The sequence below is a fragment of the Phragmites australis genome, chromosome 12 (genome assembly GCF_958298935.1).
Source record: "Phragmites australis chromosome 12, lpPhrAust1.1, whole genome shotgun sequence".
NCBI classification, from domain to species: Eukaryota; Viridiplantae; Streptophyta; class Magnoliopsida; order Poales; family Poaceae; genus Phragmites; species Phragmites australis.
Genome location: NC_084932.1, coordinates 6,492,208 through 6,564,118, shown reverse-complemented (window position 1 = coordinate 6,564,118; position 71,911 = coordinate 6,492,208). Strand labels below are relative to the sequence as shown.

At 43.6% G+C, this 71,911-nt stretch overlaps 3 protein-coding genes and 1 pseudogene across 4 annotated transcripts; 2 read left to right on the top strand and 2 right to left on the bottom strand.

Moving 5' to 3' along the window:
- Positions 1-5,073: 5,073 nt before the first annotated feature.
- Positions 5,074-7,920, bottom strand: LOC133887251 (E3 ubiquitin-protein ligase WAV3-like). Its single transcript, XM_062327193.1, has 4 exons — positions 7,818-7,920; positions 7,117-7,685; positions 6,391-6,740; positions 5,074-6,300 (listed from the first exon to the last, which is right to left on the bottom strand). The coding sequence occupies exons 1-4, from the start codon at positions 7,861-7,863 to the stop codon at positions 5,172-5,174; spliced, it is 2,094 nt and encodes a 697-aa protein (XP_062183177.1). The 5' UTR covers positions 7,864-7,920; the 3' UTR covers positions 5,074-5,171.
- Positions 7,921-25,392: 17,472 nt separating this feature from the next.
- On the top strand, positions 25,393-38,409 carry LOC133887539 (B3 domain-containing protein Os11g0197600-like; annotated as a pseudogene).
- A 12,791-nt stretch (positions 38,410-51,200) lies between these two features.
- Positions 51,201-57,525, top strand: LOC133887225 (probable magnesium transporter NIPA4). Of its 2 annotated transcripts, none has more exons than XM_062327175.1 (9): positions 51,201-51,520; positions 53,665-53,721; positions 54,475-54,565; positions 54,662-54,822; positions 54,914-55,041; positions 55,188-55,325; positions 56,068-56,160; positions 56,641-56,746; positions 56,825-57,525. In XM_062327175.1, exons 1-9 carry the CDS (start codon positions 51,361-51,363, stop codon positions 57,013-57,015), a joined length of 1,125 nt encoding a protein of 374 aa, XP_062183159.1. In that variant the 5' UTR covers positions 51,201-51,360; the 3' UTR covers positions 57,016-57,525. The 2 variants fall into 2 exon arrangements, with proteins under 2 accessions (XP_062183159.1, XP_062183160.1); XM_062327176.1 differs by lacking the exon at positions 51,201-51,520 and adding an exon at positions 51,591-53,433.
- Positions 57,526-58,786: 1,261 nt separating this feature from the next.
- Positions 58,787-60,819, bottom strand: LOC133887224 (probable LRR receptor-like serine/threonine-protein kinase At4g36180). Its single transcript, XM_062327174.1, has one exon. It carries the CDS (start codon positions 60,707-60,709, stop codon positions 58,787-58,789), a length of 1,923 nt encoding a protein of 640 aa, XP_062183158.1. The 5' UTR covers positions 60,710-60,819.
- Between the last annotated feature and the right edge of the window lie 11,092 nt (positions 60,820-71,911).

Here is a 71,911-nt window from a genome sequence, read left to right as displayed (position 1 = left end):
AACATTTCAAGCAAGCTAGCTTTCCTTAAGATAAAGTTTGGCAATTTTATGAATCATGTAGACTATGAAATGCTCAATTCTTGATCACCATGTTCGTAATTGCTTTGGCTTAGTCAATGCTTGTGTTAAGGCTAGTTTGATAGATATCTTGCACTAGGCTTTTTGGTTCAAGGCAGAGGATTGGGGAACATTACACTATATTTTGTCTTTGTTAAATGTTTAGCTCATGATAGAACCTTGGGGGAGCATGTGTTCCTTGTGTCGCAAAGACACTACTTGACCTGATCATGTGAAAAACTTGATAAATTTTGTGAAATTTGAATCATCATGCAAAATCAAGTTTCTTGTGCTCAAATGTGATCCAATACGGTTGTCTTGAGGCCTCTAGGTGTTTGTCGTACCCAGTCGCGCGACACTTCGCTTATATAAGAGTCAACTTGAGGATAAAATAAAATGAAAAGGAAATGTGTCTAAATGTTTTATTTATTCTTAATCACTTGATCAAACTAAGTTTTGGTTTCATATGTGAGCGTTCGCAAAGCTTCCTACCATGAATAGTTGTTTGCCTAGTTTGAGATTGAAGTTAGCTTATTCTTAATGCTTGTATTGCCTTGGCATGAGTAGATGCTTATGTGGTGGTCACTTTTAACATGATTCGACTATGTGAACTTACGTGCGTCAATAATTATTCAGTTTAGCTTGTATAGCTTCATGTTCTTGTGACACTGTATCTTTTTGAGCCTTTATGCGATTGTGAGATCCATTTTCTACTTTCCGGAGCCCTTTGACATTTCTAGCTCTTGCAAATGTTTTGTGGTATACTTGTGAAAGCTCATTAGGATTGCATGTTCATGCATTGCCTAATGTTTTGTGCCCTTGATGTTTGCATTGCTAAAGGGAGAGAAAAGCATGAAAAAAGGGGAAAATTGAGAAATTGAAAATTTGTTGCACCAAATCACAAAGAAACATAATGAAATATGTGCACTCATCAAGAGCGAGCTTGTGCATTTGAGTTTTTGCTTGTCTTCGCCTCTCTTCTGCCTTTTCATATGCCAAGTGACATGTTTTTGCTCTTTCTCGAGTTTTGGTCACTTGGATATGCTTCATTTCTTCAAACTCAAAACTTTGTGCTTCAAAGTGTTGTCAATGCACTCATCAAGGGGGAGATTGAGAAACCAAGTTAAAATGTGCTTTGGTTCATATGTGATGAGTGATTGACAAGCTTAAGGATTTGGTTTGATGATTGCGTGTGCCTGTTTATGTTTGAGACTAATCAAGAATTGGAATTGGAGTTTTTGTCTCGGGTGTAGGAAAATTGAACTCACCAGAATATCCGGTGTATGGGAATTTGGCTTCACTGGATGATCCGGTGACTGTCAAGCAAGTTACACTGAAGCATCTTTACCTGGAGACAAAACTGGACTATTCATCGGATAGTCCAGTATGTGCGATGGAAGAGCACCAGAGCTTTCTGCAGAGAAGGAATTTTCTAAGGAAAATTGAGTTCAACACACCAGATGATCCGGTGATGCCCTCAGTAAGTGCCAAGGTATTGTTCAGTGCACGGCAAAGTTTGAATTCTGAAGTTGGCGCCAAATCTGAAGAAGCCACCCGATAGTTCGGTGTAGGTGTTTGTGAACACCAGACTAATTCTTGCAGAGAGGTTGCAGAAGACAAGTCTGGTGGAGTTAAAGGCACCGTATGATCCGGCGTATTGAGAGTTAACACTGGAAGCTTGCACCGGACCTTTTCTTGCAGAGAGCAAGATTTTTGTGCGCAAAATGGAGTTGAACTCATCGGATGGTCCGGTGTTTAGGAGCAAAACACACCGGAACATCCGGTGTTAACGTTTTCTATAGAATGTGCTCTGAGTTGAAGTTGTTGATTTTATGCTAACCTGGAGATATTTTTGGAGTTAGAGAAGCATATTTGCTTGTCTCATGGTGTGCAGGTGATGGATGCAACTTGGCGATCGACAGCGGAATGATTGAGGCTAAGCGGGGAGCTTGGTGCCAGACGATCAAGGAGGCCGTGTAGAGTCAAGAGTGATCCTAACGGTACACGTGGAGGTCAAGCAAGGTATGAGACGAAGTATGAAGATAGCATGTTGACGAAGTCAAATGAAGGGCATGTCGGTGCAAGTGACAAGGTGGCCCAAGGGAGCGGGAGCGGGAGAGACTTGCCAGCGGTCAGGATCGCAAGACGGAGTACACGTATCGACATCAGAACGCTTGCTTAAGGTGTGAGCAAGTGGTGAGTCACGCTTTGACGAGCGTGCAGAGGGTTTCGCGGTTTGACCTCAAAACCGTGGGAGAACTGGAGGAGTATGTGGCACCATCACGAAGTTTACGTCGAGGCGAAGCTAAGTCGTGAAGGCGTTGCGGCCGTCCAATGAATGAGAAGAGAATAGACCAAAATACCCTCGATGGTATGTAAGAGTGTACTATAAGAGAGGGGTATTTTGGGAAAAAGCTAGGAAACTTATGGTCAAGTTTCCTAAACCTGTAAATAGAGGGATAGGGCTATGTGAAAAGATGAACCAGCCACTTGAGCCTCTTGTACTAGTCTTTTGAGAGCTTTGTGTTAGTGTTTTAGAGGAGAGAATGATGAATGCTTAGCTTATGTAATAGGTGAGAGTTTTAAGAGGAAAATCTTTGTAATCCGTCTAAAATAGAGCTGACCTCTTTGAGTAATGAAGTTTATTTTGTTAGATGTGTTTGAATTCCCCTCTTTCTAGTTTCTCTCTCTTGGTTCACTTGCCTTGTGTGCAGATTTTTTCTTTTTGGTGTTGATTTTCATTTTGGTTTTTGGGCTGAAATTTCTGCACCTTGTGAGGTTATTTTTCTTGTTGCTAGAGGCATAAAATTCGCATATACATACTTGTGTGATGAGGTCTTGAATTCCCTTACATCTAGACAATCAACTTTTCATTGTTTGGTGTTCATCTTTTCTTGTTTCTTTGAAAGTTATGATATTTCAAATGCTAAGGCACATGGATTGAACTTAAATGGAACCTATGGTTCATATACTATCCGTGAAGCCGTGTTGTCTCGATTCTCTTCTCTCTATCTTTGCTTTCGCTTGAGTTTTAAGGTGCGTTAAGTGATCCAAATAAGAGAAGGGACCATCGATTTCGCAAAAAAATTGTTAACACGCATACTCACCCTCTCTAGTCATCAATCTCGTTCATACACTAATATATAGCTAATCTAATGGTTCGGTCTGACGTCTAACCAAGTCCATCAGCCTCCAACGAGCTCGATCCTGTAACGGTCAAGACATGCAAATCAGTGAAAACATATGTATGAACACGAATTAGCTAGACAGAGAAGGGAAAAAAAAAAGCTTGGATTATTAGTATGGAAGGGCGGATCAGCGGTACGGTGCAACTCGATCGTGGCCTCTCACTTGCCCCTCTAGTGACCATTGGCATCCGATTTGGACTCTAGAACACATCTTATGTTTTCATGTTGATATGGATTCTGTTTTATTTTTCTCATGTCTTATTCTATTCAAATGCATACAATCTTCTGACAGGTATAGGGTATTTTTGGGCTAATTTTTCCATAATGACAGTAGTAGTTAATTTATAAACATGTATATGGGTAATTTGTTTATCTTTTTTCTGATTAACGTGGTAATTTCTAGACCTTAGGAGCGAACGTGAAAACTCCTTTTGTTGCTCAAATATTAAGATAATAGATCGTACGTATCTCCCGTCGTCAACCCGGCACCCATAGAGTCCAGATCAACTGGGTAATTATATATCGTCAACGCTGCGCTAACTACCTTATTCTATGGAATGAGATCCTCTGACTTCACAGCGAAGTAAAATCAAATGACTTCGCTCTGCTGTGAGCTGTCGAATCGAAAATGGATGGATCAGATTTAGTGCAGAAGGACAGATCATATAACAAAAAGGCTCAAGTCGGTCAAATCAAACCTTCAATCACAGGGTTGTACAAGGGCATATCGTGATGAGGGGGAAGGGGATGGAGAATAGTCACTGTTTGGAGATAGGGGGAGAGAGAAGAGAGACTGATTGCTGCTGGAGTTGAGGGATGGAAATGAAAATGCGCACGAATCGAGAAATCAAAACAAATATGGGTGATCAGACCTCTCCACAGGGTTGCGGTACAAAACCAATCCTGATAATGCTAAATATCCATCAAATTTCAACCAAACTTAGCACAACTTTCAAAACAAATCAAAGAGTCACAAATTAGATAGATTTGCAGCTAACAAATCTGTCAACAGACTAGTGGGCTGCACGTGCTTTGCATGTCAAGGCGCGGGAGGGCTTGAGACTCAAAGCATGCGGGACCCACGCGGGAGGGCGCGAGACTCGTGGGACTCTTTTGCTATGTTTGTAGTATAAGAGATAAGAGATAAATAACACTTCTCAATTAAAAAAGAGACGAAACGTACGTACGTGATCGGCGTGACAGTACGTGTGCGGTAGGCACCGGAAGGTGGAGGGAATATGCGTACAGCCTAGAGCTCCGCAGAACCAAACCGACCGGCCTGGTGCTGCTGCCTTGCACATGGCGAGCCGGCTGTCTCTGTGCTGTGCATGTGTTTAATCGTATTCCAGGCTGCAGAAAATGTAGTACTCACAAAAGAACTGATTGAGATAAGAGAGAAAATGTATTACTCACAAAAGAACTGATTGAGATAAGAGAGATTAAGTCTACAGATGTTAGTAATTGCTACAAATATAAACGGAGGTGATAATATAAATTGGTGCACGGGTTGTACGAAATGGACCGGACATGTGGAATCTACTTCCACTGGTGAGAAAGCGGAGGGGGCGCCACGAAATTACGTAGCGAGCGCGCTCTAAAGAGAATTTTCGCTGAGATTTTAAGGTCCTAACCATTGTTATGCTGCGATGCCCATTGTGATGGTCATTTCATATTCCCTGATGCTTTCAACATGTCCATATAAAGTAAGAACGTATATCCATTTCCTTTATACAATATATCTGGGACAACCGGACAAGGACAAACTAGTTCACTTTCATTATTCTATCATTTCTGATTCACTCCAGAATCCAGAAACCATTACATGCTGATGAAATATTGGCAGGTTAAGTGTATATGTGTTCCGTTTGATACAAGTACAATGAAGGAACGAATCATCGATGGATGGCAGAGGAGGAGCACTGAGTGCTACGGCGACCTGGAGCGGCATCTGTCGCGATCGGTGGGCATGACGGTGCCGTTGCCAGGGAAGAAGAAGCGGAGGCGGCACGAGATGCGCGTCCAAAACCGGAGCTTGACGAAGACGCCCACCTTCCACCGTGTGCGCGCCTTGCCGAACAGGTCGAACGGCACCACGCCAGCCTTGAGCGACTCATCCATAGCCTGCATCCCATCAGGGTCCAGCGCCCGGCCCGCCGACACCACGTTGTACTGCAGCGGCAGGGAGTTCTCCCGCGCCACCACGAACGGCTCCGCCCGCAGCAGCGCCACGTCGGCGCCGTGGAACCCCAGGGCGAGGTCGACGCGGAAAAAGGAGGCGTCCGCCTTGGAATTGTTGTTCTCTGCCAGTATGGTGATGGACATCTGCAGGGACTGGATGGTGCCCTCCTGGTCGTACTGAAGCAGCCGCAGCTGCGCGTCGGAGACTACCAGGTACGGCATCTTGGGCTTGAAGAGGATGTACACGGCGAATACCGCCGCGCCAGCCACGATCACGCCGATGGCCAGCACGGTGCACAGGATCACCATCGCCCACGCCCACCCGGAGCTCCTGCGCTCTCGTGAAACCCCCCAGATCCTCGGCGTCCGCGGCTCCCGGGGCTGATCCGCCACAGGCGCGCTCTCCATGACCATCTTTGCCTCCTCCTTGACGTCGTCGTCCACCGACGGCGGCGGCTTGTTGGGATCCTTGTCAAACTTGTCGGCCTGCTCCGTGTACTTGAGCATGCGCCACATGGCGCGCGGCGTGGCGAAGAGCCTGCCCCTCTGGCGTTCGTGCGACATCTTGTATGCCAGCAGGCTGGCGAAGAGGTCCTTCCAATATTTCAGCTTGAGGAGCTGCTCCAGCTCGGTCCTGAGGATGTCGATCATGGGATTGGGCTGCCCAGCGTCAAGGACCTTCTGGGCCTCCTCCAGCTTGCCGTGGACGCTGTTGTGGTCCTCCGTTGCACTCGCCTCCGCTATCTTGTTTACGTAACGGAGACGGTCCAGCTCGGCCTCCACCTTCGAATTCTTGGCGTCCCGTCTGGCTGATCCGGTGCGGTGTATAAAGCATCTCAGGTGATCACGAGGGGCGTAGAAAGCTTTTCCATGGGTTCTGGAAGGCATGAATGTGTATGCAAATGGAGAGTAGCTCTTGCACTAGCTAGATCGATAAACGAATTGAATGTCACATGGGGACTTGTACCTATACGAGCATTGGGCGACGATGGCAGTCGCGCGGTACTCCCTGTGGACGGCAGGGAGGAGGAGGTGGACGATAACCTTGCGCACTTCGCCGCTGCCGAGATCGCCGAAGCTGATGTTGACCGAGGGGGCGTTGTAGTCCGACTCCGGCGGCTGCGGACGATGATAGCTCCCGGCGTCCACCTTCTCTATCGTGGAGTGGCCTTGCTGCCGCACGGTGAGCTTGAGGTCCTGGACCACGACGCTGAGGAGGCCAGCCAGGATCTCCGCGAAGCGCACGCTAAGGCTCTCCTCGTCCCTGACGTAATGAAACGTTCCTCCTTGGCTTTTGCTCGCGATCTTCCCTAGCACCTGCCCGGCCGTTCAAACAAATTAAATGTACGTGATTATATTACTTCCCTCCGGTCATAAATACTTGTCGCTTTAACTAAGATCCGATTAAATTTTTAAAATTTTGACTGCCAAAGTTTTCAAAATATTTAGTTTGAAAATATAAAAATCACACGTATAGATTTATCTTGAAAAATCCTTTCATAATATTATATTTTTTATTAGATATTATAACTATATTCAAATAAAAAATCTTGGTCAAAGTTGTACGTAAAAAACCGTAAAAAGTCACAAAGGTTAAGTATTTATGACCGGAGGGAGTAGTAGGCATCCATGCACATCAACCAATCATTAATCAATAATAGATGGAGAAAGATGGAGGGGACGTATGATGTGCCTTCGCGTCGTGGTCTTCACCAAAACCAAATGTGTAGACCGCCACATCGCCGATAGTGGCATCACTAGCACTTCTGTCTTGTGGGACCTTACCCTCCTCGTCCTGCTCGTGGCCATCGGACATGAGAACGATGCTGGAGACGCGGCCGCCGCTGTACCTGCGGTCAGCGAGGACCTTGAGGCCGGTCTCGAGGCCGTCTCTCATGTTGGTGTAGCCGCCAGCTTCCAGTTTTTCAACGATATCCTTCAGCTCTTCCTGGGAGGCCCCGGTCATGGAGCGCAGCGAGCACTGCTTATTGGCTTTGGTGGAGAAGGAGACGATGGAGAGGCGGTCCATGGGGCCGAGTTTACTGATGACGAACTTCATGGCTGTCTTCAACTTGTTGAGCTTCCCGCCGGCCATGCTTCCGCTGACGTCCAGGACAGCCACGAGGTCCAGCCCGCAGCGCTCGCTGGTGGAAGACGTGTCGGTGATCTCCAGTAGCACCTGCTGCTTGTTCTCCTCCAGTGGCGCCTTGTTGTTGCTGTACGCCACCAGCCGCACTCTGTCGACCTGGATTGGCTTTGGCCCTGCATGCATTAGGCAGACGATCGAAGCCGGCGGTACGTACATGCATGTCACGATTCATTTCTCAGCGATCAATCAATATGAATGAACTGGTGTTCCAGAAAATATAAAAGAATTGAAAGGAACGGTAAGACCTGCTGATGAATTTGCAGGAGGCGGCTCATCATCACTGAAGGACATGATTAATTCCGATCGATCGAAACAACTTACAGGCGGCCGGGCACTTGCTAGCTAGCTGATATATATAGTGATAAGTACTAGGTTCATATCGGGTTAATTAATCTATAGATACTCTTATATATAAGAGCAATGAAGTGGCACCAAGGGAATGGGATGTAATGGATGATGCGTTGGTTAAGGTTGGGGAGGGGCCGGAAGGGTTTGGTATCTTCTTTGCTCTCCCTCGCAACTTCCCTTTTTGGAAACACGTACGGCCAAGGAAAGAATGAAATATGCACGTCAGAGCCTGTACGTGCTAGCTGTGTCAGAGAATTCTCATCGGATTTCAGTGACACCGACGAAAGTATCACATACTGATACTATATATACAAAAACTATACTTGGTTCTTCGAGAGTACAAGCAACTGATACAGTTATCAGGTCGCAGCTTAAAGAAATAGATGAGCGCGTGTTGAACTGATTCATATACCACCCACTTACAAAACAAAACGGATCCGGTGAAATGAAATACAAATGTATTTGACGAGTTGATTTGGTCTACGATAAAACCATGGCGATGATCTTTTCTGGTTCAAGAAAGCAGAGATTCTCCCTTGGTTATTCATTGAGGACCTTTACAAAAGGTAGGGCGAAGAAAATTCCCCGGCCTCGCTGAAGGCCATGGGACCAGGGACGAGCCAAGATCTATTCAGACACTCAAACCCCGGCCCCATTTTCTTCGGTGCGAGAGTCAAAGAGTTAAACTCCTGACCCGGCCACTCGCATCCAGCGAACAAACCACCGAGCTGTTCGCTCGTTCTCCATTGAGGACCTTTACAATGCAACATACTACTAAGTATGCAGTAGTAATATAAGACAAATTCGGCCGTCGATGTATTATGGTATTTTAATAATTATCATGTTATTTGGTATTTCACCGATTTTATCTTTCTGGACTAATTTTCTCCTTTTTTTTCCTAATGTAAACAGTGTATTGCCCTGTACGTTTCTTTGTCAATTGTCATCAAGCCCTAGCCAGGAGTTGCCACCGTCGCGCACACCGGCTCTCCGCTGCCAGCCCACCAGCACATCATGGTGCCGCCATCCAGCTTCATCCCCAGCGCTTCCAGCCAGTCGTCGCTGCCGCCAGCTCGTTCCTGTGCCGACTGGCCACATTCGCCACATCGTGTGGTCGGGACCGGCAATGGTGCGACGCTGCCCACTAGACACCAATCGAGAATCTGACAATGAAGACGTGCGCATCGCCTGGCAACTTGCGCTGGTCACCAACGCCGGTGACATCAAGCCACTAGCCAAATGCGCCCAGACGACACTCGTTCCGCTGCAGAGACAGAGGGCGCCGGCCCCTCCCGCAAAGCCATGAAAGCTGGTTTACTTGAAATGTTTGTTCACTGCGAATTGTTTTGCAGTTATTCACGACTAATGTTGCAATTGACTAGTATTTTCTCTGTTTAATGTTTCAAGTGCATTATATGAATGGTGTGCTAGTGGATCAGTTTGTTTGACCGTGCACAACTTCCATTATACGTGATAGTGCCTTCTACATGTGTACATTTGTGATGGGTGTGTACAGTAGTTAAGGGAAGCAGTACACTACTGGACCTTGTCGAATTGATGAACTTGTGGTGCATTCCTGACACCTGCAAACTTCTCTAGTAATGAATGGATGACACAAACTTGTTGTGTGTTTCAAGAACATTTGAATTAGTGGATGTAAGAACTGGATTTGTGAATTAAATCACATATCAACTGACTGTACCTTCTAACTGAATTTCTGAAATCATACAGTTGGATACATTCATGACATAAAAAGGAAACAGCAAATCAAGCATCCATTCTAAATTCTGTGAAGCTTCATAATTACAAATATTTGTTGGTACACCGCGAATGCAAGAGTTGATGTAGCAGTTGGGTTTCAATGAAACGGTTTCATTAATCAAGAGTCAATGAGTTACATTCAGATTGCATACAATTTTGCAGAAACTCTGGTGCATCATACTACCGGCTTTGGCTTCGCAAAGCAAACTGCACAACGATGTGCCACTAAATTTGCCTCGCGTCTTGTGTGCTTGGTGTTGAAGCTTGGCAACGAAGACACCTCTTCTATCTCCTTCAGGACCGCTTTGAATGGCACATCTTGTGGTTTCCCGGAATCGCCACAGATTGGTCAATTCCAGATTATCAGAGGTACTCGCCATAGTCGCCAAGGCTACCGCATTGGTCCCATAGCCTGATGATGTGATAAAACTGAACACATGCATTGGTTGTAATTTCAGTATAAAAGACCAGTAGAGTTCAGGTTCTAAATCAAACCGTTGAAATAAACGACATGATCAGAGAGTATCTAAATCAAACAAAAATCATCACATGCATGCATCTAAAATAAACATAAAGCTCCTTACCAGATTGTATCGTTACGGGATCGGATTGGAAAATATCGTCTCCTGTTGCCTGCCTGCCTCCCAGATCTAGCCTTGCCGGCTACCGCCGACCTCCACTGCTAGGAGACCTGCAATCCCCAGCTTCATTTTTCAGTAATGTTTTTCATACACCATCCTTGATTCATTTTGAAGAGAGGAGAGGGAGTTGTTCCTGTGCATACTAGCCACACATTTTGTACCCAGCATAAGGTGAACTCCTCTTCCTTCTCTTGTGCCCCTAATGTTATCGTGCTCTAATTTAGTGTGCATGTTAATGCATATATAAAAAATGTTCAGCTAAGGGCACTTTGAGCTCAGTGCACTGTCTGGTAATGATGATGCCATGCAGTTATTTGGACGAGATATCTCTTTTCGACTTCGGTGTCCATATCCGTGTTTGTCACCTCCTCTCTCTCCCCTAACTTCATCCCCAAAGTTGATGCTTTTGTCAAATGCTTTCGTCAAAGTGGTGTCGGGTAAAAGGCTGAGCATGATTATTGTTCTTTTTAGCATATGATGGAGAGAAAGCTACCTTCTAACAATGAACGAATCTATGCACAAGACGTGTTCCAACGGTGCAGGTAAGCCAGCTAGTTAACTGTCCTTAGCAAATCCACATTCATGAATATATACTGTAGGACTCAGAACAGCGATAAGAGGAGGTGAATAGATACTCAACATTTTTTTTTCGAAACAGATGGTTTTCTCCTATTTTGCCGCCCAACACATCTCAAAATGAATCATAAAAAAGTGCAATGCAAGATAAAAAAAACACAGCGAAAACAAAAAAACCCGAAAGCTCCGAGTTGGATCCGAAAGTTCCGAGTTGAATCCAAAAGTTCCAGCCTATCGGAAGTTCCAGGTTGAACCGGAAGCTCCAAGTTGAACAGAACAACGTTTCGAAAATTTAAAATCCAAACTTGAAAGTCCAATCAATAGTGGGTTTTATGATTGGAATTGAACACTAGGTTCCACAGTATACCGATCTATGACTCATCCCCACACCAAATTTGGATCTTGAGAAGAAACACCTAAATATCAAAAAGATGAACACAGGTGAAGAAGGTCTCCAAGTTGATAGATAAGAGGTAAGAGAATTCAATACTCAATTGTGTATATTTGTACGCAAATTTTATGCCTCTAGTAACGAGAAGAACCACTCCAACTAGGTGGGAAATTTCAGCTTAAGCATCAAATAAAAATCGCAACCGAAGGACGAAAAACTTGCAAACTCGCAAGGGAAGCAATAGAGGTAAACTGGAAGGAGTGAATCCAAGCATGAGAAAGAAAATAAACTTCATTACTTTCAAAGGTTAACCCTATTTTCGGCATATTACAAAAAAAATTCTCTCAAAAGCTCTCACCTAGTACATTGACTAAGCACTCATCTTCCTCTCCTCTAAAACCCTAGCACAAGGCTCTGATATGGATGACTCAAGAGGCTCAAGTGACTGATTCAACCTCTTTCAATAGCCATACCCCTCTATTTATAGGCATTAGGAGGTTCCTTGGATGCCAAGTTTTCTTGTCCCAAAATACCTCTTTTGTTGTACACTCCTACCTACCATTGAGGGTATTTTAGTTTATTTTCTCTTCCATCCATCGTACGACTGTGGTGCTTTCATGACTTAGCTTCACCTCGACGCAAGCTTCACGATGATGCCACGTGCACTCCCATTCTTCCCACGGTTTTGAGACCAAACCGTGAAACCCCTTACACGCTTCTCAAAGCATGACTCACTGCCACTTGCAAGCATCCTGATGTCGACACGTGTACTCCGTCTTGCGATCTTGATCGCTGGAAAGTCTCTCCCGCTCTCGATCGCTCGGGTCGCCTTATCACTTCCACCAGCATCCCTTTCGCTTGACTTTGTCAACACATCATCTCCATCCATCTTTCATGCTTTGCTTGACCTCCACATATACATCTCGGATCACCCTTGACTCCGCCCAACCTCCTCGATCGTCTGGCACCAAGCACCTCTTGGCCCCTGATCATCCCGCCGTCAGTCACCAAGCTGCATCCATTACCTACACATTATGAGATAAGCAAACATATTTTCCCAACTCCAATTCTAGTTAATCCAAAATCAAAATTCTCAGTTAAAATCACATTCCCAAGAAGAATCGTGAACACGGGAGGGTACCCGGAAGTTCCGGTACCCAGAAGTTCCAGGTTCAATCCAGACAGGGGCTCTCGGCTTCGGTTTTCCCGTGAAACCGGAAGTTACAGGTCCAGGCCGGAAGTTCTGGGTTTATGGAACCGAAACTAAACACCGGAAGCTCCGGCGAGACAAAAACTTTGAACGCCGGATATTCACCGGAAGTTCCGGGTTCACTAGAATCAGCACATCAAAACTTAAGCAAAAAAGATCATCAAACCAAATCAATATTAATATCAATTACTCATCACAAATAAACTAATGTACATTTCAACTTGATTTCTCATATATATATAGTACTACCACTATGCGGTAGTGTACTATCCTGTTGTGCAGCAGTAAAGTATTGGCAGTTTACTTTTTTTTCTTTTTGTCATATGCTCCTCGTTTGCGTAGAAATTGATCAAACAATCTCATCATGATTTTTTTTCCACATTAGCTATTAACTGTTTGATCAGGCAAGTTTGGCATATGGTAGTATATGGACTACTGTAAGTCATCAGGTCAGTTATTTCTTAGCAAAACCAAATTCGTTGCTCTGCTTTTGTCTAATCACTTCGATACAAGTTGATCGTACGAGCAGTGAGGGATTCGTCGACTATATTCATTTCCTGAAATTCAGGAGAGAGAGAGAGAAAAATTACGAGAGATGCGCGATGCTTGACATATACTCCTACCTGCTTTAGTGACCCATAAATTAATCACAATGTTGTTACCAGATGAAGCATATTACCAACTGGCCGGCCGGCCCATACACACCTATCATAATCATATACTCCCTTCAACTAATTGCTGTCACAACGTCAAATAAAAGTGACTGGAGAGAATACTGTATCAAGACCTGATCCCCTGCCGACCATTCCAACATTCAAATAAAGTACTATCTAGTGGCACAGATCGATTACCAATGGATGAAAAGGAACAATGAAATCCCCGCTTTTGTAGATACATGCTACAAAATCAGAAAATCGAATATGAGAAAAGGAGTACTGATCTTAAGGTATCTTTGGAACGTAGGATTTTAAAAATGTAGGAATAGAAAAAATATAGAATTGAAGTTGCCTGCCACTTCTAATCCTATAGGATTTCAAAATGCAGGAAGGTTTTCAGTAGAACATTTGGATGCAACATAGGAAAAATAGAGGAATTAGAGAAGAGAGATAGACTTAAAGGAAATTTTCTATGAGGTTGGATTTCATACTAGAAATTCTCCAAAATTCGTATGAAACAAGCCATTCCTTAGGAATTTCATAGGAATTATAAGGTCCAATTATTTGTTCCAAAGGGGTCCATAGGAAATTTTCCTATACGATTCAAATCCTTTCGAGTTCCTACATTTTATCTTGGTTCCAAAGGGAGCCTTAACATTTTTCCGGTTTAAATGTGTGGTACATAATTAAAAGCATGCACCGGATCAGAGCAGCATTGCGACTGTCCGAACAGTACCCACGGAACATTGACGCTTCATAGACATAGAGTACGTAGTTGGGATTAAACTAAGAGCACAGAAATATATATGCACTTAAACCTCGTGTTTCTTCGGAATGTATAGGCACTTAAAACATGCGTGCAAACATGATGATGATGGCTACATGCCACCTTCTTATACCAGAAAGGGCTCAAAAGATGGACCTGCCTGCACTCCAAATTGTCGAAAGGTCGATCACTCTACCTTTTTTCCTTTCTTAAAGCAGAACGTAGGATCTGTCCCTAAATCCTAAAACGAGTTTTTTTATCAGAGGAAATGATCCAAAAACTACGTACTAGACTAAGAAAAGAAGAATTCAAATAAGGAGGCAAAATGTCTTGATTAGAAAATGCAAGGAGGCGTTCGTACTGGGCTGCATTGGATCGAGACTACTATTTTGATATGGTTACAATACAGCAATGCACCAAACCAAGCAGTTCAGCAGTGCGACGCTGCGTCGAAACAGGGTGACGCGCCAACGCTTTGCTCTGTATCCCAAAGAAACAGAGTAGCAGGCGGGGCAACCTCGCCTTCGCTTTTTTAATTGCCAGCTTCGATTTTCTAATACGTTTTTGCCGCTCTTTTGAACTTGTCCATATGCGTGGACGTAACTGGATCTTTGCTGCAGAAGGAAAATCATCAGGAAAGGAACTCTGACACAGTTCCATCATCTACAAGCGCGCGTCGGCTAGGCAAAGGCCCAGATGAACATATTGATAGCTTATAAACATCACCCTAGAGACGGGATCGCTAGCCCTAATCATGAACACACTAATGCAGAAGCGTTACATTGACATACCTGTGCTTGTGGATGCTACTTAGACGAGTAGATGAGTCGGTGTAGGTGAGTTGGTGCAGAGTAGTGCCGGCTGTCGATGTCGAGGTAGTCGAGCCTGATGAAGCGTGTTGATGTAGTTGTCGGCGTGGTGATGAAGATGACGATGGAGGCGGCGGTCTTTACCCCACTGTTGTACACGTCAAGATCGGTTTTGGATGTGAATATGGGACATGTCAAAACCTAGCACGAACACACATGTTGGCCAGGCGTCGTCAGCCCCTCGCTATTTATATTATGCAGCACGGGATGGGACCGCAACCAAGAGTTGGTTGCGCTCCCGATCAAAGCGTGTGAGAGAACGGGACTCCTCCTCTTTCGTCGGTCATCAGTTAGGAGTCATGAGGGAGAGGGGGTCCGAGATCAATTCTAACATTCTTCCTCTTGATTGTAAGACTAACATCATAAGTCCACTCTCAATGAAATGACACACCGAGGCAAAGCATTACATCGGCTAATTAAATATGAAACCCAAATACTTATATTATACCACTCCATCTCGAAATGGATGTTCGTTATGCTTGATGGGATTTGGTTTGCTTTATAATTCTCTTAATCCAGAATCATAGGCTTTCCTATAACCCCATACCAGCAACATGATCATGAAAAATATGGGGTGGTAAGCCTTTAGTAAGTGGATCCGTAAGTATTGACTTAGTACTTATATGCATCACACTTATTTGTTTGCTCCTGGATTTTATCTTTCACAATATGATACTTAATATCAATGTGTTTGGCAGCATCATTCGACTTGTTGTTACTCGTATAGAAAACTACATGTTGATTATCGCGATATAATGTAAATGGCTTTGAAATACTGTTGATCAATCTTAATCCCGGAATAAAGTTATTTAGCCATACAGTCTGCCTGGTAGCCTCATAACATGCTACAAACTCAGCTTGCATTATTGACGATGTCGTAAGTGTTTGTTTAGAGCTTTTCCACGAGATAGCTCCTCTAGCGAGGGTAAAGATATAACCTGACGTGAATTTTTTAGTATCCATACACCCCACAAAGTGTGCATCCAAATAACCAACAACTTTGAAGTTATCGAATTTTCTAAATATGAGCATGTAGTTCTTAGTGCCTTACAAATAGCGAAGGACTTTATTAACGACTTTGCAGTGGTCTGGTCCTGGATTTGACTGATATCTGCCAAGCATCCCGGTCACGAAAGCTAAGTCAGGGCACGTACATACTTGAGCATACATAATACTTCCGACAGCTGAAGCATAAGGAACTAACTTCATTTGATCAATTTTATATTGGTTCCTCAGACATTAAAATATCCCAAACTTATCGCCCTTAACAATAGGAGTAGGCGTAGTAGATCACTTATGCGTATTGTATTTCTTCAGTACTCTATTAGTGTATGCCTTTTGAGACAAACCTAATACTCATTTGGACCAATCTCGATAAATTTCAATGCCAAGAACGTAAGAGGCTTCACCGAGATCCTTCATATCGAAATTAGAGGAAAAAAATCTCTTGGTCTCAAACATCATATCCTTATCGCTGCTGACAAATAAGATATCATCCACATAAAGAACTAAGATGATGAATTTTCCCCTTTTAAACTTTCCATAAATGCAGTTATCAACTTCATTTTCTTTAAAGCCAAAATTTCTAATGACTTTAGCAAACTTGAGATACAACTATCCAGACACTTGCTTTAGTCCATAAATTAATTTCTTAAGGCGATATCCCAAATGTTCCTTGCTTTCTATGACAAAACCTTCCGATTGATCCATGTAAACATTTTCTTCCAAGTCACCATTAAGGAATGTCGTCTTTATGTCCATCTGATACAGCTCTAAATCATAATACGCTACCAGTGCTATAATTATTCTGAAAGAATCTTTACTTGATACAGGAGAAAAAGTTTCATTATATTAGATCACTTCTCTTTGCAAGAAGCCCTTAGCTATGAGCCTCGCTTTGAACCTTTCGATGTTTCCCTTAGAGTCATGCTTGATTTTGTATACCCATTTACAACCTACTGTTTTGACTCCATCAGGGATTTCTACTAGGTCTCATATATCATTATCGCTATTAATTCGTCCTTCAAAGCATTAAGCCACTCAAGCCTCTTCATATGAGTGGAATCTTCTGCTTTCCCTATACCATTAACATCCTCATTCATGTAGACAATATAATCGTTCAAGATGGCAAGTCTCCTGTCACATTGTGATCTCCTGATCGGTTTGTTAGGCACTACAGGACCAGGACTGGGTACTGCAGGGGACTGTTGAGACTCATCATTAGGTGCACTATTAGTAATTTCAGAGACCTCAACAGGGGGTGCACTGACGTTAGTTTCTACAGAAGGTGCAACCAACTGAGGCATAGGGATGTAGGGCTCTTGGACCACTTAAGGCTTTTCCTCGAGATCAACTTCCCTAGGCTCTAGATCCCCATTGGTGCCGCACCTCCATGATTCTCGCGATCCCGCTCCAAGCTCGAACTCCATCCGACCCCGCGGGCTGGTGCACAAGCTCGGTGGTCGAGTCATCCGAAGTTGAATTAGAGGGAGCAAGGTGTCGGAGGCTTGCCGTGGGTGCTAGGGCCGTGGGCAGCATAACTGAGGAGGAGGCCCGGTCCGGAGGTGGTGACCTTGGGAGGACTCCGGCCTCTTTGGACTCGGCCGGCCACAACCAGATTGGAGGAGGGGCCGAGGACTCCCTTGATGAAATGCGGTGTAGGGAATTTCCGACCCCTTCGACGACAAGGATGTCACAGGCCCTATTATCGCAGTGACTGGTGGCATGGGTAAGGCATTGTTCACCTCCCCCCCCCCCCTGTTTTTTATCTCGTTGTGCCGGTGCCCAAGGATCCTGACTTTCGTGCTTTTCTAGTATTCAGGGGTCGTTGAAACGGGCATAACCTCAGCATCCGCTCCCGAGGTCTCGGTGCCCCCAGAGATCCTGATAATTCCCCTGGAGGTCCCCGAGACAGCCACACCGGAGATAATGACTTCACTGTCTCAGGGCGTTTTGCTGGATCATGACCTGGCTCTTGTGGCCGGTGCAGGGGTTGGACCCTCCACGGCGGCAGCCACTGCATTCCTTGAGAGGGGCTTGAGCTTCGAAGCCCTGACTCCGGATGACTTCACTCTCCGCCCGGAGGTGTTGAGTGCCTTTGTGTTAGCCTCGTCTCTCCTTAGGAGCGGGGAGATCGAAATATCTCTGGCTCAGAGGCCCCCGGAGGAGGTGGTGTCACATCTAGAAGCAGCGGTCTGGTAGGTATGTTCTGGAGGGAGGCTTTTCTAGCTTCGACCTTGGGTTTGTTGTCTTATCTCTCCTCTTATACTTTGGAGCAACTGCTCCTAATGAAGGCGTTAGGCTGCTCGCAACACCGGGCCCTCACAGCATCCCAAGAAACTGCTCGGGAGGAAGCGACGGGGCTCCCGCACGGCCTGGAGGAGGTTGTGAAGCGAGAGGAGTCTACGGAGGATCGTCTGCAGGAAGAGGCGACACGTAGGGAGCATGCGGAGGCCGCGGCCCGGGAGGCTGCTGACGCCATCAACCAGGCCATTGCGAGATGCGTGGCTGTGGAAGGCGAAGCCCGAGACCTCCAAATCATGGTGGTTGTGGCTCTACAAGAGCGGAGGAAGCACATGCAGCAGAGGATGCACTACACATGGAGTGCCAAGGGCTAGCCAAACGCGTGACGAAGGCGGCCCGCACCATTGAGCGTGCTCTGGGTGGCCTTAGGGCTAAGGGCCCACCATTTCCCTCTGACCCGAAGGTCCTGGCCCCAACACCTCATTGACTCCGGTCCGTAGCAGGGTGACAGCTAGCGTTGCCGAGGCCTACGCTAGTTCTAGTGTCCACGTGGCCCTGGTGTTTCTGCTGGCGCTATTGCACTGAGCAGGGTTCTGCCAATTCGGAGCACTAGAGTAGCTGGCCCCGGACTTCGTGGTTGAGGATATCCGGCCTGGGGCACCTTCGGTGGAGATCCGTGTAGCCTTGGATGGCTTCTGCTGGGGAGTATGCGCGAAGCACGACCGACCTACGACACTATGTTTTATTCCAAATCGTGTGAAATCGAGTGCCAAAGGGGCTCCCCGCTCGGCCTCCCCTGTGGGAGTTCAGGCTCCGCTCCGGGATGCCTCTTCCAACGCACTGCCACAACCTGGGTGCCTCCTCGTTCGGACACCACTCCACGGGAATAGCCTCCGAGCATAGGAAACACTCCACAGGATCGGACTTTGGAGGTGTAGCCCTAAGTAGGCCTTATTTTTCTTCTTCTTTTCCTGCGGGGGGTCGGAGACCTAGCGTGTTACTCGCTTCTCATGCTTCATGTATCTCGACTTCGCTCGCCAAATTTGTGGAGCTAAGTCTCCTTCAAGCTTTTACCCTTTCATTTGTGAGTTGTGCTAGAATGTGCGTGCCACACGGCTAACTCTTGAGCAGGATTTGTGCATACAGTTTTGGCAACCCGTAGCAAGAGAAGACTTCCCGAGTGTCCAGGCTGTCACTTCTAGTGAAGGGCCCAGCGCGTCCCGATCGCCCAGTCCTGCGTCACCTTCACTGCAGAGGGAGCACTTTGTCTTACCTCACGATTCTCAAGGACATGTGGACATAGAGGTGGCCACCGACATCTTGGTTAAGGTGGAGCCGGAGGACCCCTCCGCTTGCATATCAGAGGCTAGCCCAGGCTCTGTAGGGATAGACGAGTGGTGGAGGGTTTTCGAGGCCGATGGCCCGTGTGACTCTCCTCGCTATGTTCTTGTGTGGAACCTCGACGGAATGGTTCCATCAGACATCCTTGAGAACGTTATGGCCTGGATCAGGACGGAGGAGGCGGACTCATCGTCGTCATCAGGGGAGTTGGATTTCACGGCCTTAGACGCCTACCCTTCCCAGGCGGAACCCTCATCCCCCCGACCTCGAGGAGACTCTATCTTTGGCATGAGGTCTTCACACCGGGGGTACCCACGTCATCAATCCGTGCGCCGCTATGGGCGCGAGGTTGGTGGCTCAGTGAGCGGCGTCGGTCCTCCGCATCTCACCGCACTTCGGGAAGACGTGACGGCTTAAAGCGCTTATTAGGACTGGATTGATTGTAAGGCATACCGCTGAGTACAGTTTCTGTACAGCTTATATAAAAAGTAATATTGTTATTTGTCGACTATGCTTCCCCTCTCTACTTTTAATTTGGCTCGTATTGATGCTCCGGAAGCTTTCCCTTTCCCAGCCCCCTCACAAGCTATTTCCACTTGCGGCTGGAGCGTGCGATTATAGGGATGCTTAGATGCCTTAGGTGTGGGTTTGTACCTTGACACGACTGAGGCCTATGTCCTTCTGGGTGGCAGAGGCTTTATACCTCGACGCAACTGAGCCCTACAACATCGAGGTGGGTGACTGTTTATATCTTGACACGACCGAGGCATGTAGCCTTCAAGGTGGTAGAGGGTTTATACCTTGGAGCGACCAAGGCCTGTGGCCTGTTTGGAGGGGAAGCATTCTTCTTGAGTCAGCATTTATGTACTAGTCCTACTAGTTCAGAGTGAAGGTTCTCTCAAGATGAGCTAGACACCCTATCTGATGTTGACGTTAAGAGTTTTTGGGCTCAGGTGGAAGAAGCCGATCGCAAGAGCGAAGAAGGTGATGCCTTTTTACAGGGTTAGCTAAATCCTACAGCTATGCACGATCGGCCAAACCACTTTTAAGAATTGAAGGTGACAAGCGATTAATGGCTAGACAAGGATCGCATCTTACACGACCGAGGCATGTGGCCTTCAGGGTGGCAGAGGGTTTGTACCTCGATGCGATCAAGACCTGTAGCCTTCAAGATGGTGGAGGGTGCCCCGGTGGTGGGCTTATTGGTGCCATCTTGTGGGCTTTCACTTGCTGTGTGACATGTCGCACAATTGAGAAGAGATATAACTCGAGGTATGCGATTAATGTTAGCACTGAGTAGCCATTTGCAATAGAGAATATCAACAGCTAGGTAAGCTAACTTCAGCATATGCCAAATTAATTATAGTAGAAAATATCAACAGCTAGCACAGCTAATGCTAGCACCGAATAGCCACAAGTGGGGTGTACCTTGCATGGATTGATCCCCCACAGCATGCTCCAGTAATCTTCGAGGTGGTGGAGGGGGCAACGCTTGACACGACCGTGGCCAATGCTCACCGATGTCGAGCAAGCTGTCTACACGTAATACCTACAGAGTGCCTCCGTGTTCCAGGTGTGCTCAAGGGGGTCCCTTCCATGTCTGCCAAATGATAGGAACTTGGCCTATTGGACTCAAGGATGAGGTAAGGGCCTTCCCATTTGTTCCATAGTTTTCCCGAAGCTAATGTGCTCCGAAGGACTAGGTTTTTGGGTGCGAAGGTTCGTGGTGTGACCTTGGGATTGTACCAAGCCTTGGTTTCAGCGATGTAGCGGTCGAGGTTTCGGACAGCATGGAGCCTCACACCCTCTGCAAGGTCGAGGGAGAGTAATCTTTCTCCGGTGGTCTCCGGTAGCTGAACTCAGAGTGAGTGCCCCTTGATTTCTGTTGGAGTCATAGCCCCGTCGAACAGGAGGCGGAAGGGGGTAAACCCAGTGGGCACATGACCGTGGTGCAGAGGGACATAACACCTTTTGAAGCTCTTCAACCCATTGGCCTTTAGCGAGACCGACAAGGCACCGGTTTAAACCTAAGAGGATGTTGTTGTTATCGTGCTTGATGGCCTCGTTGGACTATGGATGACGAACTACAGCGAAGCACATTTCGATGCCGAGCTTGGTGCAGAACTCTCAGAATGGCCCGGAGTCAAACTATGTCCTGTTGTCGATGATGAGCTATCGCGGGACACCGAAGCAGCATATGATATTTTTCAAAAAGAATTTTTGAACGTTTTTTGATGTAATCACCATGAGAGGATTGGCCTCGATCCACTTGGAGAAGTACTCCAAGACCATCACTGCATACCTGAAGGGATCGGTGACGTCCTAAGAAGGGGTGAATTAGGACACTTAAAACTAATCGACTCCAAAAAACTTTACAAGATAAACTTATATAAATTTCTATCTAAATGTGTTGTATGTTCATCTAGTGTGTTTACTCTATCGTTCAAAAAGGTTTGCAACCTATAGCCAATCCTAACAAACTACTCTAGGAAGGTAAACATACAAAGGTAGATTGCAAGTATGTAAATACGAAAATATAAAGAAGGTAGAGAGAGCAAACTCGGCATAAGAAATTTTTATTCCATGGTATCGATGGTATAAACGCCACCCCTAATTCAGGTTGGAGTGGCCATCTAGGCTATAGCTCCCAGACGGTATCCGGTCACGGCCCTTGAGCCACTTAGGCCTCAAGTAGGTTCAACCACCAAGCTACCAAGGCAAGGCTTCAACACAAGACTCTCTTCCGATCTCTTGCCGTTGTTTTCACTTCGGAGCTTGAGACACCAAAGCAAGGGTCTCTGCGTCCCAATACAAGCTTCTTGCCGCAACTTCACACCAAGTTGGAGGGTCAATAAGCTTGAGCCATCAAGGCCCAAGATACCAGCGAGTCACCAAGACTCTAAGGTGTCAGTGTACCTCTCGGTACAAGCTAAAATCACTCCTAGATCCCCTCTTTAGGTAGCAACACTTCTCTCTATGCCTATTAGCACTAATCACACCCTAATCTTGTGCTCAATTACCTTGAATGATCACTTTTAGCACTTTGGTACCTTGGATGTCTTCTCAAGTGTCTATGAGCTTCTCTGGACTCCAGCATACTCAAATGACTGAGTTGGAGGGTATTTATAGCCTCAACCCCACAAACTAACCGTTACCTAACGATCACATTTTTTCTTAATGCTAGATGTTCCAGGGATATCCTTTTCTGAACACCAGACCATCTGGTGTGTGGTCCACCCTCATAGCCTGCTGATGCCAACTGTCACTAGTTGTTAACTGGCCGTTGATCCTATGGTGATTCTTCCGATGCCATCGCCGGACCATACAGCGTGTGTAATTCCATCTCTACTGGGCCGAAGGAAAATCTTCTGAAAAATACTCTGGTGAAGCCTCCAGTGTGCACAACTTCATGCACCAAACCATCTGGCGTGTGGACCACTTGAACTCCTTCTTCTGCAATGCACCGGTGTGCACAACTTCATATCGCCGGACCATCCGACATGTACAAAACACCTAGGAAAGCACTCCGACGTGTACAATTGTCTCTACACCGGATCATCTGGTATGTACATTTTTCCTGGGACATCTCCAATTCAATCGATCTTTGTCCCAGCTGTAGTGACTTCTTCATGTATTGTATTCATGAGACCTACTAAGGCATATACTTGATAAACATGTTAGTTCTATTGCCTATATTTTTACTAATCACCAAAATCACATACATATCCTAAAAGGATCATGTTTGCTACAATCTTCCCCTTTTTGTTGATTTATAACAATACAACCAAAGTATGCAAAATGTAAATGATACAAAATGTAAAATGCACAAGCGCACAAAAAATGAATAACAACAATTGTAAAGAGCACAAAGCCTTATCACTTTGCTTGGATGCATGGTAAGAACAACCAATGGTACTAATTTTAAGAAAAATTTCATAGCAATTGAAAATGAACCATTGATACCAACTGAAGATGGATCAATTGTAAACGAAATGTCCCATCTTTGTCACACATTGTTCTTACCTTCACTTTATCCCCCTTTTGTTGTGACTATCATGGAGATATTTCTCCCCCTTTCTCCATCGTCACTATCTCCCTTGATCGACCCATACAAGAACTCTTTGCTTTGCGCGCTTCTTGGATTGACATCATTTGTAATCCTTCCATGCGCGCTTCTTGAATCATGCTTCTCTCTTTGTCTACAAACTTCAATAATATTGCATCATACAACTTGAACTTGCTTTGGTCATCAAAATTCTCTCTATTTATCAACAATTTCAAAAAAGCTACAAACACATGTTGAACTCAAGGAAAACTTTTGAGCATACGGGAGATATCTTCATGAACCATGATCCAATAAGATGATACCACTTGTAGGAATCCAATTGAAAGGAATGATATCAATTGTAGGGTAAATGATATTGATCATATGTATGCATGGCAATTGTATGGATACAATTGAAATGAACAATGTGGATATCGTTTGAAATGAAAATACATGGATCACAATTCAAGAAAATCACATAATATAGTTTAAACTCTCATATATGTGTGCATAAATATGATGAGAGTGAAATATATGCAGAACTAGACAAATGACAAGATAGGAAGTTTAAGCCATATTATGTATGGGGGTAACTTAAATATACGAATGAATTGACAATAATGCCAATTGATGAATAAGCATTGCATACCTCTAGAAACTCATAGATTACTCTATAAGACTATATTTGCAACACATGCTAGTCTCAAAATCACAACACATAGGATATGCTCCCCTTTTGGATGGGGAATTTGGGTATATAATGATTAAAGTCTTTATCAATACGCTCAATCTTATACACTTGACTTCTTTACTTGAATCTTCACTTCATTTTATGCGTCAAGTCTCTAAATCCCCCGAGTCGACCCGTTGACTTCAAGTTTTCTTTAAAACCCAAACCGATTGGGACTCTTCATATTGGTGATGACTTTTTTGGACATCCAAATGGATTGGTTCCACCTTCGATCCTTTTTCTCAACCATATGTTCAACCATTTTGCCATTGTCCTTCTTAAGCTTATAGTGGTTGCACTTGGTTTTAATATTGTAGTTGGACTTGGTGCAGAAGTTGATGATCTTATTTGAGAAGTTCATCATCTTCTTCTCCTCCTTGATCTCCTTCCTACTTGCTTGCATTGGAATGACTTATGACCTTCTTGATAACACTTGAAACATGTCACGATAGACCCTTCTACAAGCTTGTTCACTATATTATCACAGTTATCTTGAGGAGGTTGGACATGATTCTCGCTCTTCAATTTTGGTAAGTCCTTTTGAGCTTCTCCACTTTTTGAGCTTCTCCACTTATTGCTTAAGCTCATCATTTTCTTGTGCAATGTGATCGTTACATGATTCTACAATAATATTCTCAACACGTATCTCATTGCAAATGGGTGAGTTAGATAGGTCAATCAAATCATCACAAAAATTAGAAACGTCTACCTTAGAATTAAAATTAAAGAATTACTTCAAAGGGTTATTAGGTTGAGATTCAATACCCTTAAGTTTTGCCTTAAGCTCTTTATGATCTTATTTAGCAATTTAAATTTACTCACTAAATATTTATAATTAGAAACAAAGGTAGCCTGAATGTCATTAAGGACATTAAAATTTTAAAGTTCTTTATCTTATTTCTTTAAGGTCCTTTGTTGCTTATTGATCAATTCAAAAAGTTTTTATTGAGAGGGTGAATTCTCATCGAATTCATCATCACTTACATCGTTTTTCATACATTTAGCCATAATATACTTATGTGATGACGACTTACGTGATGACAACTTTAGAGAATGGAAGGTTGTGCTCGACGAATTTGACAGAAAAACAGCTAAGGGCTACATAACTGCCGGTGAGGCGCTGGAAACCCTTCGCGTCGGTGAGGGATGCTATTTCCGTGATGACACGAATCTTATTGGAGTTTGCTTCCATGTCTCGTCTGGAGACGAGCTATCCTAATAGCCTTTCAACTTTAGCGCCAAAGACACTACTTGGCAGTGGGGATTTGGCTGGTGCGCTGACGAAGGCTTCGAAATATCCATTACCCCGAGCCATAAGCCGAGCTCGGTCCGGAGAAGCCTACTGGATGCTGTGTTAGATGCTGGCGGGGTGCGGCTGACAGAGCTATTCACCACGCACGATTCTCCCCACCATTGCTGCTTGCTGGTGGTTTCCCCATCCAAACGCAGAGAAGTTTCGGGATATTTTTCTTCCAATGTAACTGAGGGGATCGGGTGATCACCAAATCCCTGTGGGGATTAGCTCACACGTGGAGGGATTTTCCTAGTTGCTAAACGAGGCCTAACCCATGTATCCTTTTCGGATCTACCTACCAGATCGTGAAAATCCCGTCTCAGGTGATCGATCATCAAGCATGATGCTGTCCCTGGAAAGAAAAAGGAAAATCTAGCTAAAGCCTCTCTTGCAGATGCATTTCTCCAGCAGTCAGGATCTTTTCCTCCCCTCTCCCCCATTTTCCTGAAAAGACTGACCCTTTTGTCCTTGCAATGGCCATTCCTTAAACCCAAGGTCCAGACTCCAGTCACCGGTGGTAACTGCCCACAGTCCTCTATTTACAGCGGCGCCGGCGGGGCGTCCTGCCTTGCCCGCAAGAATAATTGAATCTTCAATCTTGGGGTGTCCTCCTTGCTCTGTTTGGAGAAGTCAGTGAAGGCTCATGGGGCGCAAGAAGCAGCAGGTGAGCAGCAGCGCGGCCGTGGCGGCGCGGGAGAGCCGCAAGGAGAGGCAGAAGCAGAAGGATGTGAGGGAGGAGGGGAAGAAGAAGCAGAAGCAGAAGCAGAGGTGAGGGAGGAGGGGAAGAAGAAGCAGAAGCCAGAAGGATGGGAAGGAGGGGGAGGCCAAGGGTGCCGGCCACCACTTCTTCAAGGTCTTCTTCCCCGAGCAATCAGGGGAGCGATTGGTGAGCTTCTTGAGTCCCCTGTCTCGTTACATACATGAATCAATGGAGGACTGTGCTATTACTTTTCGCTGCTTTTTTTTCCCCAAAATTTTTGGTTGCTCCGTGAGATGCTGCGATGGTGATCGAACATTTCTTTTATCTTGTTTAGGAATCTGAATTCTGCTGCTTGCAATGGCCAAAAGAAGTGAGAATTGTTCATTGATTAGTTTTTCAATAGATTTATACTTGTTAGTTTGTTTTTAGTCGTTTACTTCTGACAGTGTTTTTAGTCATTTACTTCTGCTGTCAGTCCTATACCCTCATGTTATCGGTGTTCAGTACTGTTTCACCTTCCGGGCTATGACTGCATATTAGAGGGCCATCACATTTGTACATCACATGTCATATATATACCATTTGTTAGATGGCTTTATTTTTGAGCTGGGATTGCATCAGACATGTAGTCCATAGCGTCAACAAGTTCTTTTGTGTATTCTAGAGGAAAAGAACTAACAACTTCTTATATGTTGATACTATGTAGAAAATTCCATCGCCGTTCGACCAGTACCTCGAGGACAAGCCTTCTGGATTGGTTTCCCTGAAAAGCCCGAGTGGCAGCACGTGGCACGTAGTACTTACTTCAGACTCCGAAGGATTGTGATTCGCACATGGATGGAAGGAATTTGTTAGAGATCATTCCCTCAAGAAGGGTCACTTTTTAGTGTTCACTTACGATGGACACTCGCAATTCTGTGTGGTGGTGTTCTGTTCATCGGGCGTTGAGGACCCGTCAGCTTTGGTTGCTCAGCTTGTAATGACATGGTCGTTAAAGTAGAAAATGATAAAGGGGGCATAGTCATCGATGCAGGTGGGACATCTGAAATATCGACTCTCCCCCTAGAAGAGGGTAATAGAACCACAAGAAAGAAGATTAGAGGAACGGATGATCTCATAGCAGATGGCTCTGCATCAAAGAGGAAGAAAGCTGAGAAAAAGAGGCCTGAAGGTATCGTTGGCACTTATAAGGCAGCATCGGCAATCCTTAACAGCAATAAAGGTAAAATATCCCTAATTTTCAAAAAATGTATAATTAAACTGAATAATTGCTCTGATGTACTCAACATCTAGTTCATCGCAAAAGTGCATAGCTGCTAGCAGTTTAGAGTGCAATTATTTTAACATGTTTTGTGTGACAACATGAAGTTGAGTGCAGGATAACTGCATAAATGACTAACCCATTCATCACGTGCCTATAATTGTATTGTTGATAAGTTGTCGTGCATAGTCAGAATTCAGGAGGTCATGTGTTATGCCATTGCAGGCATGTAATTGCTATAAGATCCCCATGTCTAAGCTCTGTATTGGTGGTGGCTATTGGCTAATATTATCACTGATTCTTCTCTCTTTTTTTGAGTATAGAACATAAGTGCTCTATTATATCAAAACAGGGTTACAATCCCAGTTGAGCATACATTGCTGCAAACCTGTTGTAGATTTTCTGGCACACTCATGAGCAACCATTATTCTTCTAGCTAGGATTCGTTCAGAATCATTAAGATCCATATGCGTTCCATTCAAGCTAACTTTTGCATATCACAGATTTCTCAGTCAGTTTGTTAGATGAATATAATTCTTGCAACAAGACTCGGATCAGGGATAAGGATTTTCCTAGGGGTGGTAAATGTAAGTTATTCCTCCCCAGAACTTTTTTATTAGACGTGAATTTGCCATCTCTGTTGTTAATAAGAGATTCAGTTCTTTTGGACTGCATGATTTCTGTGAATAATTTGATGCTATTGCGTTTTTCAGTCGTCTTGAAGAAGGCCAGGCAACCAGTAGTAATATCACAAAGGCGTCCAGTAACTGAAGAAGAGAAAAAACTCGCTCTTAAAATGGCAAAGGAATTTAAATCAAAGAAACCTTTCGCCATGCAAATAATGATGGACTCTTATGCCTATGTGGGATTTTTCATGGTAATGTCACTTATTTCCCACATGCTACTTCATTTATATTGAGCTCAAAACTATTCCTTGTAGTTGTATGCGTGAACAGGATTCCTTAATGCACACTGTAGTTAGCATTTTCTCAGTCGGCATATAAGTTCCTTGATGATAATACTCAAAAGTATGTTCCAAGCAATTTAAGCATCATTATTTTCGTGGATAAAAATCTACATATCTTAGTTTACAAAAGTATCAAGTGTTGTGAATCTTGTGATAACTCAAGTATTGAAGTATCAGGTTGTCGCTGTGCAAGAGTTTACCAATTCAGCTTCTATGTATGAGGAGACTAGAGAGTCAGACTATTGTGAGAAGTCCTGGACCCGATTGTCCAGCTCAAAATTGGGAAACAGAAAAACCCGCTGGTACTGATTAAAATTTGGATTGAGCTGGTTTCCCTAACAACAAGGAAAGAACAGATGTTGTATGCTTTGTTTCATTCCTGGAAATTATTGTGATAAATGGGTATAAACTTATGGGTCCATTCTTGCAAAATAGAACTGTTTAGTATATAAAAACACTGTTATTGGCAGCCGGGCATAGCTGAAGGACATTCACAGGTACAACATTTTGAGATAATCAGCTGGATCTGTGTGCAGATGCTGCATTCCATTTTTTCTATATGGATATGTATTACTCTTGACATTCCATTTCTAGCTAGATTTTGTATGGTGTACTTATCACATCTGTTGAAAATCTACCAACTATATTTATCACTTATTTGTGCTTTCCTACTGTTGCGAACTATCATCGCCAATAGCGATGGGCCTTCGGACCCCAGAGTGATCCGAACGCTATAAGGAACAATACACAAAGTGGAGAAGCCTTTTCTGTATTAATGTCACCTTGTCATATTAGCTATAGTTACGTCCTATTTATAAGCCGTACTCAATCGTTCCCTGTTACAGTTTACGAGATTATCCTTCCAATTGCCACATTCTTGACATATTCGAGAGTAATACGGTACTATCCTAAGTACATCCATATTATTTACAATCTTATCCTTCATGGCCTTCGGTCGCCGACTATGGTACTCCCTTCGACCATGCCTTCGCCGTTTTCTCCGTTTTTGCGATGGACTTGGGTCACCCTTCGCTTGGCCTTCGAAGGTCTCAGCTCGGCCGCACCTCCGGCGTCCCTTCGAGTAACTCCATCGTGACGTCGAGCGAAACCCTTTGGGTGATCCCTTCGGCCGATCTTTGAAGGCCCGATGAAGGCTTCGCCCGTCTCGGCTGTTGGAACCGCTCCTGCAGCTTCGAACGCCCTGAGGGTCCCTTCGTATTGCCGAAGGGTTCCTGCAACACGACATCCACGAGAACTGTAAGCTTTGTTAGTTCACAGTGACCGAAGAGGTCTTCGACCCAGTGTCCGAAGGGACCTGTGAGACCATTCCCTAACAGCAGCCCTCCACGGGCAAGGTTCCTCCTCGATGGGCCGAACCCGTGAATTAGATGGTATCACTGAACGTCGTCCCCTTCGGCCTGTCGAAGGCCCCTTGTTAAATGAGTTACCTTCTGCTAATCAGTCCCCCTTGCTTAGCCTAAGAGTCTAACTTTCTATAAGTGACGGTTTTATTCTGGCGAGACGGTTCAAGTTTTGAAATGTTGGTTACTATTCGTTTGTCTTAACTGCCATTAATGCGACGATTCAATTTCCAACGCGCGCTTTCTCAACTGCTCTTGAGTTGGTGTTTTGACCGTTATATATAGACCACCCCGTGGTTCATTTGTTTTTACCGAGTATTTGCGTTCAAGCCTGCGCGCTCGTCTCTCTACGCTCTGCACGAAGCTATTCGCAATCCTTCGCACTTCCGGTCGAAGCCAAGGCAAGTTGGTCCGATGGCTTTGAGAAGTAAAATCGATAAGCCGAAGACGTATTGGATCGAGCAATCGAAGGTCGACGAAGGGGTCCTGGTAGGTCTAAAGAAAGAAGGCCTGATAAGTGATATATCGAAGGTCAGACTTCCCAAGGACCAAGAGACTCCGACGCTGGAAGACGATGAAGCCCTTGTCTTCGTGGATTATTTCCGAGCTGGACTTCGCCTTCTCCATCAGCTAACACCGAACACCATTGTTCGGCCTAGCCTTTTCTCCTGGGCGGCAAGGTCAGAAGAAGCGAAGGCCTCAGCTAGAGCCTTTGTTGCCGCCCACCAGCTCCATCACCAGCCTAAGCCGGTTTTTGTGAACGACGTTCAGAGCGAAGCCCACTACGGTCGCGTGAACTTCTCGTATCGAATAGGGTTGGCTACACCTGCTGTGGCCTACAAAAACAAATGGCCGAAGGATTGGACACACTGGTGGTTCTACTATAGTGTAGATAAGAGGGATTATCTTGTGTCTAAATGCCAAGATTACAAAGTAAATCATGCCCCGGATGTGCAGTTGAAGCCCTCCAAGTGGGCTGCGTTCGAAGCCTTTACGAGGTGTGCGAGGCAGCTAAGCACTCGTGGCCTCATTGAAGAGTTCCTTACTGCAGGGGTCTGGCTGCTGAGCAAAGGGTGGACCATTCCATCCTTCGGACCGAAGGGGCCAGAAGGACTTTGCTATTCTCAATTTGATTTTAGGGAAAAACTTGGTATGTTTCTTGACCTAACTCCCATTAATCTTTGATTTCCTGCTATTTTCTTAAGTTTTTTTGTACTTTGAAACAACTGTGACGGTTGTCGAGGTGGAGGCCGAAGCTCGGTTTCTTATGGGGAAACTCACCCTAGCCGAGGGCCAAGCCTGTACCGAATAGGCCTCGGCCGCCGGCTCAATCGAATCTTTGAGCTGCGGGGCCTCGCCTATGGAGATAGGCCAAATCTGTCTAGGTCCTTGGCGGGCCATGCCGAAAAGGGTCATCCTTCGGACAGCGGCACCGGCAAGACCTCCGCCACCCAAGCCCAGAGCAAGAGAAAAGGTGGAGACCCTCCGGCTTAAGGACCCAGGAAAAAGAAGTCCATTGCCTTGAAGAAAAGGCCTCACCAACTAGCCTTTGGCGATTCTGGAGATGATGATGATGACCTCGGGGTCCCTAAAGTCACTCAAGCGGTGCCCCTTCGACAAGCGTCGTCGAAGGACACATCAGATGTGCATGTCCCTTCGCCAAAATGCGCTGCCACTTCTGCGCGAATTGAATTGGCCCCTCTCATGATTGATAGTGACGACGAGCCACTAGACTCGCGAGTTGTTGCCGAAGTAGTAGTAGAAGAGAGGGAGACCACGCTTCGACTCGGAGAGAGGGTCGAAGAGGCGGAAGATGCCGAAGGAACTGGAGGTGAGTCAGACAGCTCATCCTCTAGCTCGGACTCCAGCTCCTCCGAAATTCATAGCGCTTCGGAGACCAATGAGGAGGGGAACGCTTCACCGCCACCACGGCGTCGCAGTGGCAAAGACCTTATGACAATGGGAGCCGCACACAATGCCACAGTCATTGAGGCCGAAGCATTCCGTCTGACCTCGTTTGAACCAACTGTCAGAGAGGTAAATAACGCGAAGAAAGTACTCGATAGTTTCGCCCTCCCCAAGCTCGAGGTGCAATTAGCGTAGAAACCTGCTTCTGAACTTACGAATGCCTTCGACGTCGTGGCAGCAAAGGTACTTTCGATTATTATTATTCTCTCCTTCACATACTCGTTCTTATTTTCTTGCTACATGGCATGCTTCTCGCGCGCATTATGCGCAAGCGTGCGGAACAGGCAAAGGCCCGCTTGAAGGAGGCGGAGGAGATGAGGGCCATGCTGCTCCAAAGAGCTGAGAAAGCTAAAGGCAATCTCAACGAATATCACCGGCAAACCAAAGAGGCCATTCTGACCGTGCAGGAAAAGGAAAAAGAGGTAAATACCCTTCGCAAATGCGCAGAGGTGTCCGAAGCGCGCGTATCAGAACTTCAAGCTCTCTATGTGGCCGAAAAAGTTGAAAGCCAACACCTAAGTGAAGTGTTGCGCGAGGAGAAGCAATTTGCTTGCGATGCTGTCCTGGAGCGGGTAGACATTCTGGATCCGAAGGCGGTGAGGGCCAGCGAAGCTATTGGTAAAACTCTTGTAGAATTAGCGCTTCGGCCACAACTCTGACCCTCGACAACGGCGACCTTGACGGCCTTCTCAGGTGGATCGCAGAGTCGTCTAAAGGCCTTCGGGAAGCAACCTACTTGTATGGCGATTTTTGCACCATGATTTCAGGCCGAAGCCTCATACAATCCTTAGAGATGACTGGTTGCGACCACCACAAGGCGCTCCAGAGCCCTTCGATCTGCTACCCACCAGACATGTCGATCAGGGTGGTGACGAAGGTGTCGAAGGCCTCAGCCAAAGCTTTCACAAGCAGCTACTGGTGCAAATACGGGCGTGCCCTCGCCCTTCAAGAGGCAGAGAATAATTGCGTACCTTTTTGCTATGCATTAGCATTGTTTTTTATTCTTTCATTTAATTTTAACTATTTTTTGTTGCAGGCTGCCGCGAAGACCGGGAATGCTTCGGCTATTGCAGGAACCTCTAGCCGGCCCACTTTGCCACCTGCCCCTTTGCAGGAAGCCAATGAAACACAAAATGTGGGTCCGGAGCAGGTGTGAGCGAAGGTTGACTCACCGTAGTCTTTTGGAATTGAAACATTCAATGTTACTCGAAATCTTTGTAATATATTTTTGCTTAATTTTTTGTTAAATATTTTGATGATCTTCGATTCCTGCGTAGGTCCTCCCTTCGGACTCTGTGCGGGTAGCCGAAGACATTATCCCCATAACCATGATGCGTGATAACTTTTTTATGTTGTGGACTTGCTGGGATTCATTCCACCATCGACATCCTGGCATAGAATTTGACAAGTATTGGCGAGTGAAAGCTAAGGTCTATGACATGAGGAACGCTCAGTCACGAGCATTTTGGGAGTCGTTTCGCCCTTCGAATTTAGAAATCCGAAGGGTTGAAAGAGAAACCCGTAGGATAGAGTGCGAACTAAATCTGAAGGGTTGAAAGAGAAACTCGTAGGATAGAGTGCGAAGACTTTGACCCTCCATCAAGTCTCATTGAGCCGATGCCTAAGCCGATTGACGAAGAGTATGACTCGACGCTCTTTCACTTTTGCTATCGACGGCAACCTCAGCATTCACAAGGAGCACCATTTGTCGAAGGGCATGGTGCTCCGTCTGTGCCTTCGCCTGGCACTTCTTCTGATACTTAGCCTTTTCCCGCTAGTCGGGGCATTGCTTTCCAGCTTGGTCGTAGTCAGATGTATAAAAATTTTGTAGATCCTGACGTTGATGATTTTGCGGAATGGATTTTCGTTGAGCTTGGTCTTTGTTGCATTTTATCATTGAGCCTTTGGCCTCCAACTTTTTACCCGTAGGGACCTTGGACAGCAACGTGTGCGAAGCGTCGATCGAAAAAACGTCATTCCTCCAACTTTTTAAAGCGTAGGGACTTTCAGCAGCAACGTGCGTGAAGCGTCGATCGAAAAAACACCATCCCTCCCCCCTCCCACTTATTAAGCCATAGGGACCTTCGGCATGAGCCGTCTAGTCGAGCGCTGCTTCGACATATTTTTACTGCCTTCGCTCATATCTTTTGCTTCGAAGACCAATTTCATATTGGCCGAATGGTGTATTCATCTTTGTTTTTGCGATCAAAGTTGAATTTTTTCTTTCGTTATGTACGTTACTCTCATTTCCAATTCAAGTAATGCTTTAATTTTCATATCGAAGTGTAGCCCCCACAACCCCTACTTGGGCTTGGCGACACAAGCTTTTTCTTATTCGAAGCCGGAGGTGTGCTGCCTTTGATTCGAGGCTTAGCGTTACTAAGGCGTGTATACATGAAGAATAAACACTTCGATGCATTGATATAATGCGTATGTGTAGAAAGTAAAACTTCGACACATGCATATAGAGAACAGTCATTTTGATGTGCTTGACACTTTCTGCAGGAGTGCATTGCCTATGTTAGGTTGAGAAACACTTCGATCATTTCTTTCCGAATGTGTGTTTTGACTTCGATGCGGGGCTGACACTCTTTACTTCCGTCTTTTTTATAATCCGAAGAACTGATTAAGTCTTCGGAGCGAGAGCAGGCGCTCTTAGCCCTCGTCGAGTGGTGTGCTGCCTTTGTTATAAGGTCGGACAACACTTTGACTTTTTCTTTTTGAATGTCTGTTTGACTGTGCGAGGCTGGTACTCTTAGGTCCCGTCTTGTTTATAATCCGAAGAACTGATTAAGTCTTTGGAGCGAGGGTAGGCGCTCTTAGGCCTCGTCCAGAGGTGTGCTGCCTTTGTTATGAGGTCAAACAATACTTCGACTTTTTCTTTTCGAATGTCTGTTTTGACTTCAGTGTGGGGCTATTACTCTTAGCTCCCATTTTGTTTATAATCCAAAGAACTGATTAAGTCTTCGGAGCGAGGGCAGATGTTCTTAAACCTCGTCAAGAGGTGTGCTGCCTTTGTTATGAGGTCAAACACCACTTCAACTTTTTCTTTCCGAATGTCTGTTTTCACTTTGGTGCGTGGCTAGCACTCTTAGCTCCCGTCTTGTTAATGATCCGAAGAATTGATTAACTCTTCGGAGCGGGGACAGACTTTGTTATGAGGTCAACAACACTTTGACTTTTTCCTATGAGTGTGTACCCGTCTTTAAGTCGAAGGGTAAGGTGTCAGGCACACTTCGACATTCCTTACCTCAACTTTTTTCTAGCTAGGCTTCAGCCCGTCTTATTTCGTCAATTGGTGTGCATCCTTCAAGCGAAGGCTTGCATCACTTCGACAATGAATAATGCATAAATTCCATCGAAGCACATACTTTCTTGGGGGTAATTTCATATAGTCAAAAGGGTTTACAAAGATGACTGTCTCGTTAAAAACCTCACGCCCCGATGAGGGGTTCCCCCTGTGATTCGAGCCCTAGGAATATATCGAGCCCGGAGGTAAGGCGAAGTACTAAGATCTTGCTATTCCTTTTACTGCCAACACAAAGGCCTTTGCCAGTGTCGTGTCATCTCCGCCAACAGATTCGACTGCTACCTCAAAGCTCATGACAAATTCTCTTGGATCTGTTTCTCCTTCAAACATAACCACTCTTGGCATTTTGAAACCCGAAGACCAAGGCTGGTTCTGCAAGCCAGAAGAGAGCAAGGAATCTGGATCGCCTGCACGTGACTTGGGCTGAAGATCTTGCGCAGCCCATGTTGCAAATGCTATGAAAGGGGTGACGATGTACCGTATGTCCTCGGCCTCGCGCTGTAGCACATTAATTTGGCCTTGTAACTGTTCCATCATTCTTCTGGCTTTGTCTGATCGTCGACGGTACTCAGTCGCCTTCTGACCTACTGTCAAGCTCTAGCATGCGCTTCTTTTGTGCTATTTCCCATTCTAGATCTCCGGCTTAGCCATGCAGTTCTTTCTGCTTCGGTTTCTTCTTCTTCCTCGTCTTCATAGCCTTGAAAACGATTGAAGGCTTCATGCTCTTCAAAGCGAGGGGCCTTCTCCTTCGCATCGAAGCATTTGCCTCTTCCTGGTGAGTTAGCTCTTCGCGAACCCGACCATCCTCAGTGGCCAGCACGGGCACATCATGTTGCTCTTCTTCACCCTCTTCGACCACCTCAATTGAAGTGGTCATTAGCTCCGCCGCAGCCGGAGGGGCAATCACTGTCGCCCTCCCCCCCCCCCCCCCCCCCCCCGGAAGTTGTTCTACCTGCTGCATTGTTGATGTATCAACGTCTTTCGGCTTCTTTTTGGGTGGCATGGCTTCGAAATGTGTCAATCCCCATGAACGGCGTCAAGTGTTAGGAACTAGCGTCGCCATTAGAGTGATGGGCCTTCGGACCCCAGAGTGATCCGAAGGTTATAAGGAATAGTACACATAGTGGAGAAGCCTTTTTTGTATTAATATCACCTTGTCATATCAACTCCAGTTACGCCCTATTTATAGGTTCTACTCAACTGTTCCCTATTATAGTTTACGAGATTACCCCTCCAACTGCCACATTCTCGGCATATTCGAGGGTAATACGATACTATCCTAAGTACATCCAGATTATTTACAATCTTGCCCTTCATGGCCTTCGGTCACTGACCACGGTACTCCCTTCGATCGTGCCTTCGCCGTTTTCTCTGTCTTCATGTTGGACTTGGGTCACCCTTCGCTTGGCCTTCGAAGGTCTCAGCTCGGCCGCACCTCTGGCGTCACTTCGAGTAACTCCATCACGACATCAAGCGAATCCCTTTGGGTGATCCCTTCGGTCGATCTCCGAAGGCCCGACGAAGGCTTCGCCCGTCTCGGCAGTTGGAACCGCTCCTGCGGCTCTGAATACCTGAAGGGTTCCTGCAATACGACATCCATTAGAACTATAAGCTTTGTTAGTTCACAATAGCCGAAGTGGTCTTCGACCCAATGTCCGAAGGGGCATGGTGAGACCATTCCCCAACACTTACTCCTTGCAGCACACTGCTTTTGTAACAGTAAATAATATTCAATCATTTTGCAAGTAACTTTGCAAACTATCCTAGTTTGGTTCATTTAACTACTTTTGTTTGTTGTTCCAAAAAACTTACTTTTGCGTTGCTAGTTTCCGATCCCACATTGGACTAGGAAAGTTTGTTTTACTTATGTAAGTCAGTTTGGTATTGTCTGGTTGCCATGTTGAAGCACCAGGAGCATAGAAAAATTACAAAAAGATAATATTATGTTTCAGGTTCTTTCATCTGTCCAGTTAGCAGCGTTGTCATGTACCTGTGTATTTATCATTGGCTTGTTTACACTGCAATTGCTTCTCTTACTCCATTGTATTGCAGAACATCTCATGTGAATTTGTCAGAGAGTCTCATCCCAAGACAAGCAAGAAGATGACACTATGGGATCCACAAGGAAAGCCTTGGGAAGTTAACTATGTTTACTACAGTGACCGCTGTGTTACCTCTTTCAGTGGTGGCTGGGGTAAATTTTCCCTAGGAAATAATCTGGAGAAGTTTGATGTTTGTGTCTTTGAGCTTTTTAAGGAGGACAACATAAAAGTGCACATCTACAGGGTTGTCCCGGAAATCACTCCGCTTCTTCGTTCCAACCACAAATAACACGGTTTTCTTCGCATGTTGGAGAGTGCAATTCCATTGATCTGCAGCTAGGCAATAAGACTGATCATTCACATGCTGGAAAGTGCTTCTGTGCTCCTTCGAGAGAGAATGCCCTAATAATTTCCCCAAACAAATAAAAGTGACAATAAACAGAAGTTGTGTACTTATGTTCTGATTGGAACCCTGTTGTATCGGTTAATGAATATTGTTGCGAACTTGCGGTCATCAGAGTGCTACATTATATGAACAATACATTATAGTAATTTGTTGTGCCCATTAATTTTTTATGCAGTTTATAATGGAAACATATGCTTCAGGAGTAGGAAATCTGAAGAGCTGTTGCACTTCTTCATATCTGATCAGCCTTGCCTTGGCTGGTAGAGTGGTAGTTGCAAACATGTGGCTCTAGGGTGCAACTGAAGCCTTGACATAAACTGGTTTCCAGTTATGAAATTTCCTGACCGTAACTTGATTTCTTTCTGAAGACTGTTACTAAACTGACTTTCTTGTGACCATGTCTGCTCAACCACTGATGCCTTTTTGGTGGTGTAACCTGTGAGATGGTTGCCCAGGCATTCTAGAATCTTCTAGAACACAAGGTCGGCAGCAACATATAGGCTTTAGCATCTGCACAATTCTAATTTGATTTCAGCATGCTACATGTGGGGGAATGGTCTTATGGGTCCCTTCGGGCATTGGGTTGAAGACTTCTGAGGACATCGCAAACTAACAAGGCTTACGGTTACGGTGGATCTATCGTGTTGCAGGAACCCTTCACACTCTTCGCGTCGCGGGAACGGTTCTGGCAGCTAGGACGGGCGAAGCCTACGTCGAGCCTTTGGAGCTCGGCCGAAGGGCTTCGCTCGACGTCATGATGGAGTCATTTGAAGGGACGCCAAAGGTGAGGCCGAGCGGAGACCTTCGGATGTCCAAGCGAATGGTAACTCAAGTCCAACTTGAAGACAGGAAAGGGCGAAGGCATGGTCGTAGGGAGTACCATTGTCAGCAACCGAAGGCCATGGAAGGTAAGATTGTAAATAATCTAGATATACTTAGGGTAGTACTGTATTACCCTCGAATATACCGACGATGTGGCAGTTGGAAGGGTAATCTTGTAAACTGTAACAGAAAACGATCAGTTACGACCTATAAATATGGTGTAACTATAGCTGACAAGACAATGTGATATTAATACAGAAAAGACTTCTCCACTTTGTGTACTGTTACTTTGCCTTCGAATCACTTTGGTCCGAAAGCCGATTACTCTATTGGTGACGTTAGTTCCCAACACTACTACTACTTGCTTGTCATATGAGCATGGTTTTTCTCCTATGTATGAGCTATGAAGCAGGTGCAGATTGTTGTGAGGCCACAGACCTGAAAGGGTACAAAAGTCACACAACCAATTCCTGCTGCTTGAGACCAACCTGTTGGTTGCTGCATCCATTTCATGGCTCTGCTCTTGGCTTGCCTGGCCATCTAGCTCCTTGTTGCTTCACTCTGTTCTGTTAGTTGCTGATCGGTACAAGACCACGTGTCGACGTCTCACTCAGGCTCAGGCCTCCTTCCTTTCTACAATGGAGACAGATCACTACTGATCAGCACACTTTTCAGAACGAACTGTTTCTTTGTAGTACAAGTGATCAGTGAAGCAACAGCTAAAACTGAACAGGAGGCATCTGAAGTAAGTTCGGTGAGAGCTAATCATTGCTCAATGATTCAATTGGCAAGTTAAGAACAGCAAATGACAGACAGATGAAAGGAAATTGGCTTTTGGATTAGTTTTTAGATAATGTAATATAGGTCCCAGAGAACGTGCTGATAGCACAGTGGTAAGTCATCCAGTTGTGGTGCTACCCACTAGGACTCAAACCCTAGTTTAAAAAAAAAGGTATATCGCTGCGTGCGCTTTCAGTGTGGTCCTGGACGGCCGCGAAGTCGCTTTCAGTGATGCCCTTAGGTGGCCGGTCTTTGGTGCCTTTTCTCGACCTTTAAAAATAATGCTATGGACTGTCTTCTTCCATAAGTCGAGTTTTTTTTTAATATAGATCCCGGCCTCTGCATCCGAAGATGCACACAGTCTAAGATGTTACTGTTAGTTAAGGCCTTCCTTTGCTTTCATCTTGTATTTGCCCTTCATCAGCTGGATAAGTACAGTACAGTACACAAGTGCACATTGATTATGGTGTGATTAGCAGAGCAGGATTAAGACTAATGATGGATCAAATAAGGTTAATATATCACTAAGGGCATTCTAGGAGATGTTGAAGCGATGGCACCCTGATTGCAGCTTCTTGTTGGTTGCAATGTTTAAGTGCAGTTTTTATGAGGCTGGGGACTTGGAGGCATCTGGTTTTCTGCCTCATATACAGATGTTGGATTGTTGGTGAAGTCACCAGAAACTTTGGCTCATCTGCAGTTAATGGCTCCTTTTCGATAGGTTTGTGATGGCAAAGCTACGAGGTTGGTGACAAGTGACAACCTTGTCATGGTAGCACTCCAACAGTCTGCTAAGTTCCAAATCTTTAAGGTGTATATGTGTGGTGCGATGTATGTCTACTACTCCTTGGTCCTTTTGTATCTCTCAATATATATATATGGAACACTTGGTGTGTACTACTAGTAGCTAGTGGTGAGAGTGGTCATGGATGCCTCACTCACTGTCATGGATGGTGCAACATCCTCATCTACCTACTTGAAATGTGTTTGGCTGTTGGAGATATGGTTTCCCTAGAGTTTCAACTTTGAAGACATGGATGCCAAGGCAATAATGGTTCAGTGATTAGTGCACACTGTTCAGCCAAAATGGCAGGAACTGAAAGCCATGATGCATGCCATAAGTGATCATCTGTTAGGCAGGAGCCAAAGTTGAGGGGCAAAAAGGCTGTGTATGTTATGGAGAATGCACCCTAAAGAATGTTCATGGATCTGGCCTGCCTAACAGAAGCTGTATAAAGGATGCTGGTTGGACCAACCAATCAGTACATTTTGAGGAAAAGGGATTAGTGCTGCATGGTTGGGGTGATTGGAAAACAAAGGGGAGCTGGAAGCCTACATGTAGATAGGAGTATTTGAGTGGTTTTGGAGGAAGGAGAGGGTGTGGATTGTGGAAGCGACAGCCTCTAGATGGCATTCTGATGGCTTTCTGCTAAAGATGTGATGTTGCTTGGAAAGATGGAATCTGCCTCGCTCTGTGCATGTATATATGTGCTCTGATCTGTGGAAAGATTAAAGATGACTGAATGAAATGTTCAGCGGTGTTTTCGACAGAAAGGAAAAGATGTCTGAATGAAATGGCCTTGGGTTACAGATTGGTTTGGCTGGCTCTGCATTGTTTTTCCTTGGTGTTGTCATCTTGGTGAGATAAGATTCTGAATATGTACTCTTGCCATCCTAGGTGAATCTTTTGGGAGATAAGATTCTCAATTGAAGTAGCAAGATAGCTACTTAAATTTTTATGTGTTTACTGTATCTAATTTCACAATAGAGCAAGGATGCAAATGGCAATGGAATCTTTGGAAGACATGTGCTTGATTGCATTGCACAGTCCACAGGAATGCTAGAACAAGCACTAAGAACTTGACGAGTGGACATGTCAACCAATACCAAAATTGTCCAAGAATTTTTTTTGCCAATTTAGTGGGAACTGGAACCAGAATAATGGATTGGCTCAAATAAGCCAAGAGGAGAGTGGAGCCAATCATTGGAGATTTTCTTGAGCACTTAAAGATGCCACAATGTGGCTATCTTTTCCTAAACATAGGTGCACTCATGGACCAGTATGTAAGTGCAATTTTTAGGCCTTTTGATTTATTAGTACCTGTTGGACCTGTTGGACTGGCCATATGGGATGGATTAGCACGTTTAAGATCCCCTACTGTGTAATCAAACGTCATCTCATGATATGAAACAAGTAGAAGGGTGCACTCAAGAGACCAAAGGCAATATTAGGGCCTACCCATTGGATTACATATGTCTTGTCACTACTTTTATGGTACGACTTATGGGGTTATACGTTACAAAATAGTATGTCTGCAAAAAGAAAAAAGAACGAGAACCACTCTTAGTTTTGGAAGGCCCTACGACCACAAGGATTGTTCACTAGATAATTATCTAGCAAACACCCCTTAACATTTCCAGAACCGGGCAAAAATTTCAACATAGCTCCCCAGCCGGCTTGTGGCCTTTGTACAGTTTTTGTTTTGCAAATTTTTTCTCTTTTGCTATCAAATTTAATGCAGCTCTCCTGCGTTTCATTAAAAAAACTTAGGCATCAGAATTATATAACAACACAACCGTAATCTTAATCGTAGTCATAAAAAATGTATAGTGAGCACAAGTGTGTAATTTCAAAGCTATCCGCACATACAAGTGCGCATCTCGATTGGCTAGCTGTATACTCGAAAAGAAAAAACTGGCTACTTATTTGAAAAAGAAAAGATGTTAGTACAGATATATAGCTTCACGTGACCAGTTAGCCGTATGACAATGGCTGTACATTTTGGTTCTAAGTATTAAACCGTGGACCACTGCATGGGGCCTTGCCAAAGGCTCTAGATGGATCTCTGGAAATCCTGTGAGAGAGACAACAAAGTGGATTGGATTGTGATTAAAAGTGTAGGTATCTAGCTGGATATACACATCATTCAACTACGAAAACAAGTGAAGTAGTTGGATAGTCTTAGTTCAGTTTGGTCGGAGGTACTATTTGGCAATAACTGAACTGTGGCCCATCACCAACACCAACTAGATAGCTCGTTGTACTCAAGATCCATACAGTACGGCATTATGTTTACTGTCCAGTGCTGATCTCCGAGATCTCCCTCTCCACATAAACCCGAAAAATAGCAGAAATCTTATCTTCCTCTATTTTCGGATTTGCCAGGTGGATGCACAAACAATACCACCTAGCAATTAATCTCTCTAGCGTCCATGGGACCATGAAAGGCTTCATGGATCAAGTGCCACCTTTATAAACCAGGGTCTATTTGGAACAGGGGAATCTTATTTTATCATAGTTATGCACTCGGATGTAAGGATTAAAATTTCGGTGAAATTTTGTGAATTTTGGAGATGAACAACATATCTAATTTCAAAATTTTCTTTTACTGACATGTGAAACTCACATAGCAGAGGACGAAAAATGATCAAAATTTCGTAAATTTCGGTCTTTTCACCGGTGAAAAAAATTATAAAATAAAATTGAAATCCCTGCTAGGAGGTTCGACCCTCGAAACTCACTCATCGTGTGTTAAATCAAAGTTAACTTCTGTTTCATTTTCATCCTCCTTTAAAAGGGGCAATGATTATTTGTCATCCTACCGGATGGCTCACTCCCAAATACCATCGTACCAAAATTCAACTCCCAAATGCCACCAGAGCCCGCTGGCAGTCAGATGGGTGAACAGTAGCCGCTATAGAGAAGAAAATTTTGTGCAATTTAAACCAAAACTTGTGCAATTCAAACTTAAAAATGCCAAAAAAATGTGTCGATTTTTGTACATGCTCTATAATTCGTAAGCAACCTATTTTAACTGGATTAACCTAAAAATCTTGTGTATAATTCAAACTAAAATTCCCCAAAATGCGATACTTTTGCAACTTCTAGAAATTTTTAAGGCCTCACAAAAATTCCTAAAAAATCTGAAAAAATTCACTAATATTCCTCTAATGTGATGTACTAATTTCTAAAATTATCTTTCACCTTAGGTTATAAGGTGAAAAGTGAGTTTTTTTAAAGCCCATTTATTTGTACAAATGATTATTAGCACTAATAAATGAGCATTACAAAGGAACTCATTTTTTCATCTTATAATCTAAGTGAAAGATAATTTTAAAAATTAGTATATCACATTAGAACAATATTAGTGAAAAAAATTATAAAACAAAATTAAAATCCCTGCTCGGAGGTTCGACCCTCGAAACTCACTCATTGTGTGTTAAATCAAAGTTCACTTCTGTTTCATTTGCAACCTCCTTTGAAAAGTCTCTACATTATTTTTCTTCTCCTGTACACGACATAATATAAACATGGAGCCTGAGCTGACCCCATATGCACTGATGCACGTTTGCAGTTGCAGGTTAGCACCTATCCAGGGAAGCTGGCACCTGTTCAGAGTGCACAAATGCACAGCTCCCCTCTTTTGCTGTAAAGAAATGGAAAAAGGAATCCACATCTGCCTTCCCTCGCCTAACATTTTTGCACGTGAATTGTGAACTGCTTACCCTCTCTTTTCCAGCCCCTTCCAGTCCTTTTCTTTAAGACTGCTGCATGTAGGAATTTGAGGCTTCGTACAATTTTCATATGATATATTTTGTCCAAAACATTTTGTTTATGTCTATCTATGTGTTTTGAACCAATTGAATATGCTAGGAATCTACCTGCAGGAGGGATTAAACCAGAGCACCTCTTAAAATAGGATCACTGGACTCCAAATCTAAGCCCTCCGGATGATCAGAATATGAATCGTGTTCCTCGAACGTGGACAGACAAATCCATCCTTAGGGATTACGTCTAATCGCTACCTACAGAGAGTACTCTTTACACTTAATTGACGCGTACTTACACGCACATAGAGGATGAACATCAGAATTAGAACCCTGATAGGCTAACAGAGATACAACCTTCAAACCCCACATGGTTATAGTCTATATCGTCTAAAGCACATAAGGTGGCCATCCATTATTGAAGCAAGGACCACTGCATGTTGAGACCTCCGAAGGCACAGCTAGTCAATGGTCTCGTCCTAAGGCACAGCTAACCTCACAGCTGTAGGCATATATCAACAAACAAATAAATAAATAATATTTCTGCCAATTTACCCTTCTTCTTTCATAATACATGCGGATAATATAGAGTCCAAAAAATGGGCCATGGATACTACCTAGAAATAGAACTTGTGGTCCATTAATTAATCCAATATAGGTAATCCAGGTATCCTAGCAATGCAAATGAACAATTAGAAATCGAGTACTTATCCTTTAGAGTTTACTCTGTTAAGATATTATGCCTCAAAAATAGAGTCCTAGTGGGATACATTAGCCTATATATGAATCATCCTTGTAACTTGTACCCTGAGTCATCATTGTCTCCTGTGGTTTTTCTATCTCTGCATTAGAGGGCTTTTTCACGTTAAATTTGTGCTTCCTATGTCCAAATTTCTAGCATACTCTTCATAGGATTCTTTATTTCAAGCTAGTGGAGTTCACGGAACCAATTTGATGGGATTATGGAGTATTGACTATGGTAAGGGATGGACAAATCATATTTCGATGTACTGAGAAGGTGAGAATCAATTGTAAGTAACACTAATAAGACCTCATTTGAAAGGTGAGAATTCTTCCTAGTTCGCCCATGCAGCAACCAAACTGTTTCCCGTGAGATTTCTGGTACTATTTTGTAAAGTTTCTAGTTCCAAACAGATCTATCCAAGCCAAGTACTCGCCTGTAGTACATGCTGTACCTAGTCTTTTCTATCCGAGACATCAAAGACGCGCCTATGCTTAATTTGACCTGTAGCCAAATACTTATGTCACATCTTTCATAAAGTTCCAAAAATCTAGAATTCTACTACCAGAGTGGTCCATAAAGTATGAGAAAAGTATACCTACTTTCTTGTAACAAGATACTTCTAAGGTGGCTTCGATCATGATTCATGATTGATTAAGAGGATCACCAGTTCACCATCTTCTCTACCAATTCATGCATCTCCGGTCTAAATTTCTCTAAACTGAAAAAGAGGAAAAGGAAATATGTTTATGTATTATGTACTCTTCCGAGTCATAATACACACGTTTTGTGTATTGATACCATACCCAACTGCAAATTGGACAGCTGAATTTCATCGTAAAAAGATTACAGAACTCTGTAAAGAAATATTGTAATATCAATCGCCATATTGATGTTCAGAGTATATATAGCTATTTTACAGTCCTTGGAAAGTACTAAAATCTGTACTAACGGTACCTCCTAATTCTACTACCGGTACCTCCTTTTTAACCGAGGAGTTGCCGAAATCAACATTACCTAACATGGTACAAGCCCAAACTAAGAAATTTAACTACACAAATCCAGTTATTAAGCTGTTGCTCAACTGTAAAAACTTTTGAACCGTCTTGAGGAGTGAAGGGGGACAGAACAAGCTGTTGCTGAGTGAGCAGGGCAAGGTGGAGGAGCAGCTTTTGTTGGTTGTAGAGCGCTGGACCTTTGCAGGTGTACTTGCTGTGTTGATGCAGAGCCACACACTTACCCTCGTTTTGGGCCCTTCTGTAGGTCGTATGACAGCACGCTGACGAGGAGTCAACTGCAGAATAGGACATGCATTTGCTTTATTTTTTATAAATCTAAGGATACGCCACCAAATAATTTCCTAATCTATTATATATTATTCATTGTGAAAATGACATGTGAGATCTTGATCTATGTATTATTGACACAACGATGACATATAAAGAAGATGATAAGTTATTCCGTGGCAAATAGTGAAATCTCTTAGTTTGGGCGCAAATAGTGAAATCTCACCAAACAAGCGCGCATGGACTCTCTAGCGCGGGTGGCCTCCTTGGTGCATTGGGCCTAGCTGCTACGGGGATCGTGCCTGGCATGGCAGCCTCCGCGCTCGTGGTCGCCCGGGGGCCTCCCCGCGGCAATGCAACATGAGAGGCGTGGCGTGGTTGGACCTGCTGACGAAATCAGGTGAGGCTCGCGCGGAACGGTGGCTACCCCGACCGACGCAGACAGCTCCCCGGTTGCACGCAGAGGGTAATGGCCCTACATGTTGCCCCTTCCATTCTCCGTGGTTGGTGGCCTTGAGGCTGGCATTACCAAGGGAGTGGCCAACGGTGAGGATGCCGACGCGCCTGCGCATGTGGTCATTGGTAACATGGTGAGCTTACACTGAATTTGCTAGTTGCTCCTGCCCATGTTTGTGTTAGGTTCATGTCCATGTGCATATCCATGTGCTTGTGTTAATTTTCACTTCATGTCCATGTCCATGTCCATGTCCATGTCCATGCGCTAGTTGTTTCAGTAAGCATGTGTGGATACTTGTTGCATTGTAAACTAAAATTGGACTACAATAGCTTACAAATTGACTCTTCCTTATGTGATTTTTAAAACTGAACCTCTATGTCTGTGTTCTACCAAATAGAAGGAGGAGTTTGATAAAGAAGATTGGTCTTCCTCGAACATTAGGATTTTTTTTTTTGAAATATGTATTGAAGAAATATGTGCTGGGAATAGGCCTATTGGGGTTATGGTTAACAGAGACTATAAGAAATTGATGTTAAGTACTTGCAAAGGACAGGGTTACATCACTCTTCTACACAATTGAAGAACGATGAGATTTACTCAAAGGCATGTATAGCTTTTGGCTAGGCCTTCTCAAAGATACAATCCATGGATGGGATTATGCTAAAGGTACGGTGGATGCAAGCGATAATTATTGAAAAAAAGTCACCAAGGTAATAATTACTTGCTCATGGGCATCATATGTATTATTAATACTAAAGATTTCTTGTCTTCTTTTCAGGAACATTCAGAATGGAAGAAGATGTAGCATGGTCCACCAGAGTATGAAGAATTGATGAAGGAAATGTTCGACATTATTGTTGTTGTTGGTTCTTCTTTTATATACCTGGTGGCATTGTTGGAGGACGTGTTAGAGAAGGGGTTGGTGAAACACATGTGATGGCTCATTGGAGAGTAATTCAAAGGGTAGCAATCTATTGAAGCAAGGTACAAGTAGCACTGCTGCTAGCCCACATAAGATAGCAAAAAATCCCATGGTTAAGATAATGAAGGGCATTCATGCCACTTTGGAGAATAATTGTGCTATTGCCAATGAGGTGATGCAAGGTGGATTTAGATATAATTCCATTAAAGAAGTGATGGACTTGGTTGTAGAGTGCGGGGCAATAGAAGGAAGTGTGGAGCATTTCATGGCTACCCAACTATTTATGAAACCTAAACACCATGATGTGTTCAAAACCTTTACCACCAAAGAAGAAGGGTCAATTGGTTAAAGAGGTGGTGTGCGAATGAAGGCTTGATGTAGAAGTCTACTATTAGCTTGGGTCAATTTATTAGTTTGCATGAACTTATCCTCTTTATGTTGGCTTTGTAATATTTTGCTTGAACATTTGTTTGACAATATTTGGTTTGCATGAACTTATCTACTTTGTGTTGGCTATATAATATTTTGCTTGAACCTTTGTATGACAATATTTGTCCAATATATGTAGATAGACTTGTATGGAAGTGATGATGATGAGAATGAAATATTTGTGGTTGCACGCAATCAACTTGATATGATGCAACAATATGGAGCAATTATATGAGTATTTGGTGTGTACTATGTTAAAACTTATTTGAACAAGTCAGAGAGAATTGAACATATTCTCTTGGGTCATGATTGGGTTATGAAAACCCTTAATGTTTAAAAAAAATTGATACGACATGTTTAGGATGAGTATGCCACTTTTTGATAGGTTGCATAACTTGTTTGCGGCATCTTATGGTTTGAAGTCAAGTAGCAAGATGAGCTCCATTGAAGCTTTAGGCATGTTTTGTGGACTGTTGGGGCTCCTCGGTCATTTACTCAAGTGAAGAACCGATTTGTGAGGTCAAAGGAAACAATTAGTAGGAAATTCAATGAAGTGTTGAAAAGTGTCTGCCTCCTCTCAGTAGATATTATCAAACCTAGATATTCAATTCACAACGATCCACCTAAGACTGCTAGGTTCTCAGTTTGAGCCATATTTCAATAACTGCATAGGTGCAATAGATGGTACTCATATACCGGTTATTGTGCCTTCGACAAAGATGGTTCAACATATAGGTTGGTATGGATATTCTACTCAAAATGTGTTGGTAATATGTGACTTTGACATGAAGTTCACTTTTGTTGTTGTGGGATGATCGAGTTCGGTATATAACATGAGAGTGTTTAATGATGCTTTACGTAAATATGCTGCTCAATTCTCACATCCTTCATATGGTATAGTAACATTCTACCTGGTTATCATCTAACTAGATTCAATAATAAAGCTATGTTTCATGGTGTATGTTGATTTTTGTAGAAATTTTTACCTTGTTGACTCGAGCTATCCAAACAGATCAGGTTTTCTAGCTCCATACAAAGAGACCAAGTACCATTTACCAGAGTTTCGAAATGTCCTGCATCCTAGTGTCAAGAAGGAGGTATTCAACCACTTGTATTCATCTCTTCGTAATATGATTGAATGCTCATTTGATATTTTGAAGATGAAGTGAAGAATTTTGTTGGACTTACCAAGTTATCCTATGCTCAAGCAAACTAAAAAAATACATGTATGTATGACTCTTTATAACTTCATTCGAGATAGTGCTTTGGGTGATGAAGAGTTTGACCAGTGTGATCGAGATAAAAATTACATACCGATGCCTTCATTTCAAGGGAGTGCAAGTCAATTGGGAGATGAAGAGGGAGGAATGATGCCTTCCGTGATAATATTGCTAATTCTTTATTTGCTAAGAGAGAGTAATTTATTTTTGAGAGCATATTTGTATAAACAAAGTTCAAGAATGCATGAATGATTTATCTTTTGATATTTATTTATTTTATTTTGTATTTTACAAATGTTCTATAAGTCCGATTGAATTTTAAATGTGTCACAATAAATAAGTCATAAAAAATAGTTGAGAGCATTACAAACTTTTGCTATCTAAAAATAACAATCTAGACTCAAATAATCTATGTCACCAAATAACTTATAACTTATTTTCCTCCAACTTATTATAATTCACCATCTATAAACTATTATTATAATCATGTATAAGAGTCGATCTAACTTCGGCGGAAGATGTACTTGGTGCATCGAGTGCATCAACATGAGTACATTCAGACTTATTTTTTTCTGAACTAGTATCATTTATAAACTTTGTCTAAAATTCCTGTTGTAGCTGTAAATAAAAAAAACATTTCGTGAGAGTAGTTCTTCTAAACCTAAGGATGGGTCCTGTTTTATTTCCCTGTACTTGTCCTGTAAGACTTTTTTCTTTTTAATATAAGATACAACTCTTCTGTCAGTTTCATTTCAAAAACCATTGCCACACATAATAATACCAAAGGAACTTCTAAGGTTGACATTGATCAAGTAATATAAGAGAGCTTATTTTACTTTTGGTATTGCTATCTCGGATAGGTCTATTATACTTGAGAAATAAACACAAACATGATGCTGCTTCCAATCCGGTGTTCTAAAGAGAATTGGCTGAGATGTTTGAAGGAGGAGGAGACGCCAGCGTGGCAGATTCCTTTCTGCCCTCACGCCAGAAGGGCATATTCCACGTGCTCCCCGGGCCCCCCATCCCCACGCGTAGACCCGGTCCATGCGGAGCGACGGATACGAGCCGTCGGATCCACCAGTCGACGGCAGATCGTCTCGTCGGCGTGGAGAAATCCACGAAGACAGTCGCGTGATCCGAGCGGGTTCTGCTGCACATGGGGCCGGAGCCATTTATTTCGATTCAACTGGGAGTTTCATGGAGTTTTTGCAGGCGTCCCCCCTGCGGGTTTGGGATATTACGATTTCGATTTGCTATATGCGTCCAAGAATGACTCCATGATAAAAAGAAAATTTAGAGCCGTTTGAATTATTGCCAATATTTGTCGGTACTTACTTTATCAAAATTTAGTAGCATTGATCGGATTTGGCAAGCTTGGTTTGCTACTAAAATTTGACATGTTTCTCTTCACTCATGAAATTTTAGCCAAATCAACGGTTGTAAAATTAGGATGCATTTAATTGGAGGGTGAGGTTGGATAGGTTATGACTATCCATATTTATATGTTTGGTTATATGGATAAAATAATTTAATTTCGTGTTTAGTTGGAAGGACAAAGACGGATGTAATGAGATAATTAACTAAATTACATATCTTAATTTTAAATAATAATATTTAACCATACACCAATAACATGCACTAACACTTATCAATACTAAATTTATCATAGTAATTACTAATTAACACAAAACATGCTAATTATCACTAATAGTACTCTAATTAACAAACCAATAGTACACTAATAATCACACTAACCATTATCAACCAAAATTTCATAGTAATAAATAATAATTAGCAATACAACATGCTAATTATCACTAATCATTTTACTGATCACGATTAGATAAGGTAAATAGCCTCATTAAAAAAACTGGCTTCTATCCAACATATGTGAAAAATATTCTTCAAAGCTGGATGATCTTGTTCATCTATCCTTCAACCAAAAGTTTCGAAAAAAAAATAGATAACCATCTCCTATTTACCCTAGTCTCTCGAACTGCAGCCTTTGTGACCAATTTTTTAAGGCGCCGTGGAACAAAACTTGACCAACTAGTCCTAGCATCAGGCTACACACATGCACTTTAAATTTTTTTTTGGTTAATGTGACCAAAATCTCGAAAGCTACAGTTTAACAATAGCTCCGCTGAACCCAAGTATCTCACACGTTTGTTTGCCAAATACACATACGACGCATGTCTCGTTTTCCGAGAAAAACACACACACACACACATCCCTAATCACATAAAATCTTTCCTGGAGCATTTCCGTTTTCGAAGAAAAACAAGAAAGCTACCTGTTGTATTCCAAAGTGTGGTTCTCAAGTCACGCGGCAAACGAAGTGAAATTAATCTTTAGAATCTACCACACACATGGTTATAAGAAAATAAGAATCCTGAAATTTTAAACCGCAAATAATGTTCATACAAATTCATATCAAAATATCATGGAAAAAAAATCCGACTCGAATAGAATATGCAGTCTTCTGAAGATGTCGCTGTAAATAAGTGATTCTCCGAGGGCCACGGCGCATAAACTTCTCGCCCCCTTAAAATTCCCACTTCTTCACCTTCCCCTTTCCCTCCCGCTTCCGACCGCTCCTCGCCTCCTCCGCTCCACTCCCCATGACGGCGGTGGCGTAGGCGGCGGACTCGTCGGCAGTGTAGGGACGCACGAACCGGAGGCGGCGGGTTGCTATGGCGGCGCAGGCGTCCGCGGCGATGGCGGGGGGCGGCGTGTCGTCGGACAACGCCAAGGGCCTGGTCCTCGCGGTGTCGTCGAGCGCCTTCATCGGGGCCAGCTTCATCGTCAAGAAGATGGGGCTCAGGAGGGCCGCCGACTCCGGCGTCCGCGCGGGTGAGTGAGCTCCGTTCGCCGCGTCGGTGGCTGCCTGCTCTGCTGTCTGGATCTCCCCGCGGGGTGGGTGGGTTGGTTGGTTCGCACGTCGGCGAGGCGGGTCGAGTTGGGTTGTGCCAGCCATGTGGTTGCTTCGCTGGCTCCAGCTCGTGGTTACTGGAATCGGGTTGAAACTTTTAAATTGATTTTTTTTTTGTTTTTCCCTTTCGCGACGCGGTTTTGGGTGGATGTTCTTGGTTTGGTTGGTGAGAGGGATCTGTGCGCGGTAAAAAAACATGTCGTGGGGTTCTTCCTGGAGAGGATCTCAGTCCGTTCTTCTTGGGGGTTAACTGGGAGTCCAAATGAGCCCAAGACCCAAGAAATTTCTTCCGTGGTGGAAATATTGGGGCTTCTGATCGGAGAGACAAAGACTGGGGTTTTCTTTTCTTGATTTGGTTGGTCAGAAGAGCCTAGTTGACGCTGAAAAGATTAATTTCGTTGGGCGTGGTAGATTTGGCTGCGGAGAAAATTGGCAGGGAAGCCCGATAGAGTCAGACAGTGAATTTAGTCAAAGATGCCTCATGCTTCTCCGCATTGCAATTGGGTGGATTGATTCCCTTTTGCGTGGTGGAAAGAAAGATTGCAATGATTTTGCTGCAGGGGGAGTCTTACCTTGTAGACTTGGGGTCTGTGCTGATGCAAAAAAGTTCGCTTGCAAAAGTAGTCCGGTCGAGTAAAGGATGTTACCTCTGATTCTTTAGTTGCAACTTGCAAAGGGGATCAATCAAGTCAAACATTTGTTTTTCTCACTTTGCTTTACACTGGCTATGTCGTTTATTGGGAACGAGCTCAGTGAGTATGAGAAGGTGTCTTTTTGTGCTGAGATACTTTTTTGTTATGGCTTTTAGTAAGCAATCAGATTGAAATCATGGATCTTTACTTGTGAATGGTCAACTTGTATTTTGGAACGTATTTGCTTATTTTGGGTTTCTTTTGTGTTTGATTTGCTTATGAAGAGAATAAAGTTGAGTCAAACATGAGGTTGCTAGTAGTGTGATGATCCTGCGATCAATGGTTAAACTGTTAGTGCAAGGTTTTTGTTTAATCAAAGACATATCTTAGTTAGCACTTCAGATAATTGTGTTCCCAAAAAACTTGGTCTATGGGCAGACTTGTGAAGGAAATTATGACCTAAAACACGTCCCTTGGGATATTAAAAGGGCATCAGTAAATTTCAGAGTCTCTTGTGGTTGTTGAATTTTGCTTCAGTAGGTTCCAGTTAGACTACTCTGATGTAAGTTTTCCAAGCCTTCTGTATTCCTTGTACTCTTTTCCTTCATACCATAATAGATTCAGCCTGGCAATCTTTCCACCAATCCTGAATAAATCTCCTTGCTGCCCTTTGGTTCTTCAGCAAGTCAGCATGAAGTTAGGTCTTTCTTGCTGTACAAATGTTCAATTCTATTGTAGAAATGCCACATATTGTTCATATAGTAATTCAGGGCAAATTAAACTAATTCCATAAAATAAGTTATAGGAGGTTTTCAAATCCTGAGTGTCATCCAGGGGGGTTATGCAATTTCTCCGGTGGTTCATGGTTTGTTTAGTGAGAGGAGTCATTTATGGTGGTTAATGATACTTTTATCCCTTTTCTTTCGGTCTTGTGTTTCCTTGGAATACTTTTCCTAGCAGCAGCAGCAGCAGCAGCAGCCTAACTAGCTGAGATATTTTTTCTGCATGATGGAACACAGTATATAGTTTTTTAATTAAATTGTGTAAATGCAATTTAGTCAAGTTTGTTTCAATAAGTCATCAACTTTTGTTCCATTTATCTTGAAGCGGAATGAAATATTGTTACTCATTTATTGCCAATATCTTTACAAGATGATGGATATAAATCTTTGACCATCCTGGTTATTTTGGATTTGCAATAGGTGAGACATCCTTAAACCAAGTCATTTATCAACTAAACATTGCATTTGGTTCATGAAAATGTCTCTTATCACAAAAAAACTAAGCTGAAGCATATGTTGACAGTATGTGTATTGGCTAACGAGTCTGACAAATGTACTGATATCCTTCATTTGTATTTCACAAATTATGTGGTTGCACTATCCACAAGTCTTAGTGCAAAATGTAAAGATGTTTTTATTTACATAAATCAGGATATGGAGGGTTTTCTTACCTAATGGAGCCACTTTGGTGGATAGGCATGATTTCTAGTAAGTCTTCTTTCCTTTCCTATTAAATGATATTATTGACTTCTTTATTTATTATCATATTCTTCCATTTCCTTTGCCACTTATATGTATACAATCCTTTTCCATATTGGGGTTATTTGTGTTTTCCCTCTAATCTATTGCACACCATGTTCCATTTGAACATTTTCCCCATTATTATTCTTGTTTTCTTAATGGGCTATTGACCCTGATGAGAATCTAGTTGGCTCGCACTCTGTGACCTAACATTGGCCATGTTGATATTTCCTTACAGAAGCAAAATTACAAAACGATTTGGGGTTGAGAATTTGAGATCAAGACTGCCTATTTGTATTAGGGAGACTAACAATTCATTCAGAAAGTATTTGTTGATAGTTTCATAGGTGGAAATAGATATTAGTAAAATAGCTGGAGTATTTGACCAATACTGGACCATGAAAAATGGCAGCACAAACGAGATCCTATCATCTGAATGAAATACTTCATTGTTAACACTGTTTGAGGCTGTTTGATCTTCCTAGCGATTCTATTGTTTCTTCTAGTTATTCTTTCTGCATTCTGCAAAATCTTTGTTAAACTTTATTCATAGGAAGTGGATGGAGTGAGATACTGTAATTTATTAAGTTCGATAAGTGCTTTTCTGTATAAGCAAGTTGCTGCTTCAACATTTTTAGGAGAACATGCTACTGAAACTTTCTGAATGAAAGAAAGTAAGAAACTTGACAAATGTTTACTTGCATGGTCTTTTGTGAACAGTGATTGTAGGTGAAGTTGCTAATTTTGCTGCTTATGCATTCGCTCCTGCTATTCTTGTCACTCCTCTTGGTGCACTCAGTATAATCATCAGGTACATTTAAAAGGTTACGTGTCAAACTTGCTAACATTGTGCTTTAGCTATCTAGTTTATTAAATTGAGATCACAATCCTTTGTAAATTTATGCAGTGCTGCACTTGCACATGCCATTCTAGAGGAGAAACTGCACACCTTTGGTATACTTGGTTGTGTTCTCTGTGTTGTTGGATCAATCACAATTGTACTCCATGCTCCACACGAGCGTGACATTGATTCTGTAAAGGAAGTATGGGATCTTGCAACTGAACCAGGTATACCATAGTGATCACATGATCATCATTACAACCTTATTGCAATTTTCATGGGTTAGATTTATTCTTTATTGGTTCCTTGTTTTCGCAGCTTTTCTTTCCTATGCGGCTATAGTAGTTGCAGCAGCCTTAGTTCTTATATACTTTGTTGTCCCTCATCATGGACAAACAAACATCATGGTGTACATTGGAGTGTGTTCTCTTCTGGGATCACTCACGGTATGCTCTTTGCCACATATATATATATATATATATATATATATATATATATATATATATGGATCAAGCGTAATCTTTCTTCATGTTTCTCTACTGGGATTTTACACTAAATCCCATTTTCTAACTGATAGTGAGAAGTTTTACAGGTTATGAGTGTAAGAGCTCTTGGAATTGCATTGAAGCTAACATTCTCTGGAACAAACCAATTATTCTATCCTCAGACTTGGGCTTTTGCACTAATTGTAGCCACCTGTGTGAGCATCCAGATTAACTATCTAAATAAGGTAAGTGTTCTGTTTTTTATTCTTATTATTGTCCTAGAATTGTGCCTTGGCGAATCGAGTTAGATATAGAAAGAAAGTAGGGGGGGCCATGAGCGATTCATCCTACTGTTTTTCTGGTACATGCAATTCGATCACTATGATAACACTATGATAAGCATGTTGGTCGCCAACTTCACTGAAGAGATTATCATTGACTATTGGTGGCCTTTCTAGAAACATGAAAAAATATAAGTCGCATATTTAGTGTCAAGGGACGCCACAATAATGTCCTCAGTCTTGCTGGTTTAGCAGCTTGCATTTTATTGTCATCTGAATGTCTTTCTAATCTATATGCGTCTAACCCAATGGAAATTTTGCCTTGTAAGCTTCCACGTTACTTAAGTTTACAATAGATACTGGGCATATTAACATTTGAAGTGATTCCTTAATATAGGAGCAAGTTTCTGATACAAGAGATGAATCTGAGCTTTTAGATTATCAAGGGATCTTCAAAAAACTTTTTCTAGTATCTACATTTATTACCTGTTCAAAAGGAGACATATTTGGTTTTGATAAGGTAAAGGGGATGGCATCACTTATGCAAACAAAAGGAAGTGTTTGCAGCTTATTTATACTCTTTGCTATGTGTTTGAGCTGACACTTGCAGTTCTTATTATATCAAGCTGGTCTACTATTATTTTAACATATGAGTTAATAAATTACATGCAAGCTAAGTTTATGTGTTTTCCTCTTTAAATTGCAGGCACTGGACACCTTTAATACAGCAGTTGTCTCACCAATATATTACGTGATGTTTACCTCACTAACAATTATAGCCAGTGTGATAATGTTCAAGGTAACCCATTGTATTACTTTCATGAGAAGAACATTTTTTGTTGTTAAGTGATTTTTTTTTTGGTTGCAAAAGTTATAAAATGATACACTGGCTTGCTGTTTGATTGTACTCTTGTCTTGATCTGCCTATATTTTGTGCCTTACTGGTCTTTTGGGGGTTTACTAGAAAATAGATCTCACAATGATAGGCATTTGGGCCTTTAGAATAATGCTAGCAGCAGTTCACACATTAGTGGCTTTACTGAATGCAAGCACCAAGACCCTTTGTAGTTTGGGTCATCAGGCTATTTATTCTATCTATATCTACTTGTTGAAGTTGTGCTAGTTCTGGTGGTGTACTTAATTCAATCCTGCTGTAAGTATTATATATGCATGGCAATTGTGCCTTTTATGTTGTTGCTTCTTTTGTCGAGAAAAAATTACCTACTTCATAAAATATATATCTTCTCAGTTTATCAGTGCTTTGTTTCTTGACGTGCAGGATTGGGATCATCAAAATCCGACACAAATTGTTACAGAGATATGTGGTTTCATGACTATCCTTTCTGGGACATTTCTCCTTCACAAGACAAAGGACATGACTGACAGTATGTCATAATTCTATGCATTTGTTACACATCCCTTGAGAATGTTTGGTTGTCTGTTGAGATTTTCTTTCCAAACAGGTACTGGACAATCTTTGTCCACACGACGCCTAAAGCGTGCTAGTCAGAATGGGCTTACCATTGAGGTCATACCACTGAAATGCCAAGATTCTGTGGATGATGAGACTTTGCCGTTGTCACTTCCCAAGGCTGACAATGGCTACCTAAAGGAGGAACATCCTCTTAGATACAAAGACTCGAATAGTTTCTGATAGATAATTCTGCGCCAACACTTGGTAGGAATCTCTTGGGCATCTTTTTGCTCACAATGGTCAGACATGATTGGTTGATGTAGAACTGGAATTGGAGGTTTTACCTCATCTGTGGCCTTAGATAGATTGGGGTCACAGGTTATAAGTTGTCAACTGTGACTTGCCTGTTTCTGAATGATGATTTCTTTGCTAAGGAGCAAGCCAGAAGGATGCCAACGTTCACGCCAATCAAGTGCTAGTCATCCGGGAATACCAGTTCTGGAAAAGCATTTGAAGTGTACTTAGATACAGTGGCGTCATTTACTATACTATTTTTTTAGGAAGTCATGTGTTAGCTGCAATGTGATATCTGATTTTCTAGGAAGGTGCTATATAGCAAAATTTCGTGCTTCATTTTTCCTTACCTGTAATTACCTCATAAATTGCTGCCCAGTTGTCAATGTGTATACTGAATGTCTGAGTCTGTGTAAGTATCAATCATCCTTTCTGATAAATAGTTGATCAATTCAACTCTCATGTCTCACATTGTAAATATTTTTGAAAATGCCTTATTGTGCCATTTTTGTGCTCATAGTGTTTAGAAATGCAATTTTATGGACAATTAGTGTGATTAAAGCTACTGTATGAAAAGTGTGATTAAAGCAGGAAGTTGTGCTTGAGGAGTTACAAGTCCACATTTGTTATTTTTAGATGTGTATGTTTGTCATACTTTGTAAGTTTGCAGGATACCTGATTGTAGAAAGAAATGGAAATGGTTGTTGAAGGGAGGACTTAGAGTTGTTTCTCAATCATATTCTTCTACTACTTTATCATCTATACAAGGTAAAACACATTCTTCTATTAGTTGTTTTGCCTTTTTGTTGCTTCCTGTTGCAACTAAATATTTGCTATAAACATTTCATGATTTCTCCTTTCCAGGTTCTACCTTTTGGTCTTGTTCAGGAGATCTGTTGAGCGTGTTTTGGCAAGGTCCAGTGCCAACAGTTTCTTATGAAAAAATGTAGCTTGATGTGGTGACTGTGTTGTGGTGGATATGATTAGAAAAAGTTCTGTGCTAAGCTCCAATCCAGGAACCTGCAAGTATTTATAAAATAAGAGCGAGTATCATTTATTCTGATCAAAGTTAGGCTGTGCACATTATTTGTGCATGATTGGATATCTCTAACTGAGGTGGAATAGTATATGCTTCTTTACATCATTCTTAATCTTATTATTTAATGACTGAGGTTGATCACAGGAACTTACGAGTTTCAGTTTCTTATGAGAATTCCGTTTTGTTTATTTTTAAGGAACATCAGTTTTTGTTGTCTAGGCACGATGTCATCACATTTAAAAAAAAAAAGAAAATATTGAATGGCATGTGTTACGTGTAACACTCCTTCTCTAGCAGAAAGAACCAACATACCAAATAAAACATCCTTTTCACAAAAAAGTTCTAGGAGTTATTCCACATACATTCATACAGTAGCCACTCATAAGAGAATGATACCTAACCTTGTATCTAGACATCTAGTTATAATACATCTCTTGGTGATTTGCGGGGAGTTGCAACAAAGTTTTGAATTGCTATTATGCTTCTAGTACATGGATTAATCTTGCCAACTTTGACACAGGAATTCCTTTATATACGAGGAACAGTTTACAGGCATCCAAAGGCTTGGAATTGAATCACAGTAATTGCTAGTGTGACTGTCACAGTGATTGCCACAGTGACCGTCACAGACAATACCACAGTGATTGGCACAGCAATGGCTCCTTTGATCTGTGATTATTATTTCCTGATACCAGCGTAGAAGGAGATTGTGAAGCCAACTACAAAAGAAACTGCTGCAACCCATGTAGGCGACCTGAAGTCATCTTTAGTGCCTATCATTTTGTCTGGAGTATTGTCTTCTGTGCCATCTGTGAGGCCTGGATTTCCAGTTACATCAACCTTCACCCATCTAGGTAAGACAGGCAGGGGTCCAGAGAGCTGGTTGTAAGAAAGCAACAAATATGTTAATCTTTGCAGGCTTGCAAACGAGGACGGTACCTGACTCGATAAGTTGTTGTGTGAAAGATCAAGAATCTCCAAGTTACTCAAAGTTCCAATGCTTGAAGGAATATGCCCCTCAAGATAGTTGTGACCTAGGTCAATATAACTCAATTTGGTTGGCATCATGGGGATGGTTCCTGCCAGCTCATTGTCCCCGAGATCAAGAGCTAATAGAAACTGCAGTGAGCTGATCGAAGATGGAATCGCTCCATCGAGCTTGTTGCCATGCAAATTCACATAGCAGAGCCTCGGTAACTGAACAACACTGGAAGGTATCCCTCCGGTAAATGAGTTTGGACCAAGGTAAAATACTTCCAGGTTTTTCATATTAGAAAATGAATTTGGGATATATCCACTAAGATTATTCATTGGGAGCTTCATAATTACCAGCTGCTCAAGGTTTCCCAGCTCATCAGGTAACGCACCATGCAGCTTATTTGATGACAAGTCTAGGAGTGCCAAGTTCTTGCATTTGCCAATCTGCCATGGTATAGAACCCACAAGCTGGTTGTTGTTCAACTCCAGATAAGCTAAACTCATGGCATTACCTATTGTTTCTGGTAGTCTTCCACTGAGCAAGTTTCCACCAAGCCTCAGGTGACGAAGGCTTTGAGAGAAGTTTCTAGGAATGAGCCCTTCAAGCTTATTGGCAGTGAGATCAACAGCCTCCAAACTATCAGGTGAGAGTAGATCAGAGGGCATCTCCCCACTGAGGTTGTTGTAACTCAAATCTAACATCCTAATATTCTTGGTGATTCCTTTTGGAATAGAGCCATGGAATCTATTCTGGTTGCCTGCAAATCGGGACAGCGTGGTGAGGTTTAACAAGCTCCTTGGTATTGCCCCGCTCAGGTTGTTACCTGAAAGGATCAAAGTGCTGAGTCTGGGGACGCTCAAGAACTCATCTGGGATTTCACCTGTTAGATTGTTCTGGCTGAGGTCCAACAGAGTAAGATTTCCATACCCAAACAAACCCATTGGAATATGACCACTGAAACTGTTACCAGACAAGACAAGTTCCTCCAAAGAGGGAACCATGCTTGTAGGAACAGGACCGTCAAAGTCATTGGATCCAAGGTTCAAGATTCTCAATTTTGGCAAATAAGTCAGTTGGGTGCTTATGTTGCCACTTAAAGAGTTGAAGGACAAATCAAGAATCTCAAGTTTGGGTAAACTGGAGAAATTGCTGGCTTGACCAGACAGCCTATTGTTGCTGAGATTCAGTGCTTGCAAACCGGCCTTCATGGGGCAAGGACCGAATTGGCCTGGCAAATCAGTGAAGAAGTTCTTGGAGAGATCGAGGGATTGCAAGGTATCAACACGACATATGGAGGCAAGGATAGTGGCATTGGAAAGGCCAAATCCTGACAAGGAAAGCTGGGTAACAACTGCAGGCACAGAGGAATTCGAGCCAGGGGCGGAGCAATTGACTCCGTTCCATTGGCATGGGTTTGAGCTGGTGTTCCAGTTTGGGGTGATGGATGACGAAGCAGCCATGGCGCTGCTCACCAAGCCCGAAATACCCCGCATGATGCTGTCTTGCGCCTTGTTCAGTTGCGGTGGTGAAGGCTCGGTGGTGGCCATGGACATGTCAAGGAACCAGAAGAGCAGCAGTAAGCACACGCAGATAGCGGAAGCACAGGTTTTGCTCACCTCCATGGCTGCCTGGTATCACGCAGATATCGTTGAGCTGTTGGTGCAGTGTAGTAACTTATCATGAGCTGAAGGAGAAGGTGTAGAAGAGCAGAGAGGAGGCAGGGTAGGAAGAACGAAGGCCAAATACGCTAGCAGTTGTGTGATTAACTGCTTATACATACATGGCATCAGTCAGCACTGTGCATGAAGGGGTCAAAGTCAAACTGGCCGGCTTAGAAGATGTTTCACTGGGCAAAGTCAAACGTGCATGAAGGCTTAAAAGATGTTTCAAAGTCAGTCAAACGTGCATGAAGGGGTGGGGATTGGAAACTGCCAGCCACTCTGACTGACCATTGTTACTCGATGCCAGTCGACAGCAACGGCCCTGGACCGTCTTCACCTATCCCAATCGACAGCAACAAGTAGTAATCAGCTCAATGACATGCGGCGACCCCGCGGTCAGCTGCACTCTTGCTCGCACTCGAATTGTAGGAAACATTCAAGAGAAAAAGGTTCCAATCACAGAATTTAAAAGACACTCGGGAAAGGATGTTTTGTGATCAAAATCCCTAGGATCTAGTACAAACATCGTCTTCCAGACATGCCCTCACAATTTTTACTATACAACATGAGCCATGACATTCTAGTTGCACGATAAAACAACAATATATAAAACAAATTGTCGCTAGATCGATAACTTAAAAGTAGAAATAGACATCTAGTTGCACTTGAAGTGGTGAAGTCTAGGCCACACATAACTAAAGTATAAATAGACATAAAATTTCACTTAAAACTTTAAAAGTCCGGACTCAAAACTCATTGCATGGGGGAGTGACGGGGAGGGCTTTTGCAAACTTTACAAATTGATTGAAAATACTTTGCATATCTTGGCGGCCCGCAATTGCGTCCCGACAAGGGCAATTGTTGTGACTGATAAGTTCTTTCCTGCTATTTCAAAATGCAATGATAACTTGCAACGGTAGAGGTCCACTACCACAATTATGCCCGTAACAAACGCTATTTGTTACATTGGTGACAACTCAATATCCACATAACTCATAAAAGTATGGATTGCACGGAAACATGTTGGACATTGACTCAGCGGGCACAATATTAGCGTTTAGTATCGATAGGCGATGGGGCCACCTAATGAAAATGTCCCAAAGCCCTCATAAAATTTATCGAAGCATTCTTTCTCTGCTTTGTCTTAAGGCAAGATGGCGGATGACATCATGCGTTCAGCAACGTCTTACCACGAATACCAAAAAAACTATCATTGTCGGGTTTTTTGAACCAGCACTGCGGCAGTTATATACCCATCCAAAGTCATTCTTCTCCGCAACATGTAGTAGTCTTCAGTTTACAATCTCATTTCCACTTCTTCCAGTATATTTTTTTTGTCTTTTACCTTGATGAATCAAGCATCAATCCAATACCCTATTAAACTCCTATTCATTTCATAATCCCCTAGAAATATTGTACAATGTAAGAAGCAGTTCTTCTCAATTCATATGGAAGGTCCTCTAAGCTGACTTTCATAATGATATCAACAACATGAATCACATTTTTTTAGTTGACAAATATTCTCCATTCATTTTCAGCACCTCATTTTTTTTTCAAAAGGACAGCAAGAGCTTTGCTGATTTTATCATAGAAGAAGAGAAAAGACTCAGTTTATAAGGAAAACTGGGTCCAAAAACCTTACAACCTTGGGACAACAAAACAACCACAACTCCACAGACGACGTTCATACCAGATTCACAAACCCGACAACAGACAGAACCAACCCAACTTAACCTGCGTGCTAACCAACCAAACAACTCCCTCACAACTTGGTCGGCGGAGCCCAGCTCCCATGCCGCACCTCTCTGTCCCAGAGGCTGGTAGCACGTCACTTCGTAGGAGTGCGCATTGGAACAAAACTCTGTCGTGAAGCACCAAATTGAAAGAAAGCCATCGAGAAGCTAGGACTTCAGTGTGAAACCTACAGAAGAAGCCGATGAAGAACGACACCAAACAAACACAACGACGCCCACAACATACGGCACAACCAACAAACAATCACGCCCAACCTAACTCAACTCGCTCACCAAACCAACATCATGAGCAACAAGCTAGCGGAGCCTTGCTACCACTCTAGCAGTAGCTTGGTTGGCGGAGCCCTGCTCCCACACCGAACCAAACCCCCAGGCAATCAGTGGGCGCAATGCGTTGGAGGAATGCGCATCAGGCAGCAACTGATATTGTCGAACGGAGGCGTAGGTGCTAACCTACAAAAGAACCAGGTGCCGCCCAACAATGCAGGAGGGTTTTCGAAGACGACGCCTTCAGGAAGGAAGCGACTTTTATGCTGTTGTCGCTAGATTGAAAACAGAGGCTAGGTTTTCAACCAGATAAGCCCTCATCGTGGGAGAGACATCACAATCTTGCCTTTAGGGAGGAAATGGCGCCCATGAGTGTCATCGATATTGGCACCAGCAGATCACCGGCCTGAGCTTTCACTAACGACTCCCCACCCCCAGCACCTGCATTGAAGCCATGCCGCAACCGCTAAGGTCACCGCCATCATGAGAGCACGCTGCCCCAAAAAGCCCCCATAGGCAGCAGCGCCAAAGACGAGCCTTGAGCCACCACCAAGCTGTCGTGCTCCCCACGGGCCAGAACTGGGGAAATGAGACAATTTTGGCGAAGGGGAGGGGCAAAGGTGGCGTGATGAGGTAAGGAGGCGAGCACAGATGCCAATTGCAACACCATGGAGATGAAGCATAGCACACCAGGCAGCAGCAACAGCCCCAACCTAGACTGGGCAGCAGCCACACACAGACGGGCAGCCGCGCAGCCAGGCTGCTATGCCGCCAGGTAGTAGTCGCTGCCAAGACTCTACACCGCCGCGGCATGTGGCCATAGAGGCGAGGTGGAGGGTGGTGGAGTGCACACCGAGGCCACACTGGAGTGCCAGGGGCTCGGGATCCTCTGCCACCACCACCCCGGCACCCACCTGCACGCACCCACGCCGGCAGCCCACCACCACCACCAGCACCCAGCTTTCATGGTCATTCCTAGACGCTAGCCCGACCGTGGCGCCCCTACAGGCCGCCGCATGTAGGATCATGTGGAGAGTCGACCGGCCATCCAGATCTGGCTGTCGCTAGACTGGATTCGATCAAACGCACACATGAACAGGAAGAGGTGGCACTGAAGTAGGGAACACGCCCGTTGGACCTGTGGCCCAGCACAGCCACGAGGCAGGTCGGGGGTGGAGTCGAGGGGACGCCCAGGATGGCAAAACCACTCAGCGACGCAGCAAAGGCGCTATCGAGGTTGTCCGCATCACTAGCCAAGGCGGCAACGGGGAAGAGGAGCACGGAAACAACGATCTACTGGTGGAGGATGAGCCCCACCCCAGGCCCGACGATCTAGCACCAAGACGCACCACCCAGCCAAAGGCCACCTCGATCTGGGCTGATCTGGACCGCAGGCGACCAGATCCAAGCCGCCCGAGTGCGTCCCAGCCGTCACATGCAGGAAAACAATCACCGCACCAGAGAAAGCAACACGGCCACCTAGAACCGAAGTTAAGGGAAGGGAGGGGAGAGAAAGGGGAGGGAAGGGGAGGGAGGAGGCCGCCGTCGCCGGTGGCGGTAGCCGGCGAGGAACATGTGGCGGAGAGCCTTTGCAGCGAGCGGGTTTCGCCCCTCGCGTCGCCCTACCGAGGAGGTTTTTAGCACCTCATGATGGGACAAGAAACACACTTCTACCTCCACAAACAACTTCTCACCACATCTCCCAAAACATGGATGAGTCATCATATATTCTCCATGAAATTTCAACAATTAAACATGAGCAATGCATACTTCATGAAGTCTCAAAAGATAAAATTTTCAACTACAAATCTAACACACAATGTCAATTGCAAATCATACAATTAATTAACTCAGACCATATGGCACATCCCAACGTAATCTCTCACATCTCAACATGGTCTCTCAAATAAGGATAACCCCTCCACTTTCGCAGCCAAATCGCACCCACCACCGGCATGCCATCCACCGGTCTGGCACCACCACCTTCAGTTGTATCCAAGATATGAATTTTCAATCACAATTTTAGAACTTTCAATGTTTTGAGTTTTGTTTCTCAAATGCAAAAATTGGAACATTTCTACAACTACTTCAAAATTTTCAGATTAACTAATTGTAACATCCTCAGTTTAAACACGTTAATTAATTGCAAAATTCACTCAACATTAAAACTTTTTGTGATTAATTAGGCTAGCTAAGATAGGGAAATAAATATATGAATGTATATATACCAGTATGGATACAATCATATATATTAAGTATACTAAATTAAATAGGGTTCCAAAGTGCACTAGAATCAATTTCAAAATAGTCCCTGCATTAAATTGGTTCTTATGCTTTGGTTTGAGATTTTATGGTTCTTGGAGATTTGAAATTGAATATCTCTCAATTTCAAATCTACTCTTAGATTCTATTTAGCTCAAACCCAATTCAAATTCAAATCCTTTGATTCAAATCATCTTCAAAAGGCTCAAGGTCCAAGCCCAAATAATAATTCAAATATATTTATTTGAAATGATCCTAATACAAAGTTTAATTCAAATTCAAATCTCTCATTTGAATTTAATCTCAAAACCACATTCCTTTCCTTTTTCTTTTTCTTCCGTGGGCCGGATTCTCCACTCCCTTCTTCCCCCGTGCGGCCCAACCAACCGGCCTAGCCGTCCGTTTTCTCCCTCGCGCGGCCCAGCCAGCCGCGACAGCGGCCATTTTCCTCCCGCTCGCGCCGGCCCAGCCCGCCCTATGCTGGCGTGCCCCTGCACGCGCTCCCGCGCCGCGCATCTCTCTACCGTTCATGTGTCGTGCATCTAGCCGCTTCCCCGCCGCGCTCCTCTCCTTCCTCCTCCAGCGCGACGCCGCGCCTCGCTGGCTCTCGCCACCGCGACACCGGCGAGCCACTTTCTCTCTCTCTCTCTCTCCCATACCGCCGACCTCTCCGCTCTTTCTCTCCCTCTCCTCTCTCTCTCCTGCAACCCGAGGGCCTGGCGCCGCGCGACTTCCAAGCCCCGCTGGTGCGTGGACGGCGCAGAGCGCCCACGCCGTGGGAAAAATGGTGGGCGCCGCTCCGCCACCTCACCGTTGCGCTGCCCGCCGACATCCGCCTAACATCACGTGTGCACAACGCCTCTGTTCTTCCCCTTTCCCCCCATTCTACTGCCGCTGTCGCCATTACACGTCACCACATCTCGCCGCCGTCAATCCTCCGACCATGTGCTGCCGAGGAGCTTCAGGACCTTGCCGCCGTCCCTTGGCCACCGTCCATTCGCTAGAAGCCCAACGGGAGCCTGCTTGTGCTAGTAGATGAACAGTGCCACCACCGCCTCTTTGATGGATCACCGGTCGCCGCCCCGTCGGTCGCCGTTCTTGCGTTCGGTAAGCCTCCCAGTCCCCTCGTGTGTCCGCCTAGGTAGCGTATAGCTGTTGTGCTCTTTCTCTTAGCTTATCGCCGTGCATTGTCGTGTGGCTGTCACCGTCGCCGTGCTTGCGCTCGCCGCCGGCGTGTTTTGCTCTGTAGTGTGGCCCGGTCGTCACACCATGATGCCTAGAGGCGCTAGGCCTCCTTCCCTTGCATGTTGGTACCTCCCAGTGTAGGGGAGGTGCTGCCCAATCGTCTCGCGCCACTGCGCTCTCCTCCGACCGTCGTTTGGTAGTGTTTCCGTCGCCAATCACCGTCGATGAGCTCCCCTATGAATCCGCCATGCCATGTAGTATCCCGGCGCTTGCTCGTCGTCGTGAATCCTTGGCCGGAACGCGTCGCCGGTGAGCACTCTAGCGTAGCTCCGTCGCTATTTCTCGTCGCCGGGCTGTCCCCCCGCCCCCCCCCCCCTTTGGCTACCTTGCGTGTTCGCACGCTCGCGCGCGCGCGTAACCTGGCGCTGCCCGTGCGCCATACTACTCAGCCAAGCCGGCGTGGCTCGGCCTGGCCGATTGGGCCATGAATCAGCCCAGTGGCCGGCTAGCTGCTCCTATAGCCCGCTAAACCACCCAGCCCAAACCCGAGCGGGCTGACACTATGCAGTCCAAGCCCGGACCCTACCCATCCAGGCTCGGACCTGACCCAATCTGGGGCCATCTTGGCCCAATGGGCTACTGTTCATGTGGGACTGAGTTACTGCTACTGTTCATGTGGGCCTGAGTTACTGTTCATGTGGGTCCCACTCATGAATAATGCCCTTTTGTATTTATTCCAATTTAATTTAGATTAAATCTTCCAGGGGCTATAACTTTTCTGTTCTGGCTCCAATTTCGGTGATTCTTTTGCAAAATTCATCTAAAATAGAGATCTACTCATCCGTCACATTGTGATAGCCATTAGGACTTATCTGGTTTTCCATTTGGTGTTAATTGATTCTTCTCTAGTATAGCCATTATTGATCGTAGTCGCAATTGCAGAGCAACCAAAGTTTTGCGAGTGCTGCGCAGGAAGCATCAGGGACGAGGAGGATCCTGACTACAACCAAAACTTTGAAGAGAACTTCAGAGAAGGCAAGTTCTATCTCCTTGATCATATTGAACCTATGTTTTCAAATAACCTACATGATCTGCTAAAACTGAACTTATTATCGCATGTGCTATGTATTGCGTTTTCTTTCAAACTACTTATCGTAGTTAATTCTATCAACACTGCCATGCCTTACATGTCATCATCTAGAATACATATCACCCTAGAAATACCTGTTGTTAAATATATTAACGATGGACGACGCCTTGATGCCTAGCATGCTTAGGATGAAATACGTCTCCTCGGAGACGTCGCTTTTTAAATACCTCTCCTCAGAGACAATATTTACTGTTGTCAATAATACCTCATATACCATGAATCCTTGATGGTTGTAAATTCCATGATCGTTGTGAAATTCTTGATGTCGTGTGGGATGCGGTGGGAGATGTGTAAAAATAGGTGAAAATTATTTGGCGAGTACAGGTGGAGCAGTACTCCGAATGAGGATGCTCCTGGTGGCTTGAGTCACCTTTGTGGTGTTCATTGCCAGAAGATACCTTCCCTGGCCGTTTAAGAACCGAGTCAATTGCCTTGACATGCTTAGTCACCCTCGTGCAACCATGCGTCATGAATGGACAGGACTTGTCTTTTCTTTCACTGGACTGGGCTGGGCATCATACTAGGAGGCTGGAGAGCAGCGAGAAGCCAGGTGTCCATCTGGCCCTCTGTTGAATATTTTGAGAGATGGCATAACCAATCTGGTATTCTGAACATGGTCTCTGGTACTTGGGGTGTCTCGTAGAAAAGCCCAGCAAGAAAGGTGTTTGGAGGGTCTCGGTATGATTCGCTCCTCTGCTTGCAACGGTCGGAGGCTGAGCATATCACATGGGTAAAGTTGTACAACCTCTGCAGAGTGTAAATCTATTCGAATAGCCGTGTTCACGGTCATGGACATGCGAAGCATGACCCCATATGAATAGACTCAGGGTGCGTGTGTCTTGATGAGTGAGTGTGTGGACTAGATGTCCGTGTGATGAGGTTCTTGGTTCCATCCGCCAGAAGCTGTGTGGTACTAGAGGTACACCAGATGCGATAAAAGGGACTGCGGAGTGAGGTATAGCCCCTCCCAGACCTGAAAACCCCTAGATATAGCTTGTTACCCTGGTTCTGGTTTTAAAACTGTTCCGGCAGCTTTGTTACCAGGTCACCTTCTAATACATTGGGGACTTGAGGTGATACTCAGTACCAACGGAAGATGCATGTATTGTTACTTTTAAAACTGTTTTCAAAAGCCTTGTTACAATTATTTCAAAAGGTTCATCATGGAGAATATAACTGGATACTTGCATAAAACCTATTTTACACTTAAAACTATGCCGTAAAGCATTATCCTTGAAATATCCATTATGCATCTATAAACCTCTTGAAGTAGTATAAGGCTTGCCGAGTACCTTTCGTACTCACTCTTGCTATCATTCAGATAAGGAGTCGCTGCTGACTTCGCCGGAGGTGAAGCCGAGGATGAAAGAATAGCCTTATAAGTCGCGTTCGCACCCTAAGTTGCCTGTGGCTTGAACTTTTGCTTTCCGCTATGTTTTGTTGGCCTTTCGGCCAGGTTTGTAATATTCAGTATGGTTTGTAAACTTTTTGTATTTTGAACCATAAAATTTATGTACGAAGTTTGACTTTGATACTACTACTGTTATACTGTGCATATCAGCTACTTGATCTAGGGACTGATACAGGAGGTACAAGAGATCCTGGGTTTGGGGTCTTACACTAATAGTAAAATTCCTAGAATAATGCCACTTGTTTCACAAATTCCAATCCCAACACTGGATTTAATCACAAAGGAACATTGGTTTTGCCAGCCGCATAATGTGGCAAAACAACTTGCAAAACCCTTTGCCCCCATGCCATGTGGTTTCATGGTTGGGATTGGCAGCTACTCCAAGGCAAGGAAACGGTCTAACTGAACGCACTTTTGCTTACACTGCCATTTGTCAACTTCACATAAAAGTTGTATTTCCAGAAAAATAGTTTTAATTAAAACTAAATATATATCCGAAACCAAGTAGTTCTCCCAGGAGTTTTTTTTAAAGAATAGGAGGGGCTCGCCCTACTGGTTATAATAAATTAAGAAAAACGAAAGAAAGTACAGACACAAACAGAAAGAAAGGGGACAAGGAACAACAAATAAGGCAAAAGAAAAGATCACAAAGATTCTAGCCATTCTAAGATACTCGGGAAATAGGTCTTCTTTGCCCGATGAACTAGCATGGAAAAAACTTGGAGGAACTTTGATCTACAGGCTGTGATCGAGGGATCAATATCATTAAAGATCCATTCATTTCTTACTGTCCATATGCTCCAAGCCATCAGAGTAATCACCTCCATATAAAATGGAACATTAAGCTATCTTTTGAAACTCTTGAAAGCTTGAAGAGGCCGCATAGTTCTTGAAATCTGAAGTCCAATAGATTCCCAACAGACATGCAAAATTGCATCGAAGATACAAATGAACAAGAGTTTCCTCTTTTTGAAGAATGCAAAGATCGCAAGAATAAGAATCCAGCTCCATGTTCTTCCTCCTGAGAAGTCCTCTTGTGTTTAGTCTATCTTTGAGAAGTAACCAAAAGAAAACCTTATGTTTCATTTGACAGGAGGGTGACCATATCCAGCAAAAAATTGGGTGAATTGCATAGTATCCCATGAAGGCCTTATAAGCTTTGGAAGAAGAATAGAGGCATGAACCCCAAATATAAGTCCATACATCAAGAGTATCAATTAAATTTTGTGCACGAAGAGTACCTTGCAGTTCATGATATTGCTAAAAAGCTGTCACTGATAGGGGCAACTGAAAGATCTGAGCCAGATTAGGTAGCCTTTAGGCATCATACCATGTGATTTGAGGTCTCATTGTAAAAGAAAACAATTCAGGCCAATGATGAGCAGGTAGCAGCCTGAGTACATGTCATGCCAGAGAAAAGTCGACTTTCCATCACCAATGCAAGAAATTGCAATGCCTTTGTACATGTCCAATAATTTAGAGATGTCTCTCCACCAGAAAGATCCCTTCTTTGTCATTCCTGGAAGCTAACCCTGGTTATAATAATTTTGCCAAAGAAGAGTAACCCAAGGGAAATCTGCTATGTTATAAAATTTGTGCATGGTTTTGAGTAATAAGGCACCATTTTGGGTGGATAAATTAATCACGCCAAGCCCACCTTCTAATTTTGGCATGCACACCATTTTCCAAGAAGTAAGAGGAGGTTTCTTAGAGTTGACATATGAACCTCTCCAAAGACAATGTTTTCTGTAACTATTGATCTGCTTTATTACTTTTGCTGGAAGTTTTAAGGCGCACATGTAGAACGTAGGCAGAGAGGAAAGGACTGTGTTGACTATTTCCAACTTCCCAGCTTGGTTCAGATAAATAGATGTACTGACCAATCTTCTTTCAATTTTTTGTACTAAAGGCAAGAAATCTTCAATTTTGGGCTTGGATAATCCAAGAGGCAACACCAAATAAGTGAAAGGCAAGGATCCCACCTGGCAATGAAAGGTGCGAGAGAGATGAAACATTTTTTCAGGAGAAACATTGATGGGGACCATAAATGTATTGCTATAGTTTACTTTAAGTCCAATTGATTCCTCAAAAGAATTGAGAAGAGCCTTTAGTACAAACATTTGTCTTGAACATGCACCCATAATGAGTAAAGTGTCATCAACATATTGAGCCACGAGGAAGTCCAGGCCAGCTCCCAAAGGCAAAGGAAGATTAAGTAAACCTTGATCTTTGAACTATTAAGAATTGACGGAAGGAGGTCCGTAGCCAAAACAAACAGTAAAGGAGATAAATGGTCCCCTTGTCTCACTCCTCTTCTATAGTGAAAAACCTTTCCAGGCATTCCATTAAGAAGAACGACTGACGTACCAGACCCCAGAATTCCCTCCACCCAAGAGATCCATCTTTCCCCCAAACCTTTGTGCCTCAGAATATCAATGATTACAGGATGTTCAATCATGTCAAAAGCCTTTTCAAATTACAACTTAAGAATAATAATCTCTTTCTTTGACTTATGACAAAGATGAAGATATTCAAAAGACCACACAAGACAATCCTGAATGGATCTCGATTTAATTAAACCATACTGATTGCAATGGATAAGCTTCAAGATAACCATATGTAGTCTATCTGCCATTAGCTTAGTTATTAATTTGATACAAGAATTAAGCAGAGATATAGGTCTAAAGTCTCCAACTAATTCAGGGGAATCCTTTTTTGGTACTAAAGTAATCTAGGATCCATTGATACTATGCAAACAAATATTCCCTTCATAAAAACCTTGACACAGGTCATAAAAGTCCTGAGCAATCACTGGCCAGCATTTCTTGATAAAGTCCCCATTGAAACCATTCGGACCAGGATATTTATCAGAAGGTAAAGCTGAAATAACCTTGTCGATTTCTTCTTTAGTAAAGGGACTCTCCAACCATTCTAGATTTTTCACAGCCATTAAGAGATTATGAAGGTCAAAGTGCATATGTTGGTAATCTGATCTACCAATCCTCTCCTTGTAAGCCTCCCAAATCAAAGAAGCCTTAGTTTCATGATCAAACACATCTTGATTCATATCATTCTTCAAAGAAGTGATGGAGTTTATCCTGTGTTTAATGGTTGCATTGGCATGGAAAAATTTA

Excerpts from the sequence above, each read along its gene's own strand:
- LOC133887224 (XM_062327174.1), bottom strand. The coding sequence starts at position 60,709 with ATGGAGGTGAGCAAAACCTGTGCTTCCGCTATCTGCGTGTGCTTACTG.
- LOC133887251 (XM_062327193.1), bottom strand. The coding sequence starts at position 7,863 with ATGTCCTTCAGTGATGATGAGCCGCCTCCTGCAAATTCATCAGCAG. Across the intron at positions 7,686-7,817 it reads TCCTGCAAATTCATCAGCAG|GGCCAAAGCCAATCCAGGTC; the intron begins GTCTTACCGTTC and ends TAATGCATGCAG. Across the intron at positions 6,741-7,116 it reads GTGAAGACCACGACGCGAAG|GTGCTAGGGAAGATCGCGAG; the intron begins GCACATCATACG and ends ACGGCCGGGCAG.
- LOC133887225 (XM_062327175.1), top strand. The coding sequence starts at position 51,361 with ATGGCGGCGCAGGCGTCCGCGGCGATGGCGGGGGGCGGCGTGTCGTCG. Across the intron at positions 55,326-56,067 it reads AGATTAACTATCTAAATAAG|GCACTGGACACCTTTAATAC; the intron begins GTAAGTGTTCTG and ends TTTAAATTGCAG. Across the intron at positions 56,747-56,824 it reads GACAAAGGACATGACTGACA|GTACTGGACAATCTTTGTCC; the intron begins GTATGTCATAAT and ends CTTTCCAAACAG.